The sequence below is a fragment of the Adiantum capillus-veneris genome, chromosome 3 (assembly GCF_014529385.1).
Source record: "Adiantum capillus-veneris isolate H3 chromosome 3, ASM1452938v2, whole genome shotgun sequence".
Lineage (NCBI taxonomy): Eukaryota > Viridiplantae > Streptophyta > Polypodiopsida > Polypodiales > Pteridaceae > Adiantum > Adiantum capillus-veneris.
Genome location: NC_140933.1, coordinates 23,730,222 through 23,795,603, shown reverse-complemented (window position 1 = coordinate 23,795,603; position 65,382 = coordinate 23,730,222). Strand labels below are relative to the sequence as shown.

The following is a 65,382-nucleotide window of genomic DNA, read 5'->3' as shown; positions in this document are numbered from 1 at the left end:
GCTTGGGCTTGGGTCTGGGAGATATTCCCGATCCCGGTCCCACCTTTAAATTTTTTTTAAAAACTTTTTTTATAAAAAAAATTAAATTTTTTATTTCTTTTATTTTAAAAAAAGGATAAGGTCAATGTGGCCTACGCGAGAGCATACACACACTCTATCTACCTACTTCTAACTAATACACCTACTGTTACACACTAACACACTCTATTAACTCTCACAGATCTACTTCCTACTTACTGTACACAGAAAACTAACAACCTTAGTACACAGAGAATAAACACAGTATCTTTGAAAACTCCATTAACAAAGAAAACTAACAACCTTAATACACAGAGAATAAACACAGTATCTTTGAAAACTCCATTAACAAAAAAAATACACAGTATAACACAAAATCCTTCTTCTCAACACACACACCCTCCTTCCTTACCTTTCCTACAATTGAAATTACACCACAAAAGAAGCACAGAGTGCCATTCAAGCTTAGTGTATGGCAATCCCCGGCAGCGGCGCCAAAAATGTGCGCGTATGTCGCACGTGTCAATGCAAGGAACTTGCCGATACACCGCGTGCGAGCCACAAATGGCTCCAAGCACACAACAAGCCTAAACTAGTAAGCTCAAACATGAAGATGGTGTGTCACTCACCGCTCTACGCTTGCTTCGTGGAGGATTCCTCGCCGCGAAGAAGAGGGAGACGCCGCTACGCCGCGCTCAACCGCCTCGCCGCCGTTGTGCCGCCGCAATGCTCGATTGCACACAAACACACACACACACACTCTCTCTCTCTCTCTCTCTCAGGTATACACACACACACAAGGAGATGAAGAAGAAGAAGATGGAGATGGAGCAAGAGCACTCTTCAATTGCACAAATGAGAGAATGAGTGAATTTTAGGTTTAATTGACTTTTATATGAGCTCACCCCATTCACACTTGGGCGCCCATGCTTAGCCAACTAATCCCTTGAATGTTCAAGTTAGAGTGCGCCTCTCATCGGCGATCACTCTTACCCTTTTCCTATTGAACAGACAAGCCCAGTACCTGACTCTACCAAGTAAATAATACAACGTCCATCGCAGGTGATATGGTGTCCGTGAGCCGTGAGGGTTAACAAACACATAGTTAAAACAAATAACTTGAAATTGTATAATCTTGTCGCCCTATGCAGCCAGCTGTCTGGAATTCAGATTAAATTCTCACTTGAGAGTGAATTTAAATCGGTGTTTGTTGTTGATGCTTGAATTGTGCTCATAGCCATGTATGTTGATAAATTGAGAGCTATCGTTTGTATCATGCATGCCGTCTTGGCTTGGTTCATATCGACACCTAGTGAAATATCATTCACACATGTGGAAAAGTCCCCCCAAGTTCGTATACTAATAGCATATTTCAAACGTTGGAAGAATAGTGCAATATGCCTAAAATTAAAGCCTTGCTTTCTTGAGACGGAAGAAATCGATGTATGCATGCATGATTATGCATGCATCATGTATGCAAATTTGGTCGACTTTCAAAGATGTAGGGATTTTTTGGGTCATCTTACCCGTGGAAATTTCCCATACTTTCCCTTGTACAAGTGTCTATTGACTTACTCCCCACTTGCTACAATGCTAACATCTATGGATCATGGCCGTTTCCCCTTTTCTGCACTTTGCTTTGCAAGGTGTTGCACCTTGCATGCTATCCCCCTTTGTGCTGGAAAGGCCCCCTCTTAAAGGGGTGTCCACTAAAAACAACTCCAAAAGGCACCCAAAATAAATTAGAATGTGAATCCAAGTAAGGAAATAAAAACATGGCGGCCTTTGCAACGCAACGAACCAACAGAAGCAAGGGATGACGCTCTGGATGCTCTACATCTCCATGGAGGGCATTCCAATGTGAAAGTTTGATGCTCTCAACATTGCAAATCTATCAAGCTAACTCACACGGGTTTTTGTGTAGGTCTCCCAAGGAGCTTCGCCATAATAGGGCACCGTCCCGCGGATTTCTCCTTCCCCCTCACTACCTCTGGAAAACAAAAGCAGTTTCCTGTGTGTATATGCTTACCATGGGCTTCGACGAGAGAGAGAGAGAGAGAGAGAGAGAGAGAGAGAGAGAGAGAGAGAGAGAGAGAGAGAGAGAGAGAGAGAGAGAGAGAGAGAGAGAGAGAGAGGATCCATGTTGTTACCAGCAAGCTAACACGGACACCATTTTTCGGAGTTCTCTTTGTAAAACATTTATTATTTTGATAAATTGGGGATATTGTAACTCCTATTTTCTAGGATAAACTCTGTAATTAATGAGCCGGGCCTACAAGCGTCCAGATTGTATCAACCAGTCATTACCTAGCTTTGGTAGAACTATAGATTATTAGTTTTGACCACCCAAAAACATTGGCTAAGGTATAAAATCCAATTTTTGTAAGTTTTTAATAGGTTTTTGGAGAAGAAATACACAGCGTGAGCTAACGGCACTCACTCCTCTCCTTCTCGCGCTTCCTACTCCCTCCCCGATTGTCACATTGCAGTCGTGTTTGTTGCATTGCAACCGCAGGTAAGAGCTCTACGAATTGATGTAAGCAGTTCATAGTATTTCGTAGCTTTTGGCGTCGTCGATCCGCGGCTTAATTAATCATAACTAGGAATTTACACTTTTAACTCTAAAACTAAGCATAGGCGGGGTATTGGGGTATCATTGCTAAGCATTTAGATGCATTTTGGGTCAAAAATGACTAGGTAAAAAATTCCACTGCTATTAATAATAATCAAGATTTTGGAACTTGACCTAAGTGGGATTTGAGACCATAAGCATGTGCGCTTAGGTGTTATAAACTTGTCCTAGAAATTTCGTTACATTTGGATGTCAATTGATGCTATAACGGATGTGAATTGTTTGTCGATGAGCGATTGGCTTTTGGTGATTTCAGTCACTTGAGTGTAGCTTGAGTTAGATGCGAGTTGTTAGTTGTTTTTGGAGAGATTGACAACCTCTTGTAGCCTCTATGCACTAGTTGAGTCAGCTTAATCCCATGGTTTGATAAATTAATCGTGGTTCTCGCTAATACTGCAATAAAATAGGATGGTGAGGTTAGACATGCATCCCACATTTGAAACCGCTACTGGGGATGGAAGAGACCTAAACTAGGGAAAAACACGAGCGTCTTGTGAAGTTGTCCTTTAACTTCCTCTAGGTTCGCCTAGAGGTCAAAACTTTCTTTTAGAAACCGCATAGCTTAAGATTGTCGTCTTTTGCTCTTTAGAGGTAACTTGGAAGTAATTATACTTGTTGAGTGCCTTTAGGGTTGTAGGATTGTAGAATTAGATTAGGATTTGGAGAATGATTGGTAGACGATGTTGGAATTAGGGTTGTAGAAAAAACGCACACAGCTTGGAGAAGACGAAGGAAGCTCAAGGCACACAATAGAGAGAGTGTTACTTAGTGTGCAATGGAAAAGATAGATAGCCCTAGAGTGATGGACGTATATACAATGCTCGGGGGAAAAAAACCTCCTAGAGAGGGAAAAAATGCCCCGACGGTCCTAGTGTGTTCACACACATCATTACCACATGTATATGGTAACAAATCCCCACTGGAGTGATGCGACGAACGAGAGTTGGCACATGAGTAAAGGGAAGTGCCATGCCCTGAGGACATGATCAGTCCACAAAGGGGAGTAAGCCCAAACCTTTGCGGAAAGCTTCAAGCTTCTCACGAGACAATGCCTTTGTGAAAAGATCTGCAAGGTTGTCCTGTGTTGGCATATAAGCCAAGCTGATCTCTCCTGCTAAGAGCCTCTCCCTGACATAGTGGTAATGCGCCTCAATGTGCCTTGTGCGAGCATGAAACACTGGGTTCCTCGCAACTGCCAATCCGCTCTGACTGTCAGTGTAGATAGTGTTGGCAGTGTCCTGCCCAACACCCAAATCAGCCATAAGGCGTCTGAGCCATACACACTCAACCGTAGCTGTGAAGACTGCCCTGTACTCAGCCTCACAACTCAAAGTGGCCACAGTAGGTTGCTTCTTGCTTAACCATGATATACATGAACTACCAAGCATGAAAACTAGTTGTACTTGTTCAGGCTCTTGCCATGCATCTTATGCATCAAATTGTTATGCTTTGGCTGTGTCTAGCTTACATGATGTTGAGGAGCCTCTGTCTTTTGATGAAGCACAGAATTCAAAAAATTGGATGGCTGCCATGCAATCAGAATATAATGCACTTATAGAAAATGACACATGGACTTTATGTGATTTGCCTCCTGGCAAAAAGGCCATTGGTACGAAGTGGGTTTACAAGTTGAAACACAAGCCGGATGGTGAGATCGATCGCCATAAGGCTCGAATTGTTGCAAAGGGTTATACACAGCAAAAAGGCATAGATTATGAAGAGACTTTTGCTCCCACTTGTCGTATGACTACTGTGCCTTTTCTATGTGCATTGGCAACTCATTTTGGTTGGGATGTACATCAATCAGACATTGTTACTGCTTTCTTGAATGGTGACATATTTCAAGAAGTTTATGTAACGCAGCCTCGCGGTTTTGTCATAGAAGGACAAGAGGACAAAGTGTGCAAATGTAAGAAGGCTTTGTATGGGTTGAAGCAATCTCCTCGTGCTTGGTATGAGAAAGCTGACACTCATTTAGTCAAACGAGGCTTTCGTAACAGTCCAACAGAAAGCACATTGTATGTAAAGCGTGAAAGTGATGTACTTCTCATTGTGGTTCTTTATGTCGATCATTTGCTGATCACTGGACCAAATGAGAGACATATTGCTGAATTTAAGGCTGATTTGAATGCTACTTTCAAAATGAAGGATTTCGGGTGGTTGCATCACTACTTGGGTATACAGTTTCAGCACTGTGATGGTGGTATTGCCTTGTGTCAGAAAAGTTACATAGAGACATTGCTATGTAAGTTTGGACTTGAGGATTGCAAACCTATTGCCACTCCCATGGAAAAAGGTTTGAAGTTGAGTCTACATGATGGTAGTGATCCTGCTGATGTCTCTTTACCAAACTGCTGTTGGTTGCCTCATTTATGTATGCAACACGACGCCAGATATTCAGTTTGCAGTCTCACAGGTTAGCAGATTTATGCATAGCCCAGGGTCTAAGCATTGGCAAGCTGTCAAGAGGATTTTCCGCTACCTTAGTGGCACTTTACATCTTGGCTTGTTTTATCCCAAGGGGGGATCATTGCCGCCAAACTTACATGCTTTTTCGGACTCAGATTGGGCTGGTTAATTTGACACACGAGTGTCCACAAGTGGTTTTTGTTGCATCCAATTTACTGTCACGCAAAGTGTGCACCAACCATTTTGGCATACCTCTAGCCTGCTCATTTTCAACCCTTTACTCATCATGTACATCTGCATCAGTAATAGGCTGATCTGTAACATTTTCATAAACCCCCATAGGATGTACATTTGCCTCATTGGAACTTACATTCGTATTTCCACCACTGAAAAGAGGCAACTAAGTGTCATAAATGTCTTGTGAGCTTACATTACTGTCTCTAGTACATGACAGCAAGGGCTGAACAGAATCTTCCACAAACACTACATCCTATGAAACCAGAATACGTTTTGTTTGTGGATGATACAACCTGTAACCTTTGCTTTCAGTACTATAACCAACAAAAATACATTTGACAGCCTTATCATCCAATTTTTAGCGTTGTGTTTGTGGCACCAAAGCATATGCCAAACAACCAAGAATACGATGTCAATAGAAGGCTTTTTATCATGCCATGCTTCATATGGAGTAATAGAATGCAAAGCTTTCATAGGACACCTGTTTAGTACATAAGTGGCACACATGATGGCATCAAGCCAAAAAGAATGCGGAAAAGCTTGACTTTTGACCATACATCGTGCCATTTCCGTCAATGACCTGTTTTTCCTCTCAGCAACACCATTTTGTTGAGGTGTATAAGGCACTGTATATTGGTGTTTTATCCCACGACTATCCAGAAATGCATTAAATTCATGAGACATATACTTCCCGCCTCGATCAGAACGGAGGGTGCCCATAGTACATTTCGAGACATTTTCAGCCATAGCTAGAAATTTTTTGAAGCACATAAAAACTTCGGACTTCGCTTTAAGTGGAAAAACACATGCATGCCTGGAGCAATCATCAATGAAAGTCACAAAGTATAGGTAATTGCCCAAGGATGGAGTTTGCATGGGCCCACAAACATCACTATGCACAAGCTGCAACCTGCATGTGGCCCGAACTGAACCATACTTTGGAAACTTAGAACGCTGCATCTTACCCAAAATACAGCCTTCACAAACATGTTTGACAGGTGCTTCAAGAGGCGGCAAAGAAGCAACCATATCAGATTTCTGCAAACGCAAGAAACTGGCAAAATTCAGATGACCAAAACGTGCATGCCAAAGTTTTGCATCTGAAATAGCCCTTGAATCTGCAACAGCATTTGCAAAATTTTATGCACACTTGTCATACAAAGTGAGCTTATACAGCCCACGGTACAAAAGGCCAGATGCAACAATTTCATCACCAAAACTCAGATCATGGACTGTACATCTGTCATCCACAAATTTGACTACAAGTCTAAGTCTAGCAAGTGCGGATACAGACAAAAGATTCTTCTGGATCCCAGGTACATAAAGTGCATCAACAAGTGTGAAGGAACTGCCATTTGCAGCAGTAAGCACAATCTTTCCAACTCCCTGAACCGGATAAGAGGCATTGTTGGCACAAGCGACTGAATTCCCATGAGGGACAGACTCGAGAGAGGTAAACAATTCACGATGTGAGGTAATGTGCTTTGTAGCACCACTGTCAAAATACCACACATGCGAATCTGCAGCAACTGACAAGCATGGATCATGGACAACAGGATTGTAAGTGCACTCTGCGCTAAAATCCCATTCTGCATCAACCTCAGCATTACAATCTCCTTTCACAGAAGACTCAACAATGGCTACATTTGTAGTGGAACCAGCATTTGCAGTGGAACCACCCTCTTTCTTCTTAGCCTCTTTGGCCTTCAACTTAGGACACGACTTGATCAAGTGATCATTAGCTTTACAATAAGGGCAACGCATCTTCTTTTTGCCTTTGTCACCAGAATTTCCCGACGAAGTGCTGCCAGCAGAAGCATTAGGAACAGAAGTTTTGCCACTCGCAGCAGAACCATAAGAAGTGGCTGCATTGCTGTTACCACCCTTTCTTTGAGAAGCAATAAAAGCCTGTTCAACTACACGCTGTCTACTCCTGTTTTTTTTGGAAAGTGACTCTTGCAATAGCAATGTGCATAATGCATCAAACTTGACAACTTCTGGATTTCCTTGGGTCATAAGTCTCCAAGTACTAGCAAAAGTCTGGTAAGAAGCTGGTAAGGCATCAAGAACAGTCTGCACAAGGGAACTGTCTGAAATGACTTCTCCTACAGAAATAAGTTGCTCATTGATATCCTTGACACTAGCAAGGAAAGTGTCCATATCATCTTCCTCATGCATAATCTTTGACTCCAGCTCTTTACGCAGCAAAGCAATTTTAGCCTCATTACGGCTTGCATAAAGACCATCCAAAATATCCCAAGCCTGTTTTGCAGATTTTGCTGAACAGATGTGAGGAACAATGGTGCGCTTCACAGACAATGCAATCAATGCATGAGCCTACGCATCCTTAACATCCCAACGAGCTTGTTCTGTCGTAGGCAAAACAACTCTAACATCAGCAATCCTTGCAGCAAGACCTGCAACACTCTCAACATCGCCTACATTCTCAGAACCAGGACGTACATCAATGCCCTGCACAATATTCCAGACGCCCTTTGACACAAGAACGTGCTGCATCATATAAGCCCACATAGGGTAATTGTCCCCATCCAACCTGTCCTCGACAGCAAACATCTTGAACACATCTGTGTTGTTGTTGTCAGCCATGGTAAATGTTGCACCTGATGTGAAAATTACCCGAAAATAGGAGAAACGGAGCGGGAACAACCTGTGCTATATAGCACAAACCGTAGAATACTATAAGGCACCTCTTATGTAGAAAACGACACTAACAGAAATTTTGCAGAAAATGACGAAATAGCCTGTGCAATACTGCCTGTAGTGGAAACGGAGGCCGAAATGAGCCCGAATCAAAAATCTGAGCAGACTAAGCTCTCCGAGCGATCCCAAAGTATTTGTCGATCTACGAACGCTTGCCAAAGCTCACTGAAATCGATGAAAGTGAGCAGGCATGTACTAGAGCAGCTGGCGACTAAGCCCGGGAGGACGTAACCTGCTCTAATATCAATTGTTGAAATTAGGGTTGCAGAGAAACGCACACAGTTTGGAGAAGATGAAGGAAGCTCAAGGCAGACAATAGAGAGTGTGTTACTTAGTGCGCAATGGAAAGATGGATAGCTCTAGAGTGATGGGTGTATATACAATGCACGGGGGAAAAAACCTCCTAAAGAGAGAAAAAATGCCCCGGCGGTCCTAGTGTGTTCAGACACATCACTACCACATGTATATGGTAACATGGAATGAGGGACACATGTCAGCTTCCTAGCCCAGATTCCCACAAGGTGTACCCAATTCCTATTGGATGGCCTTGGAGGTGGACCAATGAGGATTAGGCTAGAGTAAATCTAGTTTAATTAATTTAAAAACACTTAATAAAAGAACCAATAAGAATTAAGCTCTCTAGAAGACTATTAGACAGTCTCGCAAGGGGACCAATGAGCATTCAGCAGCCCAATGGCTTGCCTGATTCCTATTGGCCAGGAGGCAAAGGGGTCCAATGAGAGTTTAGTTGAATTAAATAATTACCTAAAGCTCTCACAAAAGGGGAAAGGGGGACACATGTCAGAAGGCTATCACTTATGCTGCTTAATTACTATTGGCTAAGCCTGGGGAGGTCCAATAGGATGCTAGGAAGAGAAAAAAGCAAGAGGGGTCGACCAAGAGAGAGAGAGGGGGCTGATTTTTGCAAGGCATTATCACACACACACTCACACAATCTCATGTGTGAAGTAAAGAAGACTCTCTCTCCTTCTCAAGCTTTAATGGAAAGCTTATCACCTACTCCAAGCTTGTGAGAAGGAAGGCCTACACCAACAACTATTGGCTTTGTGATGCAAATCCAACCAAGAGCCAAGCTTCAATGCATGCTCATCTCCTCTACCATGCTAATTACTAAGCTAAGCTATGCTAATATGAGTGATTATGTGAGGAGATGTACATATTTCTCGTAAGAATACTCCTTCTTCCTCTCAATCTACTCTCATACCCCGCTAGCTCTCACCATCTTCGAAGGTGTGTGAGGTCTTGGGTATGAGACCGTGAGGGAATTGATGTTGTGTTTGATAAGTGTTTTGCGTAGTGCATGAAGTTTCCATCTTCATTGCACTAGCTAGTATTGAAGGAATACAAGAAATTGTATTGTAAAATATCTCTCTTGATGGGAGAAACCATAATACAATTCCTTTTGGAAGGGGGACCGGCTCCATGCAAATCCGGTCCTCAACTGTTGTCAATTTGCTTAATTTCTCTCTCTTTTCAACTATTGTTCATGCTATCTAACTAGGTGTTATGATTTTTGTTGCTTTCTCCACCCAAGCACTCTTGTTAATCTCATTAGGAATCTATTCTAATGAAATGCTCACTATGTTCATGCTATTTTCTGCTACACACAAGTTACTAGGCCATTAAATGTTACATTAGTATCAGAGCACAAGGTTTCTCTTTTCTTGCTCAAGAAGGGAGGTCCTCAAGCTAGCTATAAATGGTTGGTACTATTAATTGCATGTGAGTAAGTATAATAGGGAATTTTTAGCCTTGCAGTACGCCTACCTTTGTGCAGTTAACGGGGCATCACCGTCGAGAGCTATGGTCTTAATAGTGGAGTCCTATGGGGCTTGCCTACGGCTTAACCACTATTGAGCTATTAGAAGCTTGACAGGAGCCGATGCTGTTTTGGTGTTGAACGACCCTCTCTTCTATTCCTTGCAATTAATTGTATTTGAGCCACGGGTACAGTAGCTTGAGTGCTTTTTCTAAAGGGGTAAAGAGGAGTAGCAACTAGGGCTTGAAGTGCCAAAGTACACCTAAAAAGTTTACACCTAAAAGTTATTAGAATGGCTGACAATAGTAAAGAGAGTGAAACTAATGTTGATAACCTTGATTTTGCTAATGAGCAAGATACTAATGATGCCCCGATGCTTGTTAAATATCTTGTTTCTAGGCTTCAACAAGCCATGGGCAATCCATCCCTTCAAAGTGAAGTGCAACGGCAGCTTCGTGCTCATGGGATTCTCCAAGCTCTCCACCATGACGAGAGAACACCTAGGAAGCCTCCTTGCGAGACTTCCAAAAGAGGTCTCTCTCCGATTCGGGAAGAAGAAGAGGATCCCTATGAAGGGCTCAGAAATTTTCTCCTTGATGATGCATCTCCTTCTCAAAGGAGAATTCAAGAGCCTCCACCAAAGGAACGAGAAAGAAGTGAGTCTCCCGCCACCTCGGTGGAGATGTCTCCACAAAGACGGCGGGCTAAACGCTCTCCATCACCTCCAAAACGGAGAAGACCATCGCATACTTCTCCACACCATACTTCAAAGAGGGATGACAAAAAGCAAGAGAAGAAAAAGGTGAGAAAGAGGACACCCTGTTCTCCATCTTCTTCATCCTCTTCCTCTTATGAAAGTGATGGTCAAGACAACGAAGATCAAAGCAAGAAAAAGGCGAGAAAGAGGTCACCCTCTTCTCCATCTTCCTCAAATTCTTCATCTTCTGAAGAAAGTGATGGTGCAACCTTTGAACCATCAAAAAGAAGAGGCCATAGGAAATCCTATGCCGTATGGAAGAGGTCATCCAACCTCAAGAAGTTCAAAGAGGGAGGGAAGAGCATCTCTTTCCTTACCTATGATGGCACTTTTGGTACTACGGACAAAGTCTTGGCCTTTATCCAACAATTTGATGCGGCGTTTGGAGATGAGGGCTTCACGGAGTCCTCTAAGCTACACCATGTGCTATGCACTTTCAAAAGTCCGCCAGACAATGGTGCTCTAGCCTACAGGCCAACGGTGAAGCTCCACGAACATGGAAAGCTTTAAGAGCTTCCATTATGAAGCAGTTTTTGGCCACCGATGCCAAAGACAAAGTACTCACCGAATGGTGAAGCTTAAAGTCTCTCCCTATGAATCCATCCACAAATATGTAGACAAGTTTTGGGACCTACAACTCAAAGCCACTGTCTTCAAAAAGTTGGATTTTGGAGAGCAAAAGAAACAATTTTGTGCGGGCTTAACCGAAGAAATGGTGGAGTATGTCAACTCCCAAAGGCCACGCACCATATCGGCGGTAATACATCATACTATGGTGGCCTCTCGAATCAATTTCCAAACAAGGGCTAAGAGGAATTCTAAGCCCCCTGAAAACAAGGGTTCCAATGAGCCTAAGGGGAAGGACAATGTCCAAAAGTCTCCTAAGGGCAACTCCAACAAAGTTAAAGAGAAGGGAGTTTATAAAGGCAAAAATAAACTCTCTCCTGAAGAGCTTGAACGTTATCGCAAGGATAACCGATGTTTCAAGTGCGGAGAACAAGGGCATGCGTACCGCGCTTGTTCCCAAAAGAACAACCGCCATGATCCTCCTAGAGCTACCTTGGTCGAAATCCAAGAGGACGAAACTCACCACAAAGGATCTCCTTTATACCATGCTTGGGGAAAGTTACGAGAACATGATGCTTTTATTCTCTTTGACCCCGGTTCTAGTCATAATTTTATATCTATAGAGTTGGCCACCAAGCTAGGTATACAAACCTACGAGATGGGAGATGTCTTAACTGCCGCAGACAGTGCTTTCAAGGGGCAAGAAGCTTCAGTCACTCCCTTGATCGGGAAATTGAGGCTCCATGTCCAAAGCTATGTGGACAAAGATGACTTCTTTATCTCTCCTCTCAAGCATGAGGATGTAATCCTAGGGGCACCATGGTTTGATCGTCTGGCTGCCAATGTTAAATTCCCTGAAAGGAGAAACTCCTTTAAGTTCAGGAAAAAAGATATGTATATAGATGCTAAGGAAATGGGTAACACTATACCCATTGTACATACACAAGCTTTCAACAAGTCAATAAAGAGCTCTATTTCCGTGTAAATGATTTTTGTTAAAGATTCTCAAAATGAACCTATTGTTTTAGCAAAAGAAAATATACACAATCAAAAGGAATTAGAGTTATCCAATTTTCTCAAGGGGTTTCAAGATGTTTTTATTGACGACATCCCTTGTGAGCTACCTCCTAAACGAGGCAATGATGACCATGCAATTGAACTTCTTCCAGGAAGTTCACTGCCTAACAAACCTCCTTATAGAGTTTCTCAAGCTCAGCAAGAGGAGATTATGTGGCAAGTGCATGAGTTAGTTGAGAAGGGTATGGTTAGGCCTAGCTCATCTCCATTTTGTTCTCCTGTGATACTAGTGCAAAAGAAAGAAGACACATATCGTTTGTGTGTTGACTATAGAGCACTAAATAGGATCACTATCAAGAATAGGTTTCCCATTCCACGGGTAGAAGACCTATTTGATAAGCTACAAGGGTCCACCTACTTCAGTAGGATTGACCTAAAAAGTGGCTATCATCAAATAAGGATAGTTGATCAAGACACTCTAAAGACTGCATTTCGCACTACGTTTGGTCTTTATGAATACATTGTCATACCTTTTGGCTTGACCAATGCACCAACCACATTCAACCGCTTGATGGAGAAGCTATTCAGGCCTCACCGAACGTTTACTGGAGTGTTCTTTAATGATATCATCATCTACTCTAATTTATTAGACGAACACAAGCGACACCTCCAGGTAATATTTCAAGTTCTAAGAGAGAATAAACTTTATGTTAATCGAAAGAAAAGTGAATTTTTGTTACAAGAGATTCAGTATTTAGGTCACATTATCTCTCAAGATGGCATCCACATGGATCCATCAAAGTTAGAGGTAATAAAAGGATGGCCTAAACCAAGGAATCTTCATGAGTTAAGAAGCTTTATAGGTATGTGCGCATACTATAGACGCTTCGTAGAAAAGTTCTCACTAATAGCAGGACCATTACATGACCTAATAAAGAAAAATGTTAGGTACACATGGTCTGCCAAGGAGAACAATGCTTTCAAAAATCTTAAAGAAAAGGTTATCTCTCAACCTGTGTTTACACTACCGGATCTCTCAAAGCCATTTGAGGTCCAATGTGATGCTTGTGGTGATTGCCTTGGAGCTGTTTTGCTTCAAGAAGGGCACACCATAGGCTATGAAAGTCGAAGGCTCAACCCTGTTGAGCAAGCTCTATGCATATATGAAAAGGAACTCATTGCAGTTTTACATGCCTTAGACTCATGGAAGCACTATTTATTGGGGACTCCTTTCATTCTGCGAACGGATCACCAAAGTCTTAAGTACTTATGACGGAGAACAAGCTCTCCGACAAACAAATGAGGTGGGCAAATTTTATTTCGCAATTTCATTTTTATATTGCTCACATTGCTGGCAAGCATAATCAAGTAGCCGATGCACTCTCAAGACGGCCGAGAGTGAATGCGGTTTCCATAGCAACTCACAATGATCTATCTTCTATGATAGATGAGTATGCTATTGATCCCGATTTTAGAGATGTGATTTCAGCCCTTGCACTAGGGAAGAAAGAGAAGGCATTTACTTTACAAGATGGTTATCTTCTCTATGGCAATAGACTATGTGTTACTAGCTCACTATGTGAGAAAGTAATGTATGAATCTCATGCTCCTTCTTATGCAGGGAATAGAGGGATTCAGTCTACCCTAAAGGGGATTGAAACATATTTCTATTGGCCTACCATGAAAGCAAACATGCAAGAGTATGTTTCTAAATGTGTGGTATGCCAAAAGAAGAAGTTTGATAGAGGGAAGCAACTTGGATTGCTTCAACCTTTGCCAATCCCTAATTCACCATGGGAGAGCATATCCATGGATTTTATCTTTGGATTGCCTAAGTCTATCCATGGGAATACGAGAATATGGACGATATTAGACAGATTCAGTAAACAAGCTCATTTTATACCTGTCAAAAAGACTATCAAAGCCCATCAAATGGCAACCCTCTTCATTTCACAAATCTTCAAGTACCATGGCTTGCCAATGTCCATAGTGTTGGATAGAGATCCTAGAATGACCAATAACTTCTGGAAGGGTCTCTTTGAGAATTTAGGAACAAGGCTAAACTTAAGGCTTAAAAGACCCTAAGGTTCAGCCCATTAAGACTTCCAAAATGCTAAGGTTCCAAAATTCAAAGGTTGTGTCCAAAGGTCAAACATTGGGGGAATTGGATGCTTTGTGTGTGTTCCAAAAGTCTTTGTCAATCCCTACATACGAGGGGGCGAGCCTTGCAAGTAGGGGATGAGAGAGAAACTCTCTCTCTCTCTCTCTCTCACAGACACACACACACACACACACACACACACACACACACACACACACACACACACACACACACACACACAAGCTCCCTTTACACAAAGGGAATGAGGGACACATGTCATCTCCCTAGCTTAGATGCCCACAAGGTGTACCCAATTCCTATTGGATGGCCTTGGAGGTGGACCAATGAGCATTAGGCTAGAGTAAATATAGTTTAATTAATTTAAAAACACTTAATAAAAGAACCAATAAGAATTAAGCTCTCTAGAAGACTATTGGACAGTCTCCCAAGGGGACCAATGAGCATTTAGCAGCCCAATGGCTTGCCTGATTCCTATTGGCCAGGAGGTAAAGGGGTCCAATGAGAGTTTAGTTGAATTAAATAATTACCTAAAGCTCTCACAAAAGGGGAAAGGGGGACACATGTCAGAAGGCTATCACTTATGTTGCTTAATTACTATTGGCTAAGCCTGGGGAGGTCCAATAGGATGCTAGCAAGAGCAAAAAGCAAGAGGGGTCGACCAAGAGAGAGAGAGGGGGACTGATTTTTGCAAGGCATTATCACACACACACTCACACAATCTCATGTGTGAAGTAAAGAAGACTCTCTCTCCTTCTCAAGCTTTAATGGAAAGCTTATCACCTACTCCAAGCTTGTGAGAAGGAAGGCCTACACCAACAACTCTTGGCTTTGTGATGCAAATCCAACCAAGAGCCAAGCTTCCATGCATGCTCATCTCCTCTACCATGCTAATTACTAAGCTAAGCTATGCTAATATGAGTGATTATGTGAGGAGATGTACATCTTTCTCGTAAGAATACTCCTTCTTCCTCTCAATCTACTCTCATACCCCGCTAGCTCTCACCATCTTCGAAGGTGTGTGAGGTCTTGGGTCTGAGACCGTGAGGGAATTGATGTTGTGTTTGATAAGTGTTTTGCGTAGTGCATGAAGTTTCCATCTTCATTGCACTAGCTATTATTGAAGGAACACAAGAAATTGTATTGTAAAATGTCTCTCTTGATGGGAGAAACCATAATACAATTCCTTTTGGAAGGGGGACCGGCTCCATGCAAATCCGGTCCTCAAATGTTGTCAATTGCTTAATTTCTCTCTCTTTTGAAGTATTGTTCATGCTATCTAACTAGGTGTTATGCTTTTTGTTGCTTTCTCCACCCAAGCACTCTTGTTAATCTCATTAGGAATCTATTCTAATGAAATGCTCACTATGTTCATGCTATTTTCCGCTACACACAAGTTACTAGGCCATTAAATGTTACACCCACCTCCCTCATTTACATCGTTAGCTCCATGTTTGGAGCGAGTGGCTCTACTAAAGGTTTCCTTCAAGCAGCTAAGCACGCTTGGATCGGACCGTGGGCCCATGGCTTGCATGTCTTGGCTTGAGCTATCAGGATTAGACATTGGGTAACCCTCCATGACGTGTAGTCAGAGGAAGAGTCACTAGACGCTATATGCGGGTCCTGAGTGGTACAACCTTGGGTTCCCGCCGAGGGCCTAGAGCCTAAGGTACATGAATAACGAGTGCCTGAGTAAACGGAGACACTCTCGATGTGCTCTTCCTCTAGCACACGACCAGAGCATAGGTGCATGCGACCTCAACACTCTAGAGGTGTTGGTGAGTGCCCGTAGAGGCCGCTCATCTAGTTTTTTAGGTGTTTACAACCCAATTTTTTTTGTATTTTTGGTCCCTTTTTTTAACCGAGCCATAGAATATGGCGTGCAATAGCTCAAAATGAGCGTCTTGGCTAGAGGGATGTGCCATGCTTTAGAGCCCCCGATTCGGTTACGTACAGCCATCAGAATCCTAAAACTAGTCTTTTCCTAGGTGGGGAGAGGGCTAGAATTAGTAAGTCCAAAGGGTGAGTGTGAAGGGGATGGTGGAGTACTTGAGGAACTTGTCCCACATGCCCTCATTCCCTCTTGTGGGGGTAGGGTATATATATAAGAGTGAGTCTAGTATATATCGTAAGAACAAGGACTGAAGCCTGGGCTTGGGCTTGGGGAAACAATCTCGATCCTAAATTTTAGTAGACCACACTCACGCTTTAATTTTTAGATTTTTTTGGCCTTGGGGGAATGAGTAGACCACACTCACGCTTTAATTTTTGGATTTATTTTTATTTTTTTATTTTTTATTTTTTAAAGACGGTCGTCGGGCACGGTTTAGGTGGCCATTTTGAGCCACACGCACACACTAAACCTCTACCTACTCTCCTAACTAACCTAACCTTATCTCCTCTACAACTAACTACTCTGCTAACTACTTTGTTGACTACTAACTGACAGTGAAGCTACCTACTTTGCTAACTGCTTACTCATTCACTAGCTAACACACTAACTACTAACTGTGCAAATTAGAAAAAAAACTGTGTAAAAGCAGACATTGGCAGAAAACAAGCTATTCACTAACTATGTAAAGACTGTGTGCAAGCAGACATTGACAGAAAACACTCATTCACTACTAAAACACTGACTACTAACTGTGTAAGAGATTATGTGCAAGCAGACATTGATAGAAAACAAAGATTATGCAGGAATAAAAACTTGCAAAAAATAACTTCTTCTTCTTCCTCTTCCTTCACAAACACTCACAGAAGCACAGAGTGCCTCCTAAGCTTAGTACATGGTGATTCCCCGGCAGCGACGCCAAAAATGTGGGCTTCTGCCGCACGTATCGAAGCAAGGGACTTGCCTAACATTGTATGATAACCACAAATGGCTCCAAGCATGCAACTAGCCTAAACTAGTAAGCTCAAAGATGACAATGGTGTGTCGTTCACCGCTCTACGCTTGCTGTCGTGGAGGATTCCTCGCCGCGAAAAAGAGGGAGCCGCCGTTGCCCCCCGCTCAACTGCCTTGCCGTCGTCGTGCCGCCGCAATGCTCGATCACACATACTCTCTCTCTCTCTCTCTCTCTCTCTCTCTCTCTCTCTCAAGCACACACACACACACTAGTACACAAAGGAGACGGGGAAGGAGATGGAGCAAGAGCACTCTTCTTGCATTCCACAAATGAGAGAATGAGGTATTTTAGGTTTAGATTGACTTTTATATGCCCATTCACATTTGGGCACCCACACTTAGCCAATCTTACCCAAACATTATAGGTTCCAGTTTTAGAGTGCGCCTCTCATCGGCGATCACTCTTAAGCATTCCTACTTGATCGACAAGCCCGGCCAATAACATAATACGATGCTAGCAGGTCTGACAAGCCCGGCTCCCATGGCTACATAAAAAGGTGGTCGCTTGGTGGTGGTGATCGCTTGGTGGTAACATTTCTTTAGTGTTTTAAGTGTATTTTTTTGAAAGGGAGCTCACATTTTCACCCCTAAAGTCGTGATAGAGTTGGTCCTACCAAGGGCTCACAAGACTCATGAGATGGATAGTGGGCGTTGATACATGGGTGCTCACATAGCAAAGCAACAAGTTCCTTGTGAAAGTGGGACTGAGTCCTACCACTAGCTAGCCCCTTGCCTATGACCACTTCTTCTTGGGCGATTTCTGGGTCGGACTCCATGGCATATTTGCCTCTCAGATCTACCTAAATTAGGTCTAGACATCCAAGAAGTTCAAGTCTTTACTTCTCCACATTCAACCATACCTAACTATGGATAGCATGCCGAGAGTGATGCAAGTCATTGCCCTCCCCTCGTTTGTTTATGGCATGCATTGCATCTACAAGTGCGGCTCGTTTTGCAGACTGGCCGTTTGGATAGCTGCCACATGATTTGATCAATCATTTCGACCCCAATAACTACTCAATTTACCTGTGTAGTGCTCATCCAATTTCGACCCCACTAACTACTCAATTTACCTGTGTAGTGCTCATCCAATTTCGACCCCACTAACTACTCAATTTACCTGTGTAGTGCTCATCCAATTTCATGGCTAGGCACCCCACCTCTCTGAACTCCAACATCAAGATTTGGCCTTTTGTGGTGTCTGACCAAACAAAAGAGATGGGCAATCCCGGACCTTCCGTTAACGTATGGCAACATTGCAGACTTGTGGCCGACACCAACGGGAATGCATGGTTTACCCTTCTGGGTGACACCTCTGGTAGCACAACGGGACCTTTTCTCGCATTGTGTTGGGCCTCTCACCACACATCTCTATTAAACAACTTTTCTCTTTCTATAGAAAGAAAGCCATAGCCATTGGCCCATTTCAATGACATATAGTTCACTGTTTCTCATATCTGCCACATTCTCTCACTACAATTCCCTCTTTTCTCTCATTAATAGGAGCTCCATCCTCCAGCCTCTCAGACAATGAATAGGGAAACCCAATGAGCTCAAGGACCTCCATATCCAGGTGCCTGCATATATGTGTGTGGGTGTAAGCAATAAACATAAAAAAAACACATCAATAAGACTAAAAGCAGAGACATGGGAGAAAGTAATGCTCCAATTAAAAGGCTTTTGGGTAAAATATCTTCCTTATGGAGGTGTGAATTTAACCCTTCTAATTTAACTAAAAACTCCTCTATGCAAGCATTGTTCGTGTTACCTGCATTCGTCATAAATCAAACAACCATAATTAGCCTTCAATTTATGGATTATAGGTGTCCTGAAAACAATGCACGTGTTATAAATAACATAGTAAGAGCTTGAGGATGTTCGGGGACCTGATTGGCCATAGCTGGGGAGCTTTTGATGGTGATGTAAGGTCCAAGGAGGATATCGTCTAACTTTAGATGCAGAGGATTCCATGCACATGCTCTTAAATAGCATAAGAGTGGTGGGTCCATGGCTTAGCAAGCTTCAATAGAGATGTCAGTTTTCTTTTGTTGTTAGGGGAGAGTGGGGTGATGGGGTTAAAAGAGAGAAGGTGGTCGCACCATGCAAGTAGTGGGGTTATTAACACATGTGGCACTGTTAGTCCGTACCACGTAACTTGGATCCATATTTACCCATGATGGTGTGCTATTTTTTTGGATTTAAACCAAAGCTTGCATGAGTTCACTTAAGAGAAATAAGCAGATAATCCCACATACAAATTGTTTTATGCTATTGTGTGTGGGTGGAGGGCGTGCGTATGGGTGTATGTGTGTGTGTGTGTGCGTATGGGTGTGTGTGTGACAATGTGTAAAGACCCAATACCTCTCTAAAAAACATGCTCACCCTATGTCCATTTGGGTTCTCGACTCTCATCCACCTCATGATCACACACACCCACCACACATATTGCTGCGAGAGGAGAAGAAGCTTCACGTACACACACATCAATCTCTTTCACAGAAGCCTACACAATTCGGCCACCAATTCTCACGTCATGAGTTGGGTTTTCATGTTTCTTTCTCTCTCTCTCTCTCTCTCTCTCTCTCACACACACACACACACACACACACACACACACACACACACACACACACACACACACACACACACACACACACACACACACACGTGATCACTCACACATAAATGCGCGTTGAGTTCTCTCTTTCTCTCTCTCTGCGTTCTCTGTTTCTCATACACAACGTGTGGCTTTAAATATTGGCCTTATTTATTGGCATGAAAAATTTAATAAGCACCAAAATCTAGAGCAATGACACTATTAATTGACACTATGTATGGATGCTTAGCTCTACTCTCATTGCTGATGCAAACAAGAGCGTCAACGCTCTGTGCTAAGTGCTGATAGATAGCGAACTTGGGCGCATCATGATGCAGCGATCGATTGTTCTTCTAGCCTAGCACTACTATACTCACAACATGCTTCCACATGGCACAAGCCTGTTGTATCCCAGTTGTGGGTGTCTTCTCTGGCACACATCACACGTGTTGCAACATTTAAGGCTTGCTCAATGAGACTTGTCGCAGAGAGAGAGAGAGAGAGAGAGAGAGGAGAAACCCATCATCACTCCAACCTAATCAGAGACTCCCACTACTAACAATGTCCATTTTTTGATTTCCAAATTCCCTTCCATCAAATAAACGCCCACAAATAAATCAATTTTAAAGAACAAAACAAAATAATGTATTTTTCATTGGCAAAAAGGGGAGGCATCACTAAGGCAAAGATGACCGGCACAGACGGATTCGACCCATGCACCTACGAGCGGTAGGCTTGAAGCCTTGCCGAGCTCCAATGGAGCCAACCTGCGTTGGTCTGCTCGTACAGACTACCACAGCCGTCATTGCCGAGCTTGGCCCCACCTCGAAGGAACAGGCAACCACTGCCGCAAGTAATCTAACTTCTCTCTCTCTCACACACACACAACCGTAGCTAACAAGCCCTCCACAACGGTAGTTTGTGTGTTTATCAATTTGATGTTTAGCGTTTGCTTGTGAGCTCCATTTTGATGCCAGCTTTCGACTTCAATTCAGCACATGCTAAGCAACTACGCCTTGTTATGGTGATTTGCAGAAAGTGAATGTGACAGTAGTCCTTGTAAGAAGCTGAAGACTGAGGCTGCCATGCCCATGGATAGAATAGAGAAAGCATGGGACCACTGGAAGAAGTTGGGTGAGCCCAAGCTAATCGTCGCTCCTATGGTGGACCAATCTGAGCTTCCATTCCGGATGCTTTGTCGCAAGTATGGCGCTACTGCAGCTTACACACCCATGCTCCACTCTCGTCTTTTTGCAGATTGCCCAAAGTATCGCAGTAGCGAGTTTACTACGTGTCCAGTAAGTGAAGATAATTTGTCATGTATTCTGTTGAACTATTTGCATCATGTAAAGCTCTTTCATGGACTTGCATGTGTTCCAGTATTTCTTTCATATGATCTGACAATATGATTGTGCTAGGAGCCATCTCAGAATGGCTGGCCCTCATAATTGATGTACCTAGGCTTCAACACTTGTAGGAACATGAATAAACATAAGATTCAGTGCCTGTCCCTTTGTTTATTAAACAAGTGCTTTGTTCCGTTCCAATTATTTGAGTCTTTATTGATTACAAGTGGATGACTAAATACCGTTACGTGGAAGGAGTTAGTGTCGACGGCCTTGGACCATGAGGAGTTGTTCAAATCTCAAGCTAGATCGAGATCTTTTGATTCAATCGAGGCTTTGGCTGCAGATTTTAAAGCAAAACAGAAGGTCGGTTAGAGTGAGCCACGTTCTTTGAAGACCGATGCAGAGTGGAAAGCCTTCAAAGCCAAGAGACGTTGCAACAGCTGGGGAGAGAAGGGTCATCATTGGAGGAAATGTTTGGAGTTTGCAACAGTGACTCCTGCACCTATCTTTATCACACAAATGGAGATCCCATTGGATCATATACCTTTAAGCACGAGTGAGATCCTCCTTTCCTCGACTCTTGAGATTGGATCATTGATAGTCGTGCTATTTGGCACATGACAACTTCGCGTGATTTGATGTATGATGTGAGGCAATATGAAGGTTCTGTTATGTTCGGAGATAGATCAGTGGCTTCTACATAGAGTGGGGGCTAGGAGCTTATTCCAAATGGCAAAGGGAGAATGTTGGAATCGGTCAGTACACAGTAGAGGGTGGTACTAACTCAATTACCTGTTAATTTCACACAAAGGATTGAGAAGAAGAGAGAATACAGATACGTCTAGCAACTAGATTGTCATTGCACACGAAGACCGACACCTCCAAAGACTGGCGTCCCTTTCGGTGTTTCTTTATTCAATTGAAAACAAACGATCCGAACATTTTGACCAAACTCCCACCAAGTTGTCCAAACCTGTCAAGGCTAAAGTTGCAAATTTTCGACCCAATTTCGGTAGCATAACAACACCAAACTTTCTGTAGGTCAAAAGTACAAGTCTAGGACGGATTCCCTTGCATTTTAGAAGCTTTCTGGTGAATTGTAAGTAAATTTTAGCATGTTGTAAATTCCTGTATTAGTCATTGACACATGTCCAAACTCTTGTATAACCACCCCAAGGCTTCTCCGAAGCTTCTTAAGTGTACCTGCAAATAAACACAGCAAGCTGAAGTTTTCTGTTTTGGATCATTTTGAGCGGAGAAAACATGTCTATGAGTGTCTTAGGAGCGCCCCCACGCAATGGGACACTTCTCCTTTGATTTGGACAAGTTCTCACGCGAGAAAACTCTCCTATTTTGTAATCTGTCGTGATGGAACTATGCGTACCTGTGGGCGATTAGCAATTAGTTAATCTGGTTCCTGTTTAGAAGGCTCTTTCCTTGGCATATGAGCATAAAACCCACAAGATTGTACACGGTCATCTAAGGAGCCCAACTGGTGGGGCATTACCATATGTGTAAGGGGGAGAGAGATGCATGAGAACGGAATCATCGCGCTGCATAAGACAAGGGAGAAGGCTAGCTTTTCATTAAAGCTGCAGAACTTGAAATTTACTCACAAATTGACAAAACCAGCCCTCTCTCTTTGTTGGGGCTGCCTAGCTGGCCTGTGCTTGCAGAAGGTGAGTTGTGAATCGTGATGCAGGTGGCTCTCCTACTAACATGTGTCCATGATGCCTCTTATGTTCATTTTTCTTAACCCCTCCCAACTTATAAAGTTGTAAGCGACTTGCCGCTCGGCCAGATTCCATTTAGGTGCGCACACACTTCTATACTCATCATAATTTAGTGCTAAAGGACATGACCAATCACGGATTGATTGACCTAGATTTCCGATGTGAGAAACCTGTTTGACTGCACCTGTTTCACTCTGGCCATGCAATGTCCACTTGCACCTTTTCAAGGGTTTCGGGGAAGAACAATCAAAATAAAATAAATAAAAATATGTACTACATACTTAAAGAAGGCAACAAGAAAAATACATCTTTTGGTGACAAATGTGTATCTTCTATTTCTTCTTTCGTCTAGTTTACCACATTTTGTCATTGTATGAGCTTTGCAGACTTGACATGGTGGTTGTATTTAATGAGCACAAGCTTACAGAGTGTCGATTCGAGATGAAGTCTCCGACATGAAAGTCAGAGGGGGTACAATTGTATGTGAATTGTATCAACTTGATCCTCTTTCTTTAGATTTGGAATCACACCTAGCAAAGTTTACTCTCAAGCACGTTACGTTCATGTGGAGCAATAGAGTGCGTCAGTGTAGATGGTGGAGACACTCGAGTACATATGGGCTACCCCACAGGAAGATTCGATCAAACATGAAGAATCGATCTTGGCTCTCGAGCCTAGGTCCAAAGAAACCTCACAGGAAGTATTGTGTGTACGAATGATTCGTCAGCACGGATTGTTCGAGTGTTTCATTCGTGATCGTTTCGTGTATTTTAGTCAGCGTCTTTATGTAGCCCATATGTACTCGAGTGTCTCCACCATCTACACTTCCTATTCTAGACTGACTTGACTGAACTGAACCCTGGTCATGCTATAGCTTGTCCACGGACATATAGGGTTGGATGTGTCACGTGACATCCCCTCCTTTTCAAAGTGAGGTATTGGTACCGAACTGTATGGCGTCGAGGGAGTTCACCAACAGTCTGGAATCTTGGAAATGACTCTTCGCCGGCCCACTCTGATGTGTGGGTCGTGCGTTGTGGCGTGCTTTGGAGAAGAAGAGACTGCGAGAGTCTCCTTTTCCCGAATCTCTTGCATCTGTGCCTGAACTTGAGAAAAGAGTCGCAACATCTCTTGCATTCTTGCTTTGTTCTCGCGATCAAATCTAGCTTGACTTTCTTTTTCTTCCAAGTCGTACTGACGCTCTATGGCTGCCATTTCTTCTTCGTAGTCACGAACTATGGTTGCCATTTCTTCTTCGTAGGCCTTTCTTTCTGCTTCTCTTTCTTCGCGTTCTAACTTCCTTTCCAAAAACTTCTGGTCCAACTCCTCCATAGGAGTTAGCGTAATCCATGACGTAGATGGGAAGGGGGAGGGTCGGAAAAACCTCCTGATGGGAAAATTCTTCTTCGCCTCTCTCATGCTCATCACCTCCAAGTGAAGTAGCCATTCCGCTTCGAGTGATGACCATCCACTGAAGTCGTGGGTTCTTGTGGGTTCTTGTGGTCTTGGGTGCTTAAGTTCACGAGGAACTTGGGTTCTTGGGGTTCTTGGGTTCTTAAGTTCACGAGGAACTTGGGTTCTTGAGGGTCTTGGGTTCTTGAGGTTTTCTTTCACTTGCAAACCGTGTTTGAGAAGGATCTTGTCTTCACCCGAGTTCTACTCCTTTCCGCGGACGCACCCCTTGGCGGCCTTGCGCTCACACCAAGGTTGCTTTTTCCCACCTCATGTCGATTGGCCGGCTGTGAAGTGCACAGTCCGCTCTCAATGAGTGAAAAGAGACACAAGGGGAGGCTGGACAAGCCCTTCTATCCTGGGATTCCTGTCACTCTTCAAAAACACGATTAGGAATCGACACGCCCAAGCGAACTTAGGTTCATGCGACCGCAACAAGCAAAAAAATTCTTGTGATTCTTGTGGTTCTTTCCTTGAGTGACACAAAACATTGCCAAAGCTCTGATACCAATGTTAGGTGCAACGGAATGAATGTTTGCGCTTTGCTCAAGATGAGTGCTCCGAACTGTGCTCAAGGTTCCTTTTGTTCTTATGGAAGGTAGAGCCTTCCGTTCTTAATGAGAGAATGCTATGATCACAAACAAAGTGACTGGACACCGTGCGTGCAAGTGTATGAGACTGAGAGATAGAGAGAGAAGAGAATGCGACACCAGAGACGTTGTAAAACCCTCCTCCGAAGGCCCCACTCTCGTCGGTGAGAGTGGTCTACTTATAATTGCACAAATTGGTACAAACTGAATGCATGTGACTGATGCAAGTCTAGGCTATGTTGATGACGACGACAGGGATGACGAGGCCGACACTAGGGCTGAAATCTGCAATCTTTCTACTGCTGTCCAAAAACGCTGATTCTGGGACTGTTTTCTGTGGGTCTTTGTCATTGAAAATCTGCAGGTTTAGGGTTGAAAACTGATGTCACGTGACACATCCAACCCTATGTGTCCGTGGACAAGCTACACCATAGTAGGGTTCCCGTCAGTCCAATCAGTTTAGATTAGAAGTGATCTGGCACTTTTGTGAGTCTATTCGTAGACCGTGCATGTCCGGTCACTCAGTGTAGATGCATATCCTCTGGTTGCACACCGTATAAGCATAAGCATTTTTATCAGAGTCAGTTTGGGGATTTTTCAAGTGACTTTATCCTATTTTTAACATTTTTCACTTATTTATTAAGTGACTTTTGTTGGGAACTAATTAGGGCAAATTGGGTAAGTTAATATATAAGCAAACCCAAGTTAGCACAATTGGGCAGATGAGCAAGGAGCACAGCAGGCTTTTCCAAGCAACAGGTACTCCCTCCCTCTCTCAACAAGAACTTCGTCAAGCATGTCTTGGTGAGGCCACTCCACCATCAGCCCCAGCGTTTTAGCATCGCCAGCAAGCCTCCCATCATTGGCGTTTTTCCTCCAGCAGGCCATCGCCAGAAAGCTTGTTCCCTTGGCGTTTTTCCTCCACTATCGGCAGCCCTACCCTAGCGTTTACCAACGCCAGCAACACCGGCAAGGAAGCAGCGTTTTCAGCCACAAAAACGCAGCCTAATACCTGCAAAACTTCAGCGTTTTCAGCCTACTACTTCAGCCCCAAAAACGCAGCCTTGTCCTGCTTATCCTCAGCGTTTTTATCATCCCTACAAGCCTCGACAAATCTGAGATTTCCAGCCATAAAAATAGCAGCAAACCAGTCATTTTCAGCCCCCCCAGAGTGGTCCAGATTCTCAGCCATTACCCCTTTGTGGAAGCAGATAGAAGAGCATCGAATTCAGCCCTAAAGTCATCATCGTCGTCATCGGTGTAGTCCCCGTATGCATCAGCCCATGCATCATCATTGTACACCTTTGTGCAATCAAAAGTAGAGTACTCTCGCCGACGAGAGTGGGGCCTTCGGAGGAGGGTTTTACAACCTCTCGGGTGTCGTATCTCTTTTCTCTCCTTCTCTCAGTCTCATACACTTGCACGCACAATATCCAGTCACTTTGTTCGTGATCATAGCACTCTCCATAAAGACGGAAGGCTCTCTCCGTCCTAAAGAACTAAAAGGAACCTTGAGCAATATCGACCACTAATCTTGAGAAAATACAACATTCATTCCGCTGCACGTAACATTGGTATCAGAGCTTTGGAAGTGTTCTGTGTTACTCAAGGAAAGAACCACAAGAACCACAATAAATTTTTTTGCTTGTTGCGGTCGTACGCACCCAAGTTTACTTGGGCGTGTCGATTCCTAATCGTGTTTTGTTGAAGAGTGACAGGAATCCAAAGAAAGAAGGGCTTGTCCAGCCTCCCCTTGTGTCTCTTTTCACTCATTGAGAGCGGACCGTGCACTTAGCGGCCGGCCAATCGACGTGAGGTGGGAAAAAGCAACCTTGGTGTGAGTGCAAGGCCGCCAAGGGGTGTGCTCGTGGAAAAGAGTAGAACTCGGGTAAAGAGAAGATCCTTCTCCAACGCGATTTGCAAGCAAAAGAAAACCTCAAGAACCTCAAGACCCTCAAGAATCCAAGTTCCTCGTGAACTTAAGAACCAAAGATCATAGTGCATGGTCGTCACCCGAAGCGGAATGGATACTTCACATTCAGGTGATGAGCATGAGAGGCGACGAAGGATTCTCCTCACCAGGAGATTTTTCCAACCCTCCCCCTTCGCCATCTACTCCATGAGTTGTCCTACCTCCTATGGAGATGATGGTCCAAGTCGATGTTGGACATGATGGCACAACAACAAGAAACGAATCGAGTTGCCTTGGCACAACTCGCAAGCAAAGCAGAACAACAAGAAGCTAGGGACCGTGAGCGCGACGAAAGAATTGCAAGACTTGCCGCAGAACAAGCAGCTAAGGACCGTGAACAAGCAGCCAAGGACCGTGAGCAAGCAGCCAAGGACCGCGAGTGCGACGAAAGAAACGCCAGACTTGCCGCACAACAAGAAGACAAGCACCTTGCTTTCGAACGCGAGCGCGACGCAAGAAAAGAAAGAAAAGAACTAAGAAAGGAGGAAGCGGCAGCACGAAGCGCGGCCTTGGAGGCCGAGCGTGAAGCTCAAAGGGAGCTACGCACTCAAGAATTGCTTGCCGAAGTACTAGCCTCGAAGATCGAACCACCCAAAGATCGTGGGAGTTCCTCAAGTGGTACAAGCCACGATGCGGATTCCAACAACCCAGTCACCGAAAAGTTGACTTTCAGTAAGTAAGATGGTAAGATGATGCTACGGTGATTCACTCTTGGTTGCATCAATTTAATGCTTATTTTGCGACAACTAAGAAAACAAGAAATAACAAAGTTTTGACGGCAGCTATGTACCTTGCCGGTGATGCCATCAATTGGTACCACGCATGGCAATAGGCACAGCTAGCCGCGCACCTGAGGAAGCCGACGAATTCACGCCCCTCTCTTTTAGTTGGGTTGATTTCCAAGACAAGCTCAAGGCGCGGTTTATGCCACCTCAGTACCTCGCACGATTGAAAGAGGATTGGCGCAATCTCAAGCAACATGGTATGCCAGTCATGTCTTTTTCTAACCGTGTTTTGTAGCTAGGCACTCAATTACGCAAATCAGATGATGAGCGTAAAGAGGCTTTTCTCTTTGGGTTAGACGAATACATCAAGTTTGATGTCGAAGTCTTTGACCCCGCGGATCTCAACAAGGCAATAGCAATCGCTCTCTCCCAAGAGATGAAGCACAACAAAGGAAAGCCTAAGGAGAACAAGACTTCCACAAGTACCTCGCAGACTTCTCAGAACCCTCAGAACGGTAAGAATGGTAAGAATGATAACTCTTCTAGCCAATCTTCCAACAGTCTCTCATCAAAGAATTCTTCCAATGAATCTAAGGGTAAGGCTAACACAATTGCTAAACCTAAGCTTACTCCAGATGAAAAGGTAGCACAAGGAATTGTAGGAGGATACATCACGTCGGAAGAGCAAAGCACTTATTCTAAGGAAGGTCGTTGTTTTCATTGTCACATTAAGAGTCACATAAAAAGAACATGTCCTAAGCTTGAATCAAATGAATCTAAAGAACCCATAGCACCCACTTCCTCTGTTAATGCAATGAATGATAACACGAGTGTGCCCCAAGTTTCTCAGGACCCTCCCATTGATGATTCTCTCATTAAATGTTATGGTCGTACGTCGGGGCACCGTTTTGTCATATTGTTTGACCCAAGTAGTATGCATGATGTGATTAGTTCCTCTCTTGTTGAGAGAGCCCGCCTCGAAGTTAGTCCGAGATCTCCTATCGAGGTCTCTGGCTTTCGTCCCGGTATGGACGCTCTCATCACGGAGGAGTGCCTTGATGTGTTGTTTGCAATTCAACAGACTGCCTTCACTAGAAGATTTGTTGTTTCTCCTCTCTCAGGATGTGATGATTTTGGGCATTCGATGGTTTCGTGATAATGACGCTCTTATGGATTTTCTGACTAACACTATAACTCTCAATGCCAAAAGTGATTCTCCTATTGTCATTCATGGAGAGGACATTGCTCATTCTCCATCTCTCATTGCTAATATGCAAGAAAAGATTGAAAGGATTCAGGAGAAGGAGACTCTCTCATTCTCTTTTTCTCCATAGCATGAATTTGCATGATTATGAGAAGCATGATGATTTGAATGACAATGATAAGCATGATGATTTGGATGCCAATGATTTGCATAATGATTTGGATGATAAAGACAAACATGATGATTTGCATGATCAAGATGTGATTTCTCACAAGCATGATGAGTTGCATGAAGAAGATGTGATTGTTCACCAGGATGAGGTGTTATTGGATGCTTTTTCTAGCGAAGCTAACCTCGTTGCAGATTCGATCAATCACGAAGAAGCGATCTTGGCTCTCGAGCCTAGGTCTAAAGAACCCCCTCAAGAAGAAGCGATCTTGGCTCTCGCGCCTAGGTCCAAAGAACCCTCACAAGAAGTATTATGTGTTCGCATGATTGATACGCACGCATTGTTCGAGTGTTTCATTCGTGACCGTTTCCTGTATTTTAGTCAGCATCGTTATGCGATCCCTTTTCCTAGGCATGACATATTGTATGCTGAGCACGTTTCTCTCATGGATGAGCATGAATGTATGCGGATTCTTCATGAAAAGTATGTATGTCAGGAAGTCACATTCCATGTCTCTTCCTTGGCATGACACAGTTTCCGAACGAGCACATGAAAGTGTGAGCATTTCCATTGTGAAGTGCCACAGTTGATTGCTCTAGATCATAAGAGAGATTCGATCTCATTGTTTGCATGTGTTTGATGAACGGTTTGTCACTCCGTCTCTATGTTCATCTACATTGCATACAGAGTCTTTAGAGAAGACAATATTTTTTTCCTTCACTTTACATGGAATGGGTATGTTCATGGTTTTGTGTTGGAGATGGTTTCAGGAATTTTCGGCCATGGAGATTCTTGAAGACGGAAGAAGTAGGTCTCTAGACGAAGTTGAAGCAAGGAAGGAGCCACAAAAGACTTTGTGTCGCTTTCGGCGCGGCCCAAAGAAGCAAGCATTGCAGACCTTTATGAAGTTCAAGTACCGCACGACCCACACATCAAAGTGGGCCGGCGAAGAGTCCCTTCTAGGATTCCAGATGCTATTGGCGATCTCCCTCGACGCCATACAGCTCGGTACCAGTACCTCACTTTAAAAAGGAGGGGATGTCACATGACACATCCAACCCTATGTGTCCGTGGACAAGCTACACCATAGGAGGGTTCCCGTCAGTCCAATCAGTTTAGATTAGAAGTGATCTGGCACTTTTGTGAGTCTATTCGTAGACCGTGCATGTCCAGTCACTCAGTGTAGATGCATATCCTCTGGTTGCACACCGTATAAGCATAAGCATTTCCATCAGAGTCAGTTTGGGGATTTTTCAAGTGACTTTATCCTATTTTTAACATTTTTCACTTATTTATTAAGTGACTTTTGTTGGGAACTAAGTAGGGCAAATTGGGTAAGTTAATATATAAGCAAACCCAAGTTAGCACAATTGGGCAGATGAGCAAGGAGCACAGCAGGCTTTTCCAAGCAACAGGTACTCCCTCCCTCTCTCAACAAGAACTTCGTCAAGCATGTCTTGGTGAGGCCACTCCACCATCAGCCCCAGCGTTTTAGCATCGCCAGCAAGCCTCCCATCATTGGCGTTTTTCCTCCAGCAAGCCATCGCCAGAAAGCTTGTTCCCTTGGCGTTTTTCCTCCACTATCGGCAGCCCTACCCTAGCGTTTACCAACGCCAGCAACACCGGCAAGGAAGCAGCGTTTTCAGCCACAAAAACGCAGCCTAATACCTGCAAAACTTCAGCGTTTTCAGCCTACTACTTCAGCCCCAAAAACGCAGCCTTGTCCTGCTTATCCTCAGCGTTTTTATCATCCCTACAAGCCTCGACAGATTAGGGGTTTCCAGCAACAGTCATTTTCAGCCCCCTCAAAGTGGTCCAGATTCTCAGTCATTACCCCTTTGTGGAAGCAGATAGAAGAGCATCGAATTCAGCCCTAAAGTCATCATCGTCGTCATCGGCATAGTCCCCGTATGCATTAGCCCATGCATCATCATTGTACACCTTTGTGCAATCAAAAGTAGAGTACTCTCGCCGACGAGAGTGGGGCCTTCGGAGGAGGGTTTTACAACCTCTCGGGTGTCGTACCTCTTTTCTCTCCTTCTCTCAGACTCATACACTTGCACCCACAATATCCACTCACTTTGTTCGTGATCATAGCACTCTCCATAAAGACGGAAGGCTCTCTCCGTCCTAAGAACTAAAAGGAACCTTGAGCAATATCGATCACTAATCTTGAGAAAATACAACATTCATTCCGCTGCACCTAACAACTGAGGTTCCTAAAGGCTGAAAACTGATGGTCTTTTTGGGCTGAATCTGCTACTTCTTTATGGGCTGAATCTGCTACTCTTCTATTGCTGATAACCGTTGAAATTTTGCATGTGCTGAGATCCAAAAACGCTAGGGAAGCTGATGTCAAAAACGCTAGCTTGTCTGCTTTCCGGCGATGGATGATGATGCTGATGCAAGCGCTAGTGGCTGGGAGGTATGGCGACGACTGCTGATGCAAAAACGCCAAGGTTGAGGCTTGCTTTCCAAGAACGCTTGGATGAGGGGGAGTCTGCTGCTTGGAGGGAATCCATCAAGGCTTGGTCTTGCTGAGAAGTTGCCTGCTGAGCTTGGCTCCTGTTGCCTCTTCTGCCAAATAGTGCTAGCTCTAGTTTGCTTATATACAAACTTAGCAAAATTGCCTTACCTACTTTTGTTGGAAAGTCACTTAAATTAATAAGTGAAAAATGCCAAAAATAGGTAAAATAGGCTAAATGCACTGGAAAATTCCTCTGATAGAATCTGATGGATTCTGATGGGAATGCTTATGATCATGCTGTGTGCAACCAGAGGATATGCATCTACACTAAGTGACTGGGCATGCACGGTCTACGAATAGACTCACAAAAAGTGCCAGATCACTTCTAATCTAGACTGACTGGAATGACTGAACCCTGATCATGCTGTAGCTTGTCCACGGACACATAGGGTTGGATGTGTCACGTGACATCCCCTCCTTTTCAAAGTGAGGTACTCGTACTGAACTGTATGGCGCCGAGGGAGATCGCGAATAGCATCCGGAATGCTGGAAGGGACTCTACGGATGTGTGGGTCGTGCGATACTTGAACTTCATAAAGGTTTGCAACGCTTGCTTCTCTGGGCCGCGCCGAAAGCGACAAAGTCTTTTGTGGCTCCTTCAATGCTTCAACTTTATCGAGAGTTATGCTTTTTTCTTCTTCAAGAATCTCTATGGCTGAAAATTCCTGAAACCACTTCCAACACAAAAACATGAACATACCCATTCCATGTAAAGTGACTAAAAAAATTCTAATCTTCTTTAAAGACTGTGCATGCAATGTAGATGAACATAGAGACGGAGTGCCAAACCGTTCATCAAACACATACAAACAATGAGATCGAATCTTTTCTTTCGGATCTAAATTAATCAACTGTGGCAAATCATAATGGAAATGCCGATGCTTGATGCTCAATCCTTCTCGTGTTCTTTCTATGACTGTGTCATGCCAAGGAAGAGACACGGAGTGAGACGTCCTTGAATGGATACTTTTCAGCTTTTCATGAACAATACACATACATTTGTGCTCATTCATGAGTGAAACTTGCTCAACGTACAATATGTCATGCCTAGGAAAAGGGATCACATAAAGACGTTGACTAAAATACAGGAAACGATCACGAATGAAACACTCGAACAATGTGTGCGTATCAATCATGCGAACACATAATACTTCCTGTAATGGTTCTTGGGACCTAGGCTCGAGAGCCAAGATCCATTCTTCTTGAGGGGGTTCTTTAGCCCTCGACACGAGATCCAAGATCGGTTCTTCGTGATTGATCGAATCTGCAACGAGGTTAGCTTCGCTAGAAAAAGCATCAACTAACACATCATCCTTGTGAACAATCACGTCATCTTAATGCAACTCATCATGCTTGTTAGAAATCACATCTTGATCATGCAAATCATCATGCTTGTGAGAAATCATATCTTGATCATGCAATTCATCATGCTCGTCATTATCATCCAATTCATCATGCTTATCAATGTCAATCAAATCATCATGCGTATCATTCGAATCATCATGCAAATCATGTGTGTCATGCTTTGGAGAAGAAGAGACAGAGAGAGTCTCCTTCTCCTGAATCTCTTGCATCTGTGCCCGAACTTGAGAAAAGAGTCGCAACATCTCTTGCATTCTTACTTTGGTCTCGCGATCAAATCTTGCTTGACTTTCTTTTTCTTCCTAGTCGTACTGACGCTCTATGGCTGCCACTTCTTCTTCGTAGTCACGATCTATGACTGCCATTTCTTCTTCGTAGGCCTTTCTGTCTGCTTCTCTTTCTTCGCGTTCTAGCTTTCTTTCCATAAACAACTGCTTCAGCTCCTCCATAGGAGTTAGTGCAATCTTTGTCGTAGATGGGAAAGGGGGAGGGTCGGAAAAACCTCCTGGTGGGGAAAATTCTTCTTCGCCTCTCTCATGCTCATCACCTCCAAGCGAAGTATCCATTCCGCTCCGAGTGATGACCATCCACTGAAGTCTTGGGTTCTTAAGTTCACGAGGAACTTGGGTTCTTGGGGGTCTTGGGTTCTTGAGGTTCTTGAGTTCTTGAGGTTCTTGAGGTTCTTCTTTCGCTTGCAAACCGCGTTTGAGAAGGATCTTCTCTTCACCCGAGTTCTACTCCTTTCCGTGGGCGCACCCCTTGGCGGCCTTGCGCTCACACCAAGGTTGCTTTTTCCCACCTCACGTCGATTGGCCGGCCGCTAAGTGCACGGTCCGCTCTCAATGAGTGAAAAGAGGCACAAGGGGATGCTGGACAAGCCCTTCTTTCCTGGGATTCCTGTCACTCTTTCAAAAACACGATTAGAAATCGACACGCCCAAGCGAACTTGGGTTCGTGCGACCGCAACAATAAAAAAAATTCCTTATGATTCTTGTGGTTCTTTCCTTGAGTGATACAGAACAGTGCCAAAGCTCTGATACCAATGTTAGGTGCAGCGGAATGAATGTTTGCGCTTTGCTCAAGATGAGTGCTCCGAACTGTGCTCAAGGTTCCTTTTGTTCTTATGGAAGGTAGAGCCTTCCGTTCTTAATGAGAGAATGCTATATCACAAACAAAGTGAATTGACACTGTGTGTGCAAGTGTATGAGACTGAGAGAGAGAGAGAGAAGATAATACGACACCAAAGACGACGTAGAACCCTCCCATTCTCGTCGGCGAAAGTGGTCAACCTATGATTGCACAAACTGGTACAAACGGTATGCATGTGACTGATGCAAGTCTAGGCTATGTTGACGACGCCGGCGGGGATGACGAGGCCGACACTAGGGCTGAAATCTGCAATCTTTCTATTGCTGTCCAAAAACGGTGGTTCTGGGACTGTTTTCTGTGGGTCTTTGTCGTTGAAAATCTGCAGGTTTAGGGCTGAAAACTGAGGTTCCTAAAGGCTGAAAACTGATGGTCTTTCCGGGCTGAACCTGCTACTTCTTTATGGGCTGAATCTGCTACTCTTCTATTGCTGATAACCGCTGAAATTCTGCATGTGCTGAGATTCAAAAACGCTTGGGAAGTTGGTCCAAAAACGCTAGCTTGTCTGCTTTTCGGCGATGGATAATGATGTTGATGCAAGCGCTAGTGGTTGGGAGGTATGGCGACGACTACTGATGCAAAAACGCCAAGGCTGAGGCTTGCTTTCCAAAAACGTTGGGATGAGGGGGAATCTGTTGCTTGGAGGGAATCAACCAAGGCTTGGTCTTGCTGAGAAGTTGCCTGCTGAGCTTGGCTCCTGTTGCCTCTTCTGTCAAATAGTGCTAGCTCTAGTTTGCTTATATACAAACTTAGCAAAATTGCCCTACCTACTTTTGTTGGAAAGTCACTTAAATTAATAAGTGAAAAATGCCAAAAATAGGTAAAATAGGCTAAATGCATTGGAAATTTCCCTGATGGAATCTAATGGTTTCTGATGGGAATGCTTATGATCATCCTGTGTGCAACCAGAGGATATGCATCTACACTAAGTGATTGGGCATGCACTGTCTACGAATAGACTCACAAAAAGTGCCAGATCACTTCTAATCTAGATTGACTGGACTGACTGAACCCTGATCATGCTGTAGCTTGTCCACGGACACATAGGGTTGGATGTGTCACGTGACAGCTATGATCACAAACAAAGTGAATGGTCACTGTGCGTGCAAGTGTATGAGACTGAGAGAGAGAGAGAGAGAAGAGAGATACGACACCAGAGACATTGTAAAACCCTCCTCCGAAGGCCCCACTCGTCGGCGAGAGTGGTCTACTTATGATTGCACAATCTGGTACAAACGGTATGCATGGGACTGATGTAATGCTATGTTAATGATGACGATGGGGATGACGACACCGACCTAAGGGTTGAAATCTGCAATCCTGTATTTGCTGTCCAAAAACGCTATGGGCTCAAATCTGCGACTAGTCCAAAAACGCTGATTTTGGGGGCTGTTTCTGTAGGTCTTTGTTGCTGAAAATCTGCAGGTTTAGGGCTGAAAACTGAGGTTTCTTAAGGCTGAAAACTGATGGTCTTTCCGGGCTGAATCTGCTACTCTTCTAGGGCTGAACTTGCAGGTTCTTCATTGCTGAAAACGCTGCATTGCTGTGGTTGAAAACGCTGCAAATCTGCAAAAACGCTAGGTTGATGTGTCTCCAAAAACGCTAGCTTGCTAGGATGCAAAACGCTAGGCTTGGGACTTGCTTGGCGATGGTTGCTGATGCTGAATGTGGAAACACTAGGGGATGCTGATGGTTCTGCTTGCTTGGAGGGGGAAACTGCCAAGGGGTCTTGTTGAGAAGTTGCCTGCTGAGTTTGGCTCCTGTTGCCTCTTCTGCCAAATAGTGCTAGCTCTAGTTTGCTTATATACAAACTTAGCAAAATTGCCCTACCTACTTTTCAACAAAAGTCACTTAAAAATAATAAGTGAAAAATGTCAAAAATAGGTAAAATAGGCTAAATGCATTGGAAAATTCCCCTGATGGATTCTGATGGGAATACTGATGATCATGCTATGTGCAACCAGAGGATATGCATCTATGAAAAGAGGCACAAGGGGAGGCTGGACAAGCCCTTCTTTCTTGGGTTTCCTGTCACTCTTCAAAAACACGATTAGGAATCGACACGCCCAAGCGAACTTGGGTTCGTGCGACCTCAATAAGCAAAAAAAAATTCAGTGGTTCTTGTGGTTCTTTCCTTGAGTGATACAGAACACTCCCAAAGCTCTGATACCAATGTTAGGTGCAACGGAATGAATGTTTGCGCTTTGCTCAAGATGAGTGCTCCGAACTGTGCTCAAGGTTCCTTTTGTTCTTATGGAAGGTAGAGCCTTCCGTTCTTAATGAGAGAATGCTATGGTCACAAACAAAGTGAATGGTCACTGTGCGTGCAAGTGTATTAGACCGAGAGATAGAGAGATACGACACCAAAGACGTTGTAAAACCCTCCTCCGAAGGCTCCTCTCTCGTCGGCGAGAGTGGTCTACTTATGATTGCACAATCTGGTACAAACGGTATGCATGGGACTGATGCAATTCTAGGCTATGTTGACGATGACGACGGGGATGACGACGCCGACCTAAGGGCTGAAATCTGCAATCCTGTATCTGCTGTCCAAAAACGCTATGGGCTGAAATCTGCGACTAGTCCAAAAACGCTGATTTTGGGGGCTGTTTCTGTAGGTCTTTGTCGTTGAAAATCTGCAGGTTTAGGGCTGAAAACTGAGGTTTCTTAAGGCTGAAAACTGATGGTCTTTCCGGGCTGAATCTGCTACTCTTCTAGGGTTGAACTTGCAGGTTCTTCATTGCTGCAAACGCTGCATTTCTGTGGCTGAAAACGCTGCAAATCTGCAAAAACGCTAGGTTGATGTGTCTCCAAAAACGCTAGCTTGCTGGGATCAAAAACGCTAGGTCAGGGATTTCTATGGCAAAGATGCTGATGCAAAACGCTAGGCTTGAGACTTGCTCGGCGATGGTTGCTGATGTTGAATGTGGAAACGCCAGGGGATGCTGATGGTTCTGCTTGCTTGGAGGGGGAAACCGCCAAGGGGTCTTGTTGAGAAGTTGCCTATTGAGCTTGGCTCCTGTTGCCTCTTCTGCCAAATAGTGCTAGCTCTAGTTTGCTTATATACAAACTTAGCAAAATTGCCCTACCTGCTTTCCAACAAAAGTCACTTAAAAATAATAAGTGAAAAATGGCAAAAATAGGTAAAATAGGCTAAATGCACTAGAAAATTCTCCTGATGGATTTTGATGGGAATACTGATGATCATGCTGTGTGTAACCAGAGGATATGCATCTACACTAAGTGACTGGGCATGCACGGTCTACGAATAGATACACAAAAGTGCCAGATCACTTCTAATCTAGACTGACTGGACTGGTTGAACCTTGGTCATGCTGTAACTTGTCCACGGACACATAGGGTTGGATGTGTCATGTGACATCTTTATCTGCTGAATTCTGACTCTATGTCGATGACGATGTCGATGGCGACGATGCGATGACGACGCGCTGAAAACGCAGATGCTGAAATCTTCGTTTTTCGGGCTGACTATGCAAACGGGCTGGTCTGACCGTGTGGCGAGGATCTGTTGCGGGAAGGTGAGATCAGCGAGGTTCGGGAGTTCTACTGCGATGTGTCTATGTTGAAAACTGAAAACGTTGATGCTTTTGTGATCTTGTCGCGATGGTACTGCAAAACGCTGGTCTGTTATGTTGATGCAAAAACGCTAGGATTGAAAGTTGTGCAGATGCCAAAACGCTAGGTTGACATGCTGCTCCAAAAATGCCAGGCTGAATTGGGGTCTCTTGCAAAAACGCTAGGCTTTTGTCGGTCGTGCTGTCGTCGGGGCTGATCTGCAATTCAACGCCAAGGCTTCTGCTGTTGATGAAAACGCTAGGCTTCTGCTTGGCAAAAGCGCTAGGTATGCTATTGGGGAAGGTCTTGCTGATAAGGTGCCTGTTGGATGTCTGGTCCTTGCTGCGTCTTTTGCCAGAAAGTGCTAGTGCTAGGTTTCTTATGTAGTGCCTTGCTCATTTTGCCCTACCAGTTTCCCAACAAAAGTCACTTGAAAATAATAAGTGAAAATTGGCTAAAATAGGGAAAATAGGTCTATGCAATGTGAAAATGCTCCTGATGGGTTCTGATTGAAATCTAATGATCATGATGTGTCCAACCAGAGGATATGCATCTACTCTTAAGTGTCTGGACATGCACGGTCTGCGAACACTCACAAAAGTGCCAGAACACTTTCTAAGCTAGGCTAACTGAACCCCTGTCATGAAGTAGCTTGTCCACGTACACATAGGGTTAGATGTGCACGTGACATCCCCTCCTTTTCAAAGTGAGGTACGGGTACCGAACTGTATGGCGTCGAGGGAGATCGCCAACAGCGTCTGGAATCCTGGAAAGGACTCTTCGCCGGCCCACTCTGATGCGTGGCTCATGCGATACTTAAACTTCATAAAGGTCTGCAACGCTTGCTTCTTTGGGCCGCACCGAAAGCGACACAAAGTCATCTGTGGCTCCTTCAATGCTTCAACTTAGTCTATAGTCATGTGTCTACCTTCTTCAAGAATCTCCGAGGATGAAAAATTCCTGAAACCACTTCCAACACAAAAACATGAACATACCCATTCCATATAAAGTGACTTTAAAAATTATAGTCTTCTTTAAACATTGTGCATGCAATGTAGATGAACATATAGACGGAGTGCCAAACCGTTCATCAAACACATGCAAACAATGAGGTCGAATCTTGTCTTTCTGATCTAAATCAATCAATTGTGGCAAAACACAATGGAAATGCTAATGCTTATGCTCAATCCTTCGTGTGCTCTATTTGATACTATGTCATGCCAAGGAAGAGACATGGAATGCGAATTCCTTGAGTGCAAACATTTCATCTTTTCATGAGTAATCCGCATACATCCGCTCTCATTCCCGAGTGAATCGTATTCACCGTACAATATGTCATGCCTATGAAAAAGGGATCACATAAGGTGTCACGTGACACATCCAACCCTATGTGTTCGTGGACAAGCTACAGCATGATCAGGGTTCAGTCAGTCCAGTCAGTCTAGATTTAGAAGTGATTTGGCACTTTTTGTGAGTCTATTCGTAGACCGTGCATGCCTAGTCACTTAGTATAGATGCATATCCTCTGGTTGCACACAGCATGATCATAAGCATTCCCATCAGAATCCATCAGAATCCTTCAGGGGAATTTTCCAGTGCATTTAGCTTATTTTACCTATTTTTGACATTTTTCACTTATTATTTTTAAGTGACTTTTGTTGGAAAGTAGGTAGGGCAAATTGAGTAAGTTTGTATATAAGCAAACTTAGACTAGCACTATTTGGCAGAAGAGGCAACAGGAGCTAAGCTCAGCAGGCAACTTCTCAACAAGAACTTGGTGGTCTCCCCTCCAAGCAAAGGACTCAGCACCTTGGCGTTTCCATCCATGTGGTCATCGCCATACCTCCCAGCCTGGCGTTTTTGCATCATCATCTTCGCCACAGGAACCTCATCAGATAGCGTTTTTGTAAGAGTTTCCCTAGCGTTTTTACAGGCAGCCCCAACAACTAGCGATTTGGAGATTTTGAAGTTTGCAGATTTTCAGCCATGAAAGATCTGCAGTTTTCAGCCCCTAAAGAGTAGCAGATTCAGCCCCAAGAAACCTCAGTTTTCAGCCCTAAAACCTGCAGATTTTCAGCGTCAAAGACCCATAGAAACAGCCCTAGAATCAGCGTTTTTGGACTAGTCGCAAATTTCAGCCCATAGCGTTTTTGGACAGTAGATAAAAGATTGCAGATTTCAGCCCTAGTGTCGGCCTCGTCATCCCCATCGTCGTCGTCAACATAGCCTAGACTTGCATCAGTCACATGCATTCAGTTTGTCACTCTCGCCGACGAGAGTGGGGCCTTTGGAGGAGGGTTTTACGTCGTCTCTGGTGTCGTATCTCTCTTCTCTCTCTATCTCTCAGTCTCATACACTTGCACGCACAGTGTCCATTCACTTTGTTTGTGATCATAGCACTCTCTCATTAAGAACGGAAGGCTCTACCTTCCATAAGAACAAAAGGAACCTTGAGCACAGTTCGGAGCACTCCTCTTGAGCAAAGCGCAAACACTCATTCCGCTGCACATAACATTCGTATCAGAGCTTTGGCAGTGTTCTGTATCACTCAAGGAAAGAACCACAACAATCACAAGAATTTTTTTGCTTGTTGAGGTCGCACGAACCCAAGTTCGCTTGGGCGTGTCTATTCCTAATCGTGTTTTTGAAGAGTGACAGGAATCCCAAGAAAGAAGGGCTTGTCCAGCCTTCCCTTATGTCTCTTTTCACTCATTGAGAGCGGACCGTGCACTTAGTGGCCGGCCAATCGACGTGAGGTGGCAAAAAGCAACCTTGGTGTGAGCGGAAGGCCGCCAAGGGGTGCGCCCGCGGAAAGGAGTAGAACTCGGGTGAAGAGAAGATCCTTCTCAAACGCGGTTTGTAGGCGAAAGAAAACCTCAAGAACCTCAAGACCCTCAAGAACCCAAGAACCCAAGTTCCTCGTGAACTTAAGAACCCAAGAACCCCAAGAACCCAAGTTCCTCGTGAGCTTAAGAACCCAAGACCACAAGAACCCACAAGAACCCACAAGAACCCACGACTTCAGAATGGTCATCACTTGAAGCGGAATGGATATTTCTCTTGGAGGTGATGAGCATGAGAGAGGCGACGAAGAATTTTCCCCACCAAGAGGTTTTTCCGACCCTCCCCCTTCCCCATCTACGCCACCGATTGCACCAACTCCTATGGAAGCTTTGGTCAAGTCGATGATGGACATGATGGTGCGACAAGGTAGACAACGAGAAGTGTGGCACGAAGAAAGAATGGCAGCCATAGTGTGAGTGCGAGCAAGCACGCTTGGCGGCCACAGAAAGAAACGCAGCATTGGATCGCGAGTCCACAGAAAGACTAGCCGAATTGGCTCGCGAGTGCAAAGAAAGACGGTTAGAGCGTGAAGCGCGGATAGATCAACGCATGCAAGAGTTTGTCCTACTATTCTCTAATGTGCAGGCGCCGATTGAAGAGAATCAGGAAAAGGAGACCCTCTTAGTTTCTTTTTCTCCAAAGCATGACACACAGGATTTGCATGATTATGAGAAGCATGATGAATTAAATGATTTTGATTTGCATGATGATTTGAAGGACAATGATAAGCATGATCAAGATGTGATTTCTCACAAGCATGATGAGTTGCATGAAGAAGACGTGATTGTTCAAAAGGATGATGAGTTAGTTGATGCTTTTTCTAGCGAAGCTAACCTAGTTGCAGATTCGATCAATCACGAAGGATCGATCTTGACTTTCGAGTCGAGGTCCAAAGAACCCATTCACGAAGAATCGATCTTGGCTTTCGAGTCGAGGTCCACATATCCCCCAGAGGAAGATTCGATAGATTTCGAAGAACTGATCTTGGCTCTCGAGCCTAGGTCCAAAGAACCCTCACAGGAAGTATTATGTGTTCGCATGATTGATACGCTCGCATTGTTCGAGTGTTTCATTGGTGATCGTTTCCTGTATTTTAGTCACCGTCTTTATGTGATCCCTTTTGCTAGGCATGATATGTTGTACGTTGAGCACGTTTCACTCATGAATGAGCACGAATGTATGCGGATTTTTCATGAAAAGTTGAAAAGTATGCAGTCAAGGAAGTCACATTCTATGTCTCTTCCTTGGCATGACACATTTGTTGAAAGAGCACATGAAAGTATGAGCATCAAGCATGGGCATTTCCATTGTGAATTGCCACAGTTGATTGATTTAGATCCAAAAGAAAAGATTCGATCTCATTGTTTGCGTGTATGTGGTGAACGGTTTGACACTCCGTCTCTTTGTTTATCTACATTGCATGCACAGTCTTTGAGGAAGACAAGTTTTTTTCCACTCACTTTACATGGAATAAGTATGTTCATGTCTTTGTGTTGGAAGTGGTTTTAGGAATTTTCAGCCGTGGAGATTCTTGAAGACGGAAGAAGCGTGACTCTAGACGAAGTTGAAGCATCGAAGGAGCCACACAAGACTTTGTGTTGCTTTCGGCGTGGCCCAAAGAAGCAAGCGCTGTAGACCTTTATGAAGTTCAACTACCGCACGACCCACACATTAGAGTGGGCTGGCGAAGAGTCCCTTCCAGGATTCCGGATGCTATTGGCGATCTCCCTCGACGCCATACAGTTAGGTACCAGTACCTCACTTTGAAAAGGAGGGGATGTCACGTGACACTCCAACCCTATGTGTCCGTGGACAAGCTACAGCATGATCAGGGTTCAGTCAGTCCAATCAGTCTAGATTTAGAAGTGATCTGGCACTTTTTGTGAGTCTATTCGTAGACCGTGCATGCCTAGTCACTTAGTATAGATGCATATCCTCTGGTTGCACATAGCATGATCATAAGCATTCCCATCAGAATCCTTCAGGGAATTTTTCGGTGCATTTAGCCTATTTTACCTATTGTTGACATTTTTCACTTATTATTTTTAAGTGACTTTTGTTGGAAAGTAGGTAGGGCAAATTGAGTAAGTTTGTATATAAGCAAACCTAGACTAGCACTATTTGGCAGAAGAGGCAACAGGACTTAAGCTCAACAGACAACTTCTCAACAAGAACTTGGTGGTCTCCCCTTCAAGCAAAGGACTCAACACCTTGGCGTTTCCATCCAGGTGGTCATCGCCATACCTCCCAGCCTGGCGTTTTTGCATCATCATCTTCGCCATAGGAACCTCATCAGATAGCGTTTTTGCAAGAGTTTCCCTAGCGTTTTTACAGGCAGCCCCAACAGCTAGCGTGTCACGTGACACATCCAACCCTATGTGTCCGTGGACAAGCTACACCACAACAGGGTTCAGTCAGTCCGATCAAGTTAGATTAGCAGTGATTTGGCACTTTTGTGAGTCTATTCGTAGACCGTGCATGCCCAATCACTTAGCATAGATGCATATCCTCCGGTTGCACACAGCATGATCATCGGAATTCCCATCAGAATTCATTAGCATCAGTTAGGGGAATTTTCCAATGCATTTAGCCTATTTTCCTATTTATTGGGATTTTCACTTATTATTTTTAAGTGACTTTCCTACAAAAGTAGGTAGGGCAATTTTGCTAAGTTAATATATAAGCAAACCAAAGTTCACACTTTCTGGCAGAAGAGGCAGCAGGAGCTTTCCGCTCAACAGGCAACTTCTCAGCAGTACCCCCCAGCACCCCTAGCGTTTGGATCCCCATCCTTGCCGGGCAAGTCCCCATCTCTGGCGTTTTTCCAGATCCAGCCATCGCCATCCATGTCCTCCATTGCCTGGCGTTTTTAACCCTCAGCAGCAGATCCAGCAACATTGCAGATTTAGCGTTTTTCAGCCTCAGCAAAAACGCCAGCAAGGCAGATTCCCTTCAGCGTTTTTGTTCAAGTATTCAGACCCTTCTAGGCCAGCGTTTTCAGCATTGTAGCATCTGCTGTGGCAGCGTTTTTCAGCCAAGGAGTTCTCCCCAAAAACGCAGCCTAAAGAGGAGCAGCATCAACGTTTTCACCCTCAAACCAAGACAGTCAATTTCAGCCATGAAACAGTAAGAAAAACAGTCATTTTCAGCCTTGAACCAGTCCAAGAAATTCAGCATCAAGAAGATCCCAGATTTCAGCCCAAGTCGCCGTCGTCATCACCGTCGTCGTCATCGGCATAGACCAAGTTGCATAGTCCATTGCATACGCATTGTACACCTTTGTGCAATCAAAGAATAGACCACTCTCGCCGACGAGAGTGGGGCCTTCGGAGGAGGGTTTTACAACCTCTCGGGTGTCGTATCTCTTCTCTCTCCTTCTCTCAGTCTCATTCACTTGCACGCACAATCCACTCACTTTGTTTGTGACCACAGCACTCTACAAGACGGAAAGCTCTCTCTTTCCCTAAAGAACTAAAAGGAACCTTGAGCAATAAAGATCACTAATCTTGAGAAAATACAACATTCATTCCGCTGCATCTAACATAGCGTTTTGGAGATCCTGAAGTTTGCAGATTTTCAGCCATGAAAGATCTGCAGTTTTCAGCTAAAGAGTAGCAGATTCAGCCCCAAGAAACCTCAGTTTTCAGCCCTAAGACCTGCAGATTTTCAGCGTCAAAGACCCACAGAAACAGCCCTAGAATCAACGTTTTTGGACTAGTCGCAAATTTCAACCCATAGCGTTTTTGGACAGCAGATAAAAGATTGCAGATTTCAGCCCTAGTGTCGGCCTCGTCATCCCCGTCGTCGTCATCAACATAGCCTAGACTTGCATCAGTCACATGCATTCAGTTTGTACCAGTTTGTGCAATCATAAGTAGACCACTCTCGCCGACGAGAGTGGGGCCTTTGGAGGAGGGTTTTACAACGTCTCTGGTGTCGTATCTCTCTTCTCTCTCTATCTCTCAGTCTCATACACTTGCACACACAGTGTCCATTCACTTTGTTTGTGATCATAGCACTCTCTCATTAAGAACGGAAGGCTCTACCTTCCATAAGAACAAAAGGAACCTTGAGCACAGTTCGGAGCACTCATCTTGAGCAAAGCGCAAACACTCATTCCGCTGCACCTAACATAAGGACGGTGACTAAAATATAGGAAAGCATCACAAATGAAACACTCGAACAATGCGTGCTGACTAATCATTCGAATACAGAATACTTCCTGTGGGGGTTCTTTCGACCTTGACTCGAGAGCCAAGATCGGTTCTTCGTGATCTATCGAATCTGCAATGAGGTTAGCTTCACTAGACAAAGTATCAACTAAACCATCATCCTTGTCAACAATCACAGTTTCTTTCCTGCAAATCATCATGCTCGTGAATAATCACATCTTGATCATGCAAAGTGTCATGCTTATCATCATGCTTATCATCTCGCTTATCATTATCATGCAAATCATGTGTGTCGTGCTTTGGAAAAGAAGAGACTGAGAGAGTCTCCTTCTCCGGATTCTTTTCAAACTTCGTCTGCAATTAGAAATGAGAGATGAAGAATGAACAACTTGCTCTCCATGAATGACAATGGGAGAGTCACTTTTGGCATTGAAAGTGAACGTATTTTCCGCCCAATCAATGAGAGGGTTATGCTCACGAAACCATCGAATGCCCAAAAGCATATCACATCCTGAAAGAGGAGAGACTACAAATTTTCTGCGGAAGGACACTTGTTGAACAGTGAACAAAACATCAAGGCACTCTTGCGTGATGAGAGAGTCGATACCGGGAGAGAAGCATGACACCTCAAAAGGAGATGTCGTGCTAACCTCCAAGCGGGCTGTTTCGACAAGAGAGTCACTGCTTGGGTCAAACAATGTGACAAAACACTGACCCTTCACGTGACCATAACACTTAATGAGAGACTCATCAATGGAAGGATCATGAGAAACTTGGGTCACACTCTTGTTCTCATTTATTGCATTGACAGAGAAGGTGGGTTTTGTGGGTTCTTTAGAGTCATTAGATTCAAGCTCAGGACAAGTTCTTTTTATGTGACCCTTGATGTGACAATGAAAACAACGACCTTCCTTAGAATAAATGTTTTGTTCTTTCGACGTGATGTATCCTCCTAAAATGCCTTGTTCTACCTTTTCATCTGGAGTGAGCTTAGGTTTAGCAATTGTGTTAGCTTTACCCTTAGGTTCATTTGGAGAGTTCTTTTCTGAGAGACTATTGGAAGATTGGTAGCTGTAGATGAAAAACGTTGGCTGGTCTTTGATGGCTGAAAACGCTAGGTCTCCTTGCCGGTCTTGCTAAGAAGGTGTACTTCGACTGTGGTCCTCTGCCTCTTCTGCCAGAAAGTGCTAGCGCTAGGTTTTCTTATATATATTCTTAGCCAATTTTCCCTACCCAGTTTCCCAACAAAGTCACTTATTAATAATAAGTGAAAAATGGCTAAAATAGGGAAATTAGGTTTTCTGCATTGTAAAATGCTCCCGATGGAATCTGATGGTAATGCTGATGATCATGCTGTGTGCAACTAGAGGATATGTTGAGACATGCACGGTCTGCGAACAGACTCACAAAAGTGCCAGAACACTTCCCAAGCTAGGCTGACTGAACCCTTGTCATGAAGTAGCTTGTCCACATGCACATAGGGTTAGATGTGCACGTGACATTTGATCACATATACATTGGAGGGTCATATTTTTAGGTCTTTGGGCTATATTGAGGATTATTACCTGACCAGCCCCTATTCTCCTATATATAGGAGGGGGGGCACCCTCTTTCTCATTGTCTTGTCTTGTACAGAGTTCGCCATCTGGAGTTATTGGGCTGCTAGCCTTTCCACTCTCTCTCTCTCTCTCTCTCTCTCTCTCTCTCTCTCTCTCTCTCTCTCTGCCATTGTCTCTTTCTCTCTCCCCTCCTTCCGATGCACACTTTGACAGTTTGGACATGTAGGTCGTGCGAATAGGATCACAAAATTGCGGGTGATTATCTTCCTAGGATTCTAGACACTCCTATCTAGGAATAGGTGGAAAATTGGCTCTGGAAGTCGATGAAGCATGTCCACATGGCACACACAGCCACGGGCACGTGGCATGTGACTGGCGAAACGAACGCAATGGATAGTGTTGGTGTTGCAGCCACGGGGGATGCCGCCTTTGGGGTGCCATGGCAAGAAGATGAGCAGCAGAATGAGAGCGAGAGAGAAGAGAGAGAGTCAACACAGAGAAATAAAACGCCTTGTGTATTGATTAAAGCTTCTTTACATATATAAAGGGTTAACTTGTCATGCAAAGGCCATGCAAAGTGAACTGCCTGCTATAGGCTGTGCCCACGGGCTTGACATACCTAACAATCCCCCCCTCAAGCCCGAACTAGAGAAGCAACTCATGATACTTCGAGTTTTTGGTGTACTCATCAACCGTGAGTTTTAGGTTCTCTCACAACCAAGGATTTCTGGTGTATCCATAACCTGGTGCTAGGTTAGTAACCCCCCCTTGAAGAGATAGGGTGTAGGCCAAATTTTTAGCTACCAAAAATGGAGTTTTTGGTTCACTGCCAAATCTTGGGTTTAAGGTGTACCCAGTAACCTCATGAGAAGCGGTAACAACAGGCTGAGAACTGACAAAATGGGAGGTCTTACCACTGATCTATGTGGCAGTGTCTATAACCCGTACAAATTTCGACATGATGACAACTGACAACATTAAAAAAAACTTTAACTGACCTATGACAGCATAAAGAAATAACAAAATGCGAGTTTTGGCTAGAACAATAAGACCAAAAGGCGTCTGAAGAAGACCGCCAAAAAATCCAAAACGAGCTAAAAGTGATGCCCTTCATTTGAATTAGGCTAGATTTGTTTCCCAAGTCCTCGACAATTTGTTGAATATTATCGTGCACCATGTTTGAGAAACCAACCTCCTTCACTTGCCGACTAGATGATGCAAATAGGGTTTTAAGAAGCTTGAAGTCGTAGGCTTGTAGTGTTCTTAAACGCGTCCAAAATCACTTTTGCTAGCTATGCCTCGGAGATTGTGAACCAGCTTCGCAAACTTGACCGATCTTTGGGTGGAGGAAGACTTTCGAGGTCAAGACATCTTCGACGTTCCAATACATGGTTTGCTTTGTATGAATAACCCCTTACGCAGGGCAAATAAGGTGTTCAACTAGTGTGAAATCAAAAATAAAAACTTTTGCAACAGCGACCTACAAAGCTGCGCCTGGTCGAGTTTCCTCTAGCTGGAGACAAAGGCAGAACCGGGGGTTGCACTTGTTTGCATTGGCCAGTTATCTTCCCCTTCGATTGGCGCAAGGCAGGCCAACGGCAGCAATAGCAACTGCGACAAGGATCTTGAGCAACTCAAGCTTCAACTTCAATGGCTAGAGGTGCTCTGTATCGGCCCTGTGAAGTCGACCGCAGGCCTTTATGGCTCTTCGTTTCCTGCTCTAGACAACGAAGCAAAAGCAGAGTTTTGATACACTCCTGACCACCGCCTGTGTGCTTGATGACAGCGCCAAGGATCCGGCCCTGGCTTTGGCGGCCCACCTGGGCTCTGATACCAGTTGTTGGTGTTGCAGCTACGGGGGATGCTGCCTTTGGGGTGCCATGGCAAGAAGATGAGCAGCAGAACGAGAGCGAGAGAGAAGAGAGAGAGTCGACACAGAGAAATAAAACGCCTTGTGTATTGATTAAAGCTTCTTTACATATATAAAGGGTTAACTTGTCATGCAAAGGCCATGCAAAGTGAACTGCCTGCTATAGGCTGTGCCCACGGGCTTGACATACCTAACAGATAGTTGCGTCTATGACCTCGATTTAGAAACCCTAACCCCAAAGCCCGTCACATACTGCCCTCTAAAATCAAAGCAGAAAGAAAGCGAAAGAAAATCCCAGTCGACATGGAAAATCTCGTCAATTGACGACAACTTTGTGCACTATGTTGACGCTTGCCTGCACACGAAGCATGTACCACCAAGGTTGCATTAAAATTGCAGCTTTATGGATTGGTCATGGAGCCTAGGCAGAATGTGTCTTCTTTTGTCAACATGGCTCAAAAGTATTTGCATGCAGCTAGCTTATATTAGAAGCCTTGTAGAGAATGAAGGCGAAATTGTTGTGCTATTTAAAGCTGTACATGATGCAGTTTTGGCAAATTGTGATAGTGCTAGAAGAAAAAGATTTCGTGCCGGAAATTGAAGATGTCATGAATTCTCTTCGAGAATACACGAAAAAGCTTGAAGTATCCATCTGCTTGGTCATATAGCCTGATTTCCCTTTTGTCTTATCTGAAGGCTTTGCAAGTTATGTATCCTTTGCCACTGGCATTTTCCTAAGCAATTGTTCATGTCTTCTATGAGATGCAGGCTGACAACCTTTTAACCATCCTTCAGGGATTGTAGCCATTTTCTTCTGTGTCAGCCAGGCCTCTGTGGAGAGCTTGATTCAACCTCCTTATGTATACTCCAGGCGAGGGAGCTGTGGGTTACCTGCAGCGTAGATTACCATGTTATGGTGGGTTTTGGTACAAAACGGTCAATTTTCTCAAGTATATGAGCTATGAGTTTCATTTCAAAACAAGCATGAGTGCAGGGCATTAATTGCCACCGTCAAGATGTGGCTTTACGAAGTCCAAACATTGTTTTCGAAAATTCACATGGAACAACCATGAGATCCTGCTGGGCTCCAAATAAGAAACCGTTGGCACTGCTTAAAGAGTAAGATCAAGGCATCAACCTGCTTTGAGGGTCACCTTTGCTTTTTTCTTTTTGTCATGGTTTTGAATTGCTGTTGCTTGTATCATTCTGTGCTGTCACTGACAATTAGTTTGTGTTGTATGCGGTGAGTGTTTGGTGAATTTTCTCAATTTATAACTTTTGTTGCTACAGGAAGATCGACCATTGTTTGTGCAATTTTGTGCTAATGATCCTGAAAAGCTTCTTGCTGCAGCTCAAGTTGTTGAACCATTTTGCGACTACGTGGATATTAATCTAGGGTATGTTTGGCTTAACATTACTGGCAAAGACTGCTCTGTTCTGCTTGAATGAACTTCATCTTTGGCTTTATTTAGGTGCCCCCAGCGTATTGCAAAGCGCGGCAATTATGGTGCTTTTCTAATGGATGATCTCCCCCTTGTCCGGTCACTGGTTGAGAAATTAGCTCTGAATTTGTCTGTTCCCGTTTCCTGTAAGATCAGGATATTCCCCAAGCTGGAAGATACTCTTGCATATGCTCACATGCTAGAGGAGGCAGGCTGCTCTCTTCTTGCAGTTCACGGAAGGACTCGTGATCAGAAAGATGGGAGGGTTGTCAGAGCAGACTGGTCAGCAATCAAGGCAGTCAAGGAGGCCCTCACCATTCCTGTACTGGCAAATGGTAACATACGATGCCTGGAGGATGTGCATGAATGCCTCAGGGAGACCGGTGCTGATGGAGTGCTATCGGCAGAGTCTTTGCTTGAGAATCCTGCCCTTTTTGCCGGATATCGGTTAATGGATTCAGCATCGGACGAAGCTGAAGAATTGGAAGACTCTGTTGAATTATACCTAGATCAACCCAAGCTGTTTCTTGAGTATCTCGAATTTTTGGAGAAGTATCCTGTTCCATGGCGAATGGTTCGCGCTCATGTCCATCGTATGCTTGGCAATTGGTTTAAAAAACATCCTGACATTAGAGAGGACCTCAACAAGGAGTTCAAGCTCTCAAAAGAGTTCTTGGAAGCTGTGGTGCAGAAGCTCCGGGACCGTAATGAGAGAGTCCCGCTTGTATGTTCCAAGAGATAACATGATTTTTGTGGTATGGTTGTCAAATCTATAATGTGAGAGATGACTAGAGGGTGGAGGCAAGCACAGACGTTGATTCACCCTTATACAGCGCTAGGTGGGTTAATAGATGACATTATAATTCCTTTCATGACATTCCTAATACCTTCATGGCATCTGCATTCAAGATGCAAAAGCTTGTAATGCTGGGCACCATCTTTTGAAGGAGTTTTGCAGCTGTAACAGTGTAGTTATTAAGGTGGTGGACAGAAAAGGCGGGTGTATGTGACAGTGTAAGAAAAGCTCACATCTATATCTCTTTGTTTTTACTGGATGTGGTATGATAGATGTAAATTGCTAACAAGCATGGTTTATTGGTATCAGTGTTAATCAATTAAGTTTTCTTTCTGTTGAACCAAACGCCCGGGACCTTCTAGATTAATGGGGCCACCCATCTTCCTCGTATGGAACCTCCTATATGAAATTCTAACCCCAGCTACTTTAGTGATAGACCTGGTAAGTTTCTTCCCTGAAATATCTGTGTAATTATCTCGGTAGGTTTGAGATTCTTCCTTATTTGGCATTTCTTACATTCTGAGGCCGTGCTTCATCTTCTTAGCGCAATACTCTCTTACTACCCGTCTCCTTTGGGTCTTCTTCCTTTCCCTAATTTGGCTTCTACTGTGTTTTGGCTTGAAGTGCACCTTCTTCATGCTTCGACCAGTGCTCGAAAAAGAACTTTCCCAAAACCTTGGGAACCCTACATATGAGAAATTTAGAGGTAAATTGACTATATCTGAAGGTTCACACTAAATTTCTAAATTTTGTAGGTTTTCTCACCTTCAAATTGAAAATTTAGAGGTAAAATTTTAAGTACACCCTCTTTATGCTCCACCCATGGATGGTTTCTCTGGCGATAATTTGGCATGCCCCAGCTCGGTATAAAAGGCAGGCTTGGTTCAGATTTGGGCGCTGCCTGTGGGAGTCTTTTGGGCAAGAATTTGAAGTTGAATACCCTAGAATTTCATATACAGGCAGCTTCAACATCCTTCAGGTAGGCTATCATGCCGGTTGTGTAGCTCTATGCTCTTGATTATGAGGCATATTCCAACTGATTTCTTGCCTTGTGGGGCTTCATCAATTGAGTCTGTTTGGTGTTGGTACTCTGTGATCCACAGACTGTAACTTCTTGATTCTTACCGTATTGGTTCTTACCATTTACCCTCTGCTAGTAATTGTGGAGTAGCATTGATGCTTGACATACGTGGTCTAGATCAGTGGATTACTATTGAGTTCCTGTTGTATGTCCTTGGCATGCGTGTGTTCATCTTGATCGGAGACCTTAGCTATCAGTGTCTAATTTGCGAGACTAATATAGGCACATGGAGGAATGTCTTTGCGATTTTAGCTTTTTGTAACTTATCTATGAGGCTAATGTACTTACATATGGGGAATGTTCTTTGGGTGCTCTTTCTTGAGAGCTTAAAATTAAACAGGTATGACTGATTGATCCAGTTTTTAGTGCTAGATATACTTACATCGACTTGATGTTCATTTTGTGTTGAATGAACTCCAATTATCTTTTGGAAGGTTAAACTCCTTATGTGATATTTTATGGTGGAAGGTGATGTTTTGGCATCATTGAACTCAATCAATTTGGAGGATGCATTTTACCTCTTCTCGTGATTCAGGCAAAGCCTTGGTTGAGCTGCATTCTGATTCAATAGTATGGCCTTAACTGCAGTGATCGTTTGGTGTCGAGAATGTTTACTATGCTAATGGTCACCTAACAAATTTTGTTTATACTTGGAACCTCCCTTGTGGTGGTATGGCATCTCTTAAGGGTGAATTCAGCTCGTCAATAATTGACGAGATTAAGGAGGATGGGATTGCTCTATGAGCACCACCATGAAAGTTCCTATCATCTTCTTCGTAAGCACTAAGTGTTGTGAGGTAAAACAAGCACCCCTACAGCTTGGCCATCATGACAATTTCTTGTACTTTTAAACCAATCTATGCTGATTTATTGCTATTTCTGATGATTTTACACCTGGAAATGGTCGTTTTGAGGCACAACTATCTCCACAACAAGCTACCAAAGCTCACAAACCTTAGGTTGCTCACACTCACATGTCAAAACCAAAGTACAAATACTTCTAGGAACCAGAGATATGGTCACGTGCACTAAAGGAGGAAAGGATTTCCATGAAGGCCAAAGATCATCACCTTGAAAAATTGCTTTTTGTTACAAGGTCATTTACTCGACAACCCTTGACAAAGAAAGCCTTGAGCAACCTTCCCGAGCGTGTGGTCAATCTCCTAAATCATGCACCACCAGTTTAGACGTCGGCAGTTTGTATAGTTACTTTGTATAGTTAGGTTTGAGTTGTTGCATGAAACCTTGAGCTTAATATCAATTATATTAGACATTTTTTAACAAAGAAGTTGTTGTTGTACGTACAAAATTCTAATTCTCACTCTTCCTCTTGCTCGTGGTCGTCACTTCCCCACCTCTTTCACATCATCTCCTCACATTTTAATCATTTTCTTCAATTATCTTTCTCTATTTACTATGTAGACATAATTTGTCTGTGCTTGACAATTGAAGCTATAACCAAGAAGTATTGCCTTCAACCACAATTTGCAAGTCCCTATCACAATGTAAGATCGAAATACCTCCCTCTTCTTGACCAAAATCGTCTTGAAAAGCAGCAAACCTGGAAGCCATTCTTCATATTGGTACAGTATTTGCACTCATTGCATCCGCATTCCGTGCCTTCCATTTGTTGTGCCTACAATGTTCAGCCATTTGCTCCCCAAAAATATCTTGTTGATACAGTTCTCAAATGCATAGAGCATTGCAATTTTGATAGTGATATCCTTATTGGCTATGGACACTTGGTAAACCAAGTGGTAGAGTTTACTACATGGTTCACTTAATCGGGGGTGTGGCTATTACAAGAAACCCTTCTTCTTCTTCTCTCTCTCTCTCTCTCTCTCTCTCTCTCTCTCTCTCTAGGATAAACATGGAAAGCAAGCGCTAAAGTGGCAGATCCTTTGGTCCCAAGTGTCCGCACAGCTTCCCTGCCACAGACATACCATGATCAACGTGGAAATTTGGCAGTGAAGAAAAAGTGTTTGAGCTTGAGGTATAGATTCTTGCTTCCCATGTTTGTCCATGGTAATGGGTGCACGGTGTGACCTATGTATGGTTCTGAGAAGTGAGAGACCACCTAAAATGAGATTCATCTGAGGTATGTGCTGCCTCTTCAAGGTACAAGTGAGGTGTGATGTGCGTGGGTGAGAAACCCAAATTGGTTGTATAATGCTGTGAAAATCAATGCTTGTATCAACAAAATGCGACGCAAGGGGCCATGAGCAGATTTTGTTCTAACATTGCCTCTCTATAAAACCATCTACAATAGACATAAACATCTGAAAAAAAACCGACAAACAATATGTGGAAGAGACACATGATAACAAAACTTGAAGCTATCAGTGTAATTGTTGGAAATAATGCAAAATGTCTAGTAGAAGGGTCTAGAAAAGTTCCATTTCTAGCAGCTATAGGTGAAACTAAATAGCTCTCTAATGTGTTGTACGTACCGCAAATCAAGAAGAAATTGCTTTTGATTGTTATGTAATCACTGATCGAGGTATTGAAGTTTGTTTCAAGCAAACTAAAGAAAAGTGCTTAAATCCTCAAGGCAATACAATTGGAAAGGAGTAGGTGCAAAAATCTTTATTGGATTTTTACACTTATGGTAAATATTAAAAAAGATACAACTTAGCTATGGCACGAGAGATTTGGTCACCTAAGTGTTATTGTGATAAAAGAGATACAGAGAGGTTGGATGGTTGCACATATGTCTCAAATCTCACATATGAATGAAGTATCTGAGGCTTGCATGATGGGTTAGCAACAAAGGAAGGCATTTTCATGAGAGAGTAATGATCGAGCAAATTCTCCTCTATAGTTGGTGCATGCTGATCTCTGCGGTAAAATGTCTACTTTTGTTGTGGGTGAATCTTTCTATTTTTTCCTGTTAGCTAACGACTACAGTAGACATATGTGGGCGTATTTCATTCGTGAGAATTTTGAAGCTTTTTGAAAATTTAAAGTGTGGCACAAGCTTGTAGAAAATGAGATAGGAAAGGAGGTCAAGCAACTTTGATAGATAGAGGAGGAGAATTTAAATAATTCAACATCTACTGCAATGAGCATGGCATCAAGTGTCACCTTATTATTGCTACACACCATAACAGAATGGAGTTGTGGAATGTCTCAATCTAAGATCGCACGATGCATGCTCAAAGCCAAAGATATGCAAAACTCCTTTTGGACCGAAGTAATAAATACAATAGTTTTTATCCTCAATCAAAGCTACACAAAGTCTTTGAAAGGAAAAACACATCAGGAAGCGTATTCTGGTAAGGAACCTTCGGCACTACATTTCAAAGATTTTGGGTATTTTTTTAATGCACATGTTCTTGATTTCAAAAGAACAAAGTTAGATGCGAAAAGCAAGAAGCGTGTCTTTCTAGAATATAGTGAAGATTCTAAACCTTCCAGACTCTATGATCCAGAGAAAAAGAAAATACTCACTAGTCACAATGTGGTATTTGAAGAAGGACCACATTCGGTGAAGAAAATGGATTTTTCTCTTGCTACTATCTTTTGTTGGGTTGTTTTACAAATGGATGTAGCATTCACTTTTTTGATCGAACTTCACAAGGAGGAGGTTTATGCAGAATAGCCACCACGGTTTGACTTGTCCCATAAAGCAGCTCATTGTTATCTTATATGTATATGGATTAATTATCACAGGTGATCATGAAGAGCTTATTTAACAAACTAGAAAGCGTTTGGGCTAAGAGTTTGAAATGGCACACTTGGAATCTTCACATTGTTGCTTGGAGGTTGAGTTTTAGAAATCTACAAAGTGTATCTTTATCCCAGAGCAAAAGTATGCAATAGATATTCTAAAAGCATTTAGGATGATGGATTGTAAATTTGTGAGCACTATAATGGAGGTGAATGTGAAACTCTCCATAAAGGATTTTTCTTTCTTAGTTGACATCAAGAAGAACACAAGCTTGTGGGAAGTTTGATTTTCTTGTGTAATACTAGACCAGACACTTATTTTACTGTTGGTGTTTTGAGCAGGTTTTCCATCTAGCCTAAGGAATCTCATTGGGAGGTGGGAATGAGTGTTCTAAAGTATATATTAAAGGTACTTTAGGCCATGGCATTTTCTATGGCATTGGCAAAAATACCTTAAGTGGGCATTGTAACTTTGATTGGACAAGATATTGTGATTCTAGAAAGTCAATTTCTAGATATTGTTTCTCACTTTGTTTCAGAGGGATTTCTTGAATTAGCAAGAAACTGCCAACCATTGCTCTTTCTTCAACAAAACTGGAGTATAAAGCTACTTTTTTTTGTATCTTGTGAAGCAATTTTGGCTTAGGAGTGCTCTCATGGACTTAGGTGTTCTTATTGATTCAACAACAACAATTCAATGTGACAACCAATGTTGCATGGTGATTTTGAGAACCTCGTCTTCCATGCGCACATAAAGAATATTGAGGTTCAATATCATCTTGTTTGAGAGATTATTAATAAGGATGATATTATGGAGCTAGAGTGTTGTCCTAATGAAGATAATTATGCATATATTTATACCAAAGCTCTTGGGAAAGATAAACTAATTTGACACCTTCATCGACTCCGAGTTGGAGCCACATCCCATAAAGCATCGTTGGGTGTTCATTGAGGGGGAGTGTTAGTATACATACCTACAATTTCCACTTGTTAGTTTTGCCCACCATCATGTATGCTGTATAGTTTGTAAGGCCCCCATATCAGGAGAAGCCAATAGTATCCATATATTGGTGGATCCTAGCTTGTACATTGATGAGATATTTATTTGTGATTGTGGATAATACGAAGCTAACTCAAGAGCCCAAACTTGGGGTTCATGAATTTTTTTTGAAGGAATATTCCTAAAATATTTTCTATGATACTAGGTCATATGTACATGTCATTAGTGCTATGATTAGTAGCTAGTGGTTAGTGGTCGATGCTTGGGTGGCCACTGATCATCAAATATTTTGAGAATATTCCCTACGATACCAGGCCATCTGCACATGTCATTAGTACTATGGTCGGTGGTTGGTGGTTGGTGGTTGGTGGTTAGTGGCCGATGGCTAGTCGGTGGCCACAGACGGTGGGTTGGCATAATCTATACCCACTTGTATCACTATATAAAGAGACCATCTCCATGAGCCATGGCATCCTATATTGAAGGATAACTAGTTCCTTGTATTCCTGCCTACCAACTCTAGTTGTCTATATTGCCATCTAAGTGCTACCTTGAGGGTGCATAAGTGGATGGAGTCATCACTTTGTAATAATGCTATTGTAAATTTTGATTTTCCACTAACCTACTTTGCATCGTGTCTCTCTCTAATCTCCTTTATACAAGATCCTATTTGTTCTACATTTATTACACAATGGGATGTGATTCCAACCTTACCAATATGAAGTTGTCTGTAGCTCTTGTGCTTAAGTATTGGTGTGGGAAATGTTAGGTATATATAAAATAACATTACACGCACTGTCTACTACAACACACCTTTAAATACATGTACTACCTTTGTGCTACCAAAGGGATGTCGTAGTGCCATAGATACTTGGTATGATATCTATGAAAATTTCAAATTACCTTTGGAATGCCACTCATCCCTTTGAGGATGGTATGAATAGTACGAAAGTATTTGGATTTTCATAGGCAATTTGTAAATTTCTTTGTGAAGATGTCCAAGAAGGTACACTTTCCATAGGTCTTTTGTAGGAAATACAATTATTAACACCATTTTAGATGAAATGGGAAGATCCCACAACTTGGGGTGCCTATGTAGTCCTATTTCCTGTTTGATTTGGATTTTTTTGTTTAATTTGGGAATGTTAAAAATAAGTTTTGTTGTTCAGTCCTTGGACTACATTAGACAAAGAGTTAAATTCTCAAAAAAACGATGGTGTTGAGAAACACCTATTTTTCATTAAAAGTTTATTTTCATGTGATGTTAATAAATACCTTATTAAATCATACATAGGCATGCAAAATTATAAAAACACCAAGATATGAATATGAAATGCTATTCATTTTCTCCTATTAAGCTAGCTTGTGCCTTCTCCACAACATTGGATGGGATCTTGATTGCTTCTGCAAGCCTTCCACCTCTGGAGTCCATGACCACAAAATTGCATCAACACACTCCGAACACTTTGGGCCAAAACTGCATCAACACACTCCCAACACTTTGGGTCAGCAACATTGCAACACCGATTCTTTTTCCAACAATCCTCATACTGTTCTTGGATTGAGGGATTTGTTTTTGATGTTTTGGTGCCCAATATTGAATGAAAGCTTTCTTGTAGTTAGGAGATGCTCTCCACATCAACTTTTGACTCTACAAATCCTAGCCATATTGGATATTCTAGATCTGCGGGTCTCACATGAACAAAATCCCCTTTCCTTACATCAATTTGAGGCCTAAAATCTTCATGCGGCCTTGCACTTTCAGGACCAACATAGTGACCGTTCAATTATTTATATCCTTGAAACTCATCTTTGTCTTCCTCTATCTGTTGCATTCGATGACTCCCTGTAGTCTTTGGCCAAAATGATGTATATTCACCAGTGTGTTTATTGGTTGGTTATTTAAGCTCACTAATTATATTTTGCCAATAAAGAATAACTGGCTCCATGTACTTTTTAGAATCACGGTCCTTTCCTTTTAAGACATAATACCTTTTCTAAAAGTCAAGACATGTCTTAATCCCTTAAATAACCAGTGGACTATCCCTCACATTGTCTACTATAGGTACCACATCTAGACAACCTGCTGGCAATTTTGGTTTCCCTTGATCATCTTTTTCCCACAACTCAATTCTCGACTCCCTTGGCATCCAATCGGGTGATTTGGGGTGAATTTTTTAATGCATTACTAGGATTTCACCTTGCACATAGACACAAAGTTGAAGTGGATTAAAGTGTCCAACTAGAGCATCCTAACACATGCACCCTTTAACAAATGAGTTGAAGTCAAAAACTTGTGTCATAAAAAATGGTGCCAAAGCCGAGCTTTCACATTTTTGGAAATGTTCCATTAAATGTGGAAAAGTGAATGTCATTTCTGTTCGCAATCTCTCTAAAAACCTACTAAACATTGCATCTATGTCCTCATGTGTATGACTCACCATTAATAATCCCAAATGCACGGTTTTGAAAACAACTTCTTCTACTAGCAAGGACAATTGTGCAAATAAATAATAATTCTTATTCTCTCCCGCACAACTATCTAGATGTAGCAAAAGATTCTCAGGCAATTTTTTACATCCTTCAATAGCCAACAATGGTGTTATTGTTTGCAGCTGGTATGCATTCACATAGTCTTTTGAGTTCACTTGCAACTAGGTATTGCTATCTTTTTTTGGTCCATTTTATAATGTATAATGCATAAATACTTATCAATTGCAAGAACTTACTCTAGGTGTAGTACACATTCTCACAACTTTGTTATTGCATCATGTGAATTCTAGGTTATCCTTCAAACGTGTAATCAGCTCATCACCCTTTGCTAACTCTAGTTGAGACTTTATCCGACTACACACAACAAATTTGGACAACTCACTTGTTTTTGACAAGGTCACATTAGCAAACTCTGTATTCCAAATCCTATTGAATGTAGTGCTAGACATTGGCTTGAGACTCATACTCTCGAGTGTTTTATTGACATCATGTAAAATGTCTATTTGCTTGTATGTGTTTGATATTGCAAGCAAGATTTTTCTGAAACCATCTTCCATAGTTCTACTCTTATGTAGCATTCTCTTTGAGTCTTCCTCTACAAAAGAGTGCATCAATGCCCTTCCCATTTCTGTATGGTCTCCTCCTTTTCTTATGACACCATCATTACCATGAGCATCGAATCCCATTTTCAAATTGTTCACGATAACTATAAAATGAAGTTTTTAGAATGCCATGAATTTCGTACCAAGCTCTACTACAAACCTCATTGCCATTAAATAAAAAATACATAGAAAGTCTTTGTAGTTGTTTGTTCTTATGCCAAACAGTCAACATTGTATCATACACGTAGTTGGTTCTATTTTGCAAACTTTGTCCCCAAAATTCATTGCGCATAGGCCATGACCTTATCTCTATTGGCATATTGACAACACCTTCTAGAACAACAATCTATGGTTGAAACACGCTAGATAGATGATAGGAATGCTTGATTGGATTTCTTAGAAGATTTCACATACATTTTTGGCTTCCTATTTATAAAGCAATACTTTTGTTTTTTTGAAATAGGCTCTACAAAATGAGTTGATTCAATGCATATATCTTGTAATGCATCTATAGCATCTAAATCCTCATACCGTAACAACGCTTTTCCATCCATAGTTTTCACTCTCTTGATAGGCCAGCAAACTAGATTGATGCTACATACATCAGATTCTGTAGAAATAGTAGCCTCCACCAACATAGGTTGTTTCAATACCAATACCGATGTTATCTTCACCTAGCTTGCCAGAGTTTACAGAATCAAATGGACGCACGTACATGACAACCCCTTTGGATACTACATGTGTTTTTCTTTCATCCCAAAGTTGAACCTTGTTATCCTTCCAAACCTCCCTGTAGCTCATTCCTTCATATTGTACCTCCAATGCTCCCATATTTTTGTGAGCCTCAGACATAGAAACCCCTTTGTATTGCATCTCATTCATATGTTGTAGCAACCCAAGACTCCATTTTACAATACTGTGAAAAGCATCTCCCACTGTCAATGCATCCATTGTTGGGAATGGAATAAGTGCTTTCTTTTCAAAACACAAATCAACCGACACCAATACATTTCCTTCCCCAATAAGCATGCTAGAACAATGTGCACTTGGGTTTGTTTCACATACACTCCCGATGACAACTTTTTGTGTGGTTACAGACATGCATACTCTATCACCTTGATTGAAACCGATACCTGCAAGAAGATTTTTTCAATAGATATTTGATTTACATGGCAAGTGTGTTAGTACAATTGCTTTGTACTTGTATTGTAACATTTAATGGCCTAGTAACTTGTGTGTAGTGGAAAATAGCATGAATATAGTGAGCATTTTATTAGAATAGATTCCTAATCAGAATAACAAGAGTGCTTGGGTGGAGAGAGCAAAAAAAGCATAATACCTAGTTAGATAGCATGAACAATACTTCAAAAGAGAGAGAAATTAAGCTATTGACAACAGTTGAGGACCGGATTTGCATGGAGCCGGTCCCCCCTCCAAAAGGCTTTGTATTATGGTTTCTCCCATCAAGAGAGACATTTTACAATAAAATTCTTTGTGTTCCTTCAATACTCGCTAGTGCAATGAAGATGGAAACTTCAAGTACTAAGCAAAATACTTATCAAACACAACATCAATTCCCTCACGGTCTCAGACCCAAGACCTCACACACCTTCGAAGATGGTGAGAGCTAGCGGGGCATGAGAGTAGATTGAGAGGAAGAAGGAGCACATAATCATTCATATTAGCATAGCTTAGCTTAGTAATTAGCATGGTAGAGGAGATGAGCATGCATTGAAGCTTGGCTCTTGGTTGGATTTGCATCACAAAGCCAAGAGTTGTTGGTGTAGGCCTCCATTCTCACAAGCTTGGAGTAGGTGATAAGCTTTCCATTAAAGCTTGAGAAGAGAGAGAGAGAGTCTTCTTACTCCACACATAGACTAGTGTGTGTGTAATGCAATAATTCCTTGAGAAAATCAGCCCCCTCTCTCTCTCTCTCTTGGTCGACCCCTCTTGCTATTTGCTCATGCAGACACCCCATTGGACCTCCCCAGGCTTAGCCAATAGGATTTCAGGAGCATAAGTGATAACCTTATGAAATGTGTCCCCATTTCCCCTTTTGTGAGAGCTTTAGGTAATTAATTAATGCAACTAAACTCTCATTGGACTCCGTTGTCTCCTGGACAATAGGAATCAGGCAAGCCATTGGGTTGCTGAATGCTCATTGGACCCCTTGGGAGATTGTCCAATAGTCTTCTAGAGAGCTCAATTCTTATTGACTCTTTTATTAAGTGTTTTTAAATTAATTAAACTAGATTTACTCTAGCCTAATTCTCATTGGTCTACCTCCAAGGCCATCCAATAGGATTTGAGTGCACCTTGTGGACATATGGGCTAGGGAGCTGACATGTGTCCCTCATTCCCTTTGTGGAAAGGGAGCTTGTGTGTGTGTGTGTGTGTGAGTTTCTCTCTCATCTCCTACAACTAGGGCTTGCCCCCTCCTATGTAGGGATGAATGAAGACTTTTTGGGACACACACAAAGCATCCAATTTCTCTAATGTTTGACCTTTGGACACAACCTTTGAATTTTGAAACCTTAGCATTTTGGAAGTCTTAATGGGCTGAACCTTAGGGTCTTTTAAGCCCATTGTTGCACATTGCTCTTTTGTAGATGGCACCCCATTTTCCCTCCTTTATATCCCTACTGTGGCCGGTCTGCCAACTTAACCAATATTCTAGCTTTTTCTCCCCTTGCACTTCCCCATATTAAATGATCCATTTAACATGAGAAAATCATTTAGAAGAATTATATATTAGTTATTATGACATTACCTCTCTCTTGAAATCATAGTCGTCCTCGACTATGGGATAGAGAAGATAAAGCATAATCATTGTCCTTTTCCTAGCGGGTAGAGGATCCCTATGTTACCCCTATGACATCGTTCTAGAATGGATGATTAGTCCATTTGGCGCTTGAGAGCCTAAACTGCCGCAAGCAGGTTTGCACATTAGTCCTATATATCTTCCATAGTAGAGTGGCATGCTCTACTTGGTGTTTGGGAGACGTTGTCTCCGCAAACTTGATCTAAGCATGCATACTACTTCACATTTGTGCACAATAAAGAAAAAGAGAGTCTTATAAGACAAAAAATTTGTTCATTTTAAACATTTGTACATTTTCTTACTCTAGGGAAGCATTGTAAACATTGACAAGGTTTAGGTTATGCTTTAGTTGTATGCCTTGCATCCATCTAGCATCTCAAGTCCCCAATAAACAGCGCTTCCATGAGTCTAAGGCATGTAGAACTGCGAGGAGTTCCTTTTCATATATGCCTAGAGCTTGCTCAACAAGGTCAAGCCTTCGACTTTCATAAGCTATGGCGTGCCCTTCTTGGAGCAAAACATGTCCAAGGCAATTACCACAAGCATCACATTGGACCTCAAATGGCTTTGAGAGATCCGGTAGTGTAAGCACAGGTTGAGAGATAAGATTTTCTTTAAGCTTTTTGAAAGCATTGTTCTCCTTGGCAGACCATGGGTACCTAACGTTTTTCTTTGTTAGGTCATGTAATGGTCCTGCTATTAGTGAGAACTTTTCTATGAAGCGTCTATAGTCCTTTTATCATCAAAGAACACTCCAGTAAAGGTTCGGTGAGGCCTGAATAGCTTCTCCATCAAGCGGTTGAATGTGACTGGTGCATTGGTCAAGCCAAAAGGCATGACAATGTATTCATAAAGACCAAACGTAGTGCAAAAGGTGGTCTTTACAATGTCTTGATCAACTATCCTTACTTGATGATAGCCACTTTTTAGGTCAATCCTACTGAAGTAGGTGGACCCTTGTAGCTTATCAAATAGGTCTTCTACCCATGGAACGGGAAACCTATTCTTGATAGTGATCCTATTTAGTGCTCTATAGTCAACACACATACGGTATGTGTCGTCTTTCTTTTGCACTAAAAGCACAGGAGAACAAAATGGAGATGAGCTAGGCCTAACCATGCCCTTCTCAACTAATTCATGCACTTGCCGCATAATCTCCTCTTGTTGAGCTTGAGAAACTCTATAAGGAGGTTTATTAGGTGGTGAACTTCCTGGAAGAAGTTCAATTGCATGGTCATCATTGCCTCGTTTAGGAGGTAGCTCACAAGGGATGTCGTCAATAAAGACATCTTGAAACCTCTTGAGAAAATTGGATAACTCTAATTCCTTGTGTATGTATATATCTTCTTTTGCTAAAACACTAGGTTCATTTTGAGAATCTTTAACAAAGATCATGTACATGGAAATAGAGCTCTTTATTGACTTGTTGAAAGCTTGCGTATATACAATGTGTATGGTGCTACCCATTTGCTTGTCATCTATGTACATATCTTTTTCCCTAAACCTAAAGTAGATTCTCCTTTCAGGGAATTTAACATTGGCAGCCATGCAATCAAACCATGGTGCCCCTAGGATTACATCCTCATGCTTGAGAGGAGAGATAAAGAAGTCCTCTTTGTCCACATAGCTTTGCACATGGAGCCTCGATTTCCCAATTAAGGGAGTGACTGAAGCTTCTTGCCCCTTGAAAGCACCATCTGTGGTGGGTAGGACATCTCCCATCTTGTAGGCTTGTATGCCTAGCTTGGTGGCCAACTCTGTGGATATGAAAGTGTGAGTAGAGCCATGGTCAAATAAAATAAAAGAATCATGTTCTCTTACCTTTCCCCAAGCATGGCATAGAGGAGATGCTTTCTGGTGAGTTTCCTCCTCTTGGGATTTCAACCAAGGTAGCTCTAGGAGGCTCATGGCGGGTATTCTTTTGGGTACAAGCATGGTACACATGCCCTTGCTCGTCACACTTGAAACAATGGTTATCCTTGTGATAACGCTCAAGCTCTTCAGGTTTGTTTTTGCCTTTGTAAACTCCCTTCTCCTTAGCTTTATTGGAATTGCCATTAGGAGACTTTTGGACATTGTCCTTCCCCTTAGTATCATTGGAACCCCTTGTTTTTCATGGGCTTAGAATTTCTCTTTGCCCCTGTTTGGAAGTTGATTTGAGAAGCCACACAGTATGGTGTATAACCGCCGATATGGTGCGTGGCCTTTGGGAGTTGACATACTCCACCATTTCTTAAGTTAAGCCCACACAAAATTGTTGCTTTTGCTCTCCAAAATCCAACTTTTTGAAGATAGTGGCTTTGAGTTGTAAGTCCCAAAACTTGTCTACATATTTGTGAATAGATTCTTAAGGAGAGCTTCAAGCTTCGCCATTCGGTGAGTACTTTCTCTTTGGCATCGGTGGCCAAAAACTACTTCATAATGGAAGCTCTTAAAGCTTTCCATGTTCGTGGAGATTCATCGTTGGCCCATAGGCTAGATTACCATTGCCTGGCGGACTTTTGAAAGTGCATAGCTACATGGCATAGCTTAGAGGACTCTGTAAAGCCCTCATCTCCAAACCCCGCATTGAAATGTTGGATAAGGGCCAAGACTTTGTCCGTAGCACCAAAGGTGCCATCTTAGGTAAGGAAGGAGATGCTCTTCCCTCCCTCTTTGAACTTCTTGAGCTTGGATGACCTCTTCCACGTGGCATAGGATTTCCTTTGCCTCTTATTTTTGATGGTTCAAAGGTTGCACCATCACTTTATTCAGAAGGTGAAGAATTTGAGGAAGATGGAGAAGAGGGTGACCTCTTTCTCACCTTTTTCTTGCCTTGATCTTCTTTGTCTTCACCATCACTTTCATAAGAGGAAGATGATGAAGAAGATGGAGAAGAGGGTGTCCTCTTTCTCCCCTTTTTCTTCTCTTGCTTTTTGTTATCCCTCTTTGAATTCTGGTGTGGAGAAGTGTGTGATGGTCTTCTCCATTTTGGAGGTGATGGAGAGCATTAGCCCACCGTCTTCGTGGAGCCATCTCCATCAAGGTGGCAGGAGACTCACTTCTTTCTTGTTCCTTTGGTGGGGGCTCTTGAATTCTCCTTTGAGAAGGAGATGCGTCATCAAGGAGAAAATATCTGAGCCCATCATATGGATCCTCTTCTTCTTCCCGAATTAGATGGAAGTCTTGCAAGGAGGCTTCCTAGGTGCTCTCTCTTCATGGTGGGGAGCTTGGAGAATCCTATGAGCACGAAGCTGCCGTTGCACTTCACTTTGGAGGGATGGATTACCCATGGATTGTTGAAGCCTAGAAGCAAGATAGTTAACAAGCATCGAGGCATCATTAGTAGCCTGCTCATTAGCAAAATCAAAGTTATTAACATTAATTTCACTCTCTTTACTATTGTCAGCCATTCTAACAACTTTTAGGTGTACGTTGGCACTTCAAGCCCTAGTTGCTACTCCTCTTTACCCCTTTAGGAAAAGCACTTA

At 43.0% G+C, this 65,382-nt stretch overlaps 1 protein-coding gene and 1 pseudogene across 1 annotated transcript; both read left to right on the top strand.

Moving 5' to 3' along the window:
- Positions 1-17,613: 17,613 nt before the first annotated feature.
- LOC147460611 (uncharacterized) lies at positions 17,614-18,575 on the top strand (annotated as a pseudogene).
- A 1,853-nt stretch (positions 18,576-20,428) lies between these two features.
- Positions 20,429-50,551, top strand: LOC147460610 (FMN-linked oxidoreductases superfamily protein). Its single transcript, XM_086508121.1, has 4 exons — positions 20,429-20,611; positions 20,794-21,056; positions 49,299-49,405; positions 49,481-50,551. The coding sequence occupies exons 1-4, from the start codon at positions 20,473-20,475 to the stop codon at positions 50,190-50,192; spliced, it is 1,221 nt and encodes a 406-aa protein (XP_086364247.1). The 5' UTR covers positions 20,429-20,472; the 3' UTR covers positions 50,193-50,551.
- Positions 50,552-65,382: the final 14,831 nt, after the last annotated feature.

Excerpts from the sequence above, each read along its gene's own strand:
- LOC147460610 (XM_086508121.1), top strand. The coding sequence starts at position 20,473 with ATGCACCTACGAGCGGTAGGCTTGAAGCCTTGCCGAGCTCCAATGGAG. Across the intron at positions 20,612-20,793 it reads ACAGGCAACCACTGCCGCAA|AAAGTGAATGTGACAGTAGT; the intron begins GTAATCTAACTT and ends GGTGATTTGCAG. Across the intron at positions 21,057-49,298 it reads GCGAGTTTACTACGTGTCCA|GAAGATCGACCATTGTTTGT; the intron begins GTAAGTGAAGAT and ends TTGTTGCTACAG.